At 41.9% G+C, this 72,089-nt stretch overlaps 2 protein-coding genes across 2 annotated transcripts; both read right to left on the bottom strand.

The window, feature by feature from the left end:
• Positions 1 to 36,100: 36,100 nt before the first annotated feature.
• On the bottom strand, positions 36,101 to 37,093 carry LOC120357315. The gene has a single exon (XM_039447477.1). The coding sequence runs from the start codon at positions 37,091 to 37,093 to the stop codon at positions 36,101 to 36,103; it is 993 nt and encodes a 330-aa protein (XP_039303411.1).
• Positions 37,094 to 37,468: 375 nt separating this feature from the next.
• LOC120357314 lies at positions 37,469 to 40,156 on the bottom strand. The gene has a single exon (XM_039447476.1). The coding sequence runs from the start codon at positions 40,154 to 40,156 to the stop codon at positions 37,469 to 37,471; it is 2,688 nt and encodes an 895-aa protein (XP_039303410.1).
• Between the last annotated feature and the right edge of the window lie 31,933 nt (positions 40,157 to 72,089).

Raw genomic sequence — 72,089 nt, 5'->3', positions numbered from 1 at the left:
AGTAATATTTATATGGATAGCAGCGCATATAGGTATATAGTACAGGGTAATGAGGTTGCGGATAGTTTGGCAAGGCAAGCGACAGAGGAGACTCCGGATAATAATATTGAAATTCCTATGGGCGATTGTAAAAGGGAGTTCAAATGTGAAACATGGAGCATGACCCAAAATAGTATAGTAAGAGACGCACAGTATAAAGGCAAGGAATATTTCGAATATTTCTATAACGGGAAAAAAAAGAAACCGTGGTTTGCAGGATTAAATTGCGATCGGTACTATATTACATTATACAATAGAATAAGAGCGAATCACTACAATGTAAACGAGTCTTTAGCGAGACAGAATATTGTAGAGAACGCTAGGTGCGAATGTGGTAACGAGTGTGAGAGCTTGGAGCATGTTTTTTGGCAGTGTAGCAAATACGGCGAGGAGAGAGCTAGGTTAAATTACGAACTAAGGAAGAGAGGAATCACAGAGGAAATAGACCTAAAACTAGCGATATCATAGTATATCAGGAAGATTGGCAAAATAATATAAGAAGATTCCAGGCTAGAGAACCTGTGCTATATCGTCGCAAGGATAAGCGGAAGGCAATAGCTTCCCCACCTGGGGAGGAACTTAAAAAAAAAAGATACGATCGCGTTTAGCTACAAGTGCAAGCACAGTCCTTATTAAAAGATACGTTCGCATTTCTCGCCAAAGTCTGAGCGAAGCAAGTTCTCACTTCGCGGGATTGTTCGTTTCGTGTAAAATTGAATCAATTTTATTAATATTGAAGATCGAATCGAAAGCCGAAGATAAGTTACATTAATAATTTATATTTAACAATATATATATTGCTTGCTTTACTTCTCGTATAATCAACAGTATAAAATTACCTTTTCAAAAAAAGGTAAAAAAGGCGCCAAAGTATGTGTGTGCGCACAGCTTATCTTTAATTTTTTTTCAAAACCCAAGTGGTACTGTTTTTGTATTTTATAATAGAAAAAATTTTCTATGCTAACCTATGTGGTTATTACGTTTAACTTTAAATCTACAAAATTAAAACTGCTAATTCTACAAAATCGAAGTATTACAATGTACTTTGTATTCTCATTGAAAAATTTTCCTATTCTAATCCAAGTGGTATGTATTCAAAAAAATGTGTGAAATCTTTAAATTGCGCCAATTATAAAGAGCATATATTATTTTGAAATAACTGTTGTATAATAAACGCACCTCAAATCTTTATTTTTCTTTCTTTAAAACCCAAGTGGCAATATTTTTATATTTTAACAAAAAAATTTTTTTATGCTGACCCAGTACAAAATCAATCTAATCCAAGTGGTGATATTATTAATTTTTTTCAAAACAAAATTGAAGTAGTACTTATGTTTGTATTTCCATTGAAAAATTTTTCTGTTTTAACCCAAGTGAATGTATTCAATTTTAATAAGTTTCAATGGAATATATAACATTTAATTTCAAAGAATTAAAAAGGAAACAAAACAAAATGAGAAAATTTTATTGAAATAAATTTTTAATGTACAAAAACTTGGCGCTGCTAGATAAAGACAGCAATAAGAATTGAATAAGTTTATATAAATAACAGCATTAAATATAAAAAACTACAAACTTGGCGCTGCTATATAAGAAAAGCAATAAAAGGAATTAACATAAGAAAGAATGAAATAACACTTGTAAAATATGCGTTATAATAGTAATTACGCAATGTAAGTTACAGATTAAGTTTCTTTAATATTATTTAAGTAACATTGGAAATCATTATAAATTTTCTAAGTTAATATAATTATTATATTTTACAACATTATATTTAGGTATAATTAGACATCTAGCAGCGCCAAGTTTTTGTAAATTAAAAATTTTTTATTTCAATAAAATTTTCTCATTTTGTTTCCTCTTTAATTCTTTGAAATTAAATGTTATATATTCCATTGAAACTTATTAAAATTGAATACATCCACTTTGGTTAAAACAGAAAGATTTTTCAATGGAAATACAAACATAAGTACTACTTCGATTTTGTTTTAGAAAAAATTAATAATATCACCACTTAGATTAGACTGATTTTGTACTGGGTTAGCATAGAAAAATTTTTCTGTTAAAATACAGAAATATTACCACTTGGGTTTTAAAGAAAGAAAAATAAAGATTTGAGGTGCGTTTATTATACAACAGTTATTTCAAAATAATATATGTTCTTTATATTTGGGCCAATTTAAAGATTTTACACATTTTTTTGAATACATACCACTTGGATTGGAAAAGGAAAATTTTTCAATGAGAATACAAAGTACATTGTAATACTTCGATTTTGTAGAATTAGCAGATATAATTTTGTAGATTTAAAGTTAAACGTAATTACCACATAGGTTAGTATAGAAAATTTTTTCTGTTAAAATACAAAAACAGTACCACTTGGATTTTGAAGAAAAATTAAAGATAAGCTGCGCGCACACACATACTTTGGCGCCTTTTTTTATACAATATACACAAAAAACATTTAGTATCAAATCAATAATTCATTGTTTCATATATAAGCAACAATATAAAATTTTCTTGGAAAAATTTATAACGTTAAACAGACATAATTTGCTCACATGAAAAGAAAAATTTTCTTCATGTAAGTAAATTGTCTGTTTAAGATTATAAATTCTACCAAGATTTTATATTCTTACTTATATATGAAACAATGAATTGTTGATTTGACATTAATTTTTTTGCTGTGTAGTTTCAGATATATTGTCACTCTTAGCGGATCTCCTCATTTAGGAGAGGAAAAGGGAGAAGCAAAAGCTAGAGAAATGGATCCGGACTAAGGTTGCCAACTTAAAAAGACTAAATTACCAAATATTTTATCTTTGGAAACAAAATTAAACCGCACAAAACCGGACATCAACAATAATTATAATAATTGTTACGTCCGCCGGTTTGAGAAACTGGGCGGCGTAATAGTTTTGGTTTATTTGAACGGCCGCTGTTACCAACCGTTGCGAAGCGGAGTGGCGTGCTCTTTATCACAGCATATAAATGATTGTGAGAAATAAGAAGATTAAGTTACGATTGAATAAATGTGTATATGCTTTGATATTTTAGGTAGCGTGTTTTGAGCGTGCGTGGGATGATGGGTGAAAGAAAGTGCTTGTCTTTAATATGTGTATTACATGTATGTTTATTTTAACATAAAGAGATATATATGTGTAAGTGTTTGAGTGAGCTGTGTGTGCGCTTGTTTGAATAAATGTGTTAATACGATTGGTTTACAAAAGTATAACTTCCCGTTGGAGATTTCTTAATTTTATAATTTACAATAGAATTACTAATGATGCGCTGTTTTGCATTCGCGAACGGCGCTGGAAAAAGCCGCCTTTGTTCATATTCTTTTGCGGAATTCATTCTTATTAAGTTGAATGGTTTTAGATAAGTTTTGCCACGAGAATAAAGCTTAATTTTTTATTTTAATTTAAGTTGAGAAGAGAAGGTTAGAGGTTTTTACATTTCTACTTTTCTAAAGAGAATAAACTAGAAAATTAAAATTATAATTTAGAATGACTTTTATTCTGGAGTTTTCTCGAAATTGATTTGTTAATTGTTTTAAAGAGAGAAGAAACTTTAAATTTCTAATTAGAGTTATTCTGTGGATTTTTATTAGAGGAATATAAAAGTTTTAGGAGGCTCAGATAGTATGCGCTAACCTGTGTTACCAACCTGGGCTTCTTTCTGAGAGGGTTTTTTTTAGCGTCAGGATAGAAGAGGTTTTTAGATAGCGTGCGCTAACCTGGTTTCCCAGCCTGCGCTTCTTTCTTCCTTCTACCTTCAGAGAGGAATTTTTTAGTCTTCGAAAGAGGATAAGAAATAATATAAATTTTTGGAGAAATTGACTTTAGTTACTTCAAGTAGATTTCTTTCGCAAAGGAAACATAATTAAGAGATAATAATTTTAGTATAATAATTTAAAAAAAAAGAAAAATTATTTTGAAATATTAAATATCGAGAGTAAAATATAATTTAATCTCAGCTGATTTTGGAGGAACTCCATGATAGCAGAGAACAAATTTAAATTTCCTCGCCCGTAATCTTGCTGGCAATCTTAACGGTGGTGTGTCACCATTGGTGGGCGCCTTCGAAGAAATAATTTCGCTCCTATTTCGCGCTGTATTTATACCCTCAGGTATAGACATTGTAGATGACGTGTACCGGGGGGGAAGGGGGACAGTTTCCTGATTTCTGTTAGTTTTTTATTATAGGTAAGGCCCTTTAACTATCATGCGCCTTTCCCATGCCGCGCGGCTGGCGTAGTGATTTGCGCTCACAAAAGTTTGTTGGCGCGGGTAATGCAAAACGCGGTGCGACGCATGCGATTCTAAAGTTACATTTTTAGACTTTGAATTTTAGTATAAAATACAATTTTCAAGGAAAAAATAAGTTAAATCATTAAAATAAATAATTTATTATTGTTATATAATAGAAGACAAATTTTATTATTAAACTTAAAGTTAAATATTATTACATCTTAAACACATATATTTAATTTTTAATATTTTGTTATCAACATTTTGTTAAAACATTTAACACGTTTAACATTAAAATAAAAAATGTTTATCAAATTATATAAAAATTTTTTAAACAGAAATAAGAAAACATTTAATAATAAAAATATTTTAGTCAAAACAGAATGCTTAAAAACTTTTTGGATTATCAAAGCTCATTAGATTACTTAAAGTCATATTTTTCTATATTTCTTACAGCTTGTAATAGATTAGGTTTAGATTCAGCATAATTTACGAATTTATTACATGACGTATCAAAATTAATAAAAGCAAATAGTTCAGCTTTAACTAATTCAACTTCCATTCTGTTTGTTGTCTTTGTTCATATTTGTTCCATTGAACACTCTTTCCGGGAAAGCATTACGTGTTGCTATTGAAAGTACTGCCTGTACCATTTTTAATAAGAGTTATTTGTAGTAAAATTACATTTCTTAAATATAGCTATCTATTGTTGATCAACAGATAAATTTTTAACAATATGAGGAGTAACAGTTTTTAACATTATATTCTCTTTGCATAACTGATTTCCATCAAATTCTAAATGGAGAACTTCTGCAGTTTTTATAATATCTTGAAATGAATCAAGTTTTAAGGGACAATTTTTGAAAAATATTGGAATGGGCGATTATTGAAATTATACCACTTTTCAAGATAAGAAATACACATAGATAAAAAGTTAATAGCATTTTCTTCAAATAAATTTCTTTCAGATGCTGTTAGGTTTAGTGATGCTTGATTAACTTTGAATCAAAAAAATTTTTCTGTTATTCGACATCGATTTCATTATTATTTTTGGCTGGACAAAGTCATGGATATATCCCTGAATGTAAATAGTTCTTAATTATTATTTACTGTGTAACGCTGGTACTTTCTCGGAGTCGGTTACGGGATTTTAGGTTCAGGATAGGATGCTCGGATGTGCTCGCCGGGTGTCCGGGTTCGTATTCAATGATAACGCCGTGGTTTGGTAGTGAAAACGAAAGAGGTTAAATATATTTGGCTATGCTTTAGTACAAAAATGAAATGATACAGATCCGATATTGTTATCGGGTAATACTGAACTACTCGAATAGTATTGCGGCACTTAATTGCGCGGTCGTCGGCCCGCGTGACATCAAGAGATCGGTCGCAATATATTTGCGGTACACTTAATATCTAAAACACTTAGGAGTACGTATCTTAGGAACTCCGCGATTAGTAGTACGGCACGGGAGTGCTTAATTGCGCGGTCGTCGGCCCGCGTGAAACTAAGAGAACGGTCACGATGTATTCGCGGCGTACTTACTATTGAAACGGAGCGGATTCCAGAAGCTCCGGAACGAACGGACAGGAATTGTGCGCCAAGCGCTCGGAAGTAATGATCGGAGGGCCGCGAAGCGGCTAACTTATCGTACAGTTAAACGGGCCGTTATTGGCCCGCGCGGCGGACAGTCGCGATACGCGGAATCGGTAGTACTCGGTGCAGCGAACGGTTCTGCGATACGCGAGTGCGGTCGACGGTAGAGACCTAAGCGGTCTCTCCCTGCGGAGTGTTGTCACCCCGTAGGGAACAGGTTTGCGGAATGAGCCTTAGAACGGTGTCGGGTATCCCCGACGGTGGTGCGGGTCTCGAGAATCCCCGAGAACGGAATGGCGGGACGGACGGTTCCTGTTGGCCGAGAATACCCAGCCGCGGAAACGACGAGTATTCCCGTCGCGGAACGGAGGATGGGATTGGCCGAGTATTCCCAGCCGTTAGGACCGACGAGTATTCCCGTCGCGAGAAAGTTAGAACGAGAATGCCCGTTCCGGGGAAGTGCTTGAGAATGCCCAAGCTAAGGAGCGTCGAGAATACCCGGCGCAGGAGCGGAGTAGGTTTGAGATCGGTAGCTCGGAGTGATCTGATCTCGGCTGCTCGCTGCCGACTTATATAGCAGTCCGCGCGGTCGTATGTACTAGTCAGCGCGCGTGATGGGGCCGGCCGGAGTAGGGACGCTTGCCGAGCGCGGCGCGCGGCACGCATGGTAGCGCGTGATCGCGGCATGCTTAGCTGAACGCGCGCGCGTGTTTGATCTTACGCGTTGCGTTCGGCGGCGGAAAGGCGTAACGTTACAACTGTAAAATAAACAAAACACTGAGTCACGAATTAAAATAAACTGCTGATAAATTATATAAATTGATCGACTTTACAATATTTATGTCAGAAAACAATGATTATGCAATCATTGAGTAACTATTGTCAAAGATTGTTATCTTAGATCTATTAATCTATTGTTCTAAAACCAGAGAGAAAATTGAGAGAGGACATGGCGAGCCTGAGGTCTTTCCGTCCACTGGCGCCTCTATGTACACAAAACGTGCACATGAACTACGTAGCTAATGTGCATGATTCCCGTCGTTATGTGCACGATTTTACGGTTCCATTTTGTGCTACGTGGTAATGTCGACAATTTTGTGGTTCTCTTCCGTGGTACATAAAAGAACGAGAAGACACATTAGTTAGGTAAAGACGGACGATCAATCTCTGTCCGTCCTTTGTCTTGCCATCGGCTACAGAGAGAAAGAAACATTCGCGGTTGTAAACACGGAGCGAGCCGAGCGAGCAACGATGTTGTCTCTACGAATATCCTCCTCTCCTTACCCCCTCTCACCCATCTCGTTTTCCGCGCTACATTTTCAGCCGTAAAATTCTGAAAGAGGATTTTGGGCGACTTCTGGCAGGGACGTAGAGAGGCCGGAAAGCGCCCACTCTTTATAAATGTTTTTATATTTTGTTATAATGGCATATGCGCGCATATGTATAATTTAGAAATAATACTCGCGTATTTAATATTGTACAAAAAATAATAATAAGAAACAAATTAAAACAAAATACAGCAACGAAACAAAAAATAAGCGAAGAATAAGAGCACAAGAGAAAATAAAAGTAATATAATAATAAAGTGATAAAGTGAATAATATATACAGAACAAAAAATACTAAATAAAAAAGAGAGAGAGAGAAATATTCGCAGTAGTAAGGCGATAAATAATCGTACTTAAATTAAGTTATAAGTTTAATTTTATATTTATATATTATAATTTTAACAACAGTTAAAAAAAAAGTTGCATTCGCCTGTTCGTTGCGCTTGCCATCTTTTCTCACCGCTGAAGGTTGGGTCGTAGCTAAACAAAAATTAATAAATTATTTTAAAATAATTTAATTTTCAGCTTCAATTTTTAACTTTCGTTATTTTTGAAACATATATTTTAATTTATTAATTTTTTATAAATTAAAAATGTATGTATGTAAACAAAATATTTATAAGAGAAAAAAATACGTTCCCACATAGAGAACAATATTTCTTTGTTATTTTATATGGACTTAATTTACAAGTAAGATATTAAATTTATTTGATGATTTTTATTATAATTATTTGGAATTGTAACTTTAAAAATTTACGATTTTCAAATTTAACATGAATGCTTTTCAAAATTAACTATTAATTTAACTTAATACCTAGTTTTTTTTTAACTTAATTTTAAATTATAAACTTTAATTTAAAAAAATATATTTACCGAGCTCTGCCTCCTCACCACCCCCCTCTTCTCCATCCTCCTCTCGACTCTCCTCTCCACCCTCCTCTCATCTATCTTTATCTCGACTTTCCTCTCCATTCTCCTCTCGACTCTCCTCTCCACCCTCCTCTCCATCCTTCTCTCGACACTTCTCTCCACCCTCCTGTCCATCCTCCTCTCCACTGATATCCACGTAGTTTTCCATATCTAAATCAAACAGAAAAAAAATATATATTATATATCTTAATGTGTAAAACAAAGAGCTGCTATAATATGCCGAAAAATATTATATTACTACTAATTATAAAAGCATGTACTTACATCACGTTTCTTTCTTTTAGCAAACGTCCTCCTCTCTTTTTCTTTTTGTTTTTTTTCTCTTCCTCCTCTTCTATCTCTTCCTCTGTCTCTTCCCCTTTCTCTATCACGTTCTCATCTATTTCTATTCCTCTCATTCCCTCCTGTATTTCTTTATCTAACTCAGCATCTAAATCTCTTTCCGTCTTCTTTATTTTTTTTCCTTGCGTCTTGCGTCCTGACCTGTAAATAGTTGTACATTTTATTTATAAATCTGTAAATATATATAATTTATTATATTACGTTATCAGATAATATGCCTTATAAAATGTTAGAGCGTGTTTTTGTCAGTCTAGCTTTAGTATTCATTACACGAAAGGATACAATGACAAAAACACGCGCCTAACATCTTTAGAAGCACGATTGGATATTTCTTTAAAATAATCTGGCAAGGATTGTGTGTGACTTAATACTTGCCAGATTATTTTAAAGAAAATGTATGTTTCTACTTACATTTTTTCGGCACGTTCCGCTGAGCACGATCGTCAGTAGCGACTTAGCGAGTTAGTGACCAGTGACTGAATGACTTCTCGCGGTCGCGCTGGCGTGTCTCGGACGCTGCTACCGTTTGTCAACTGTGACGGCAGACAGTCGAGATGCGGGGGGGGCGGAGGGGGAGTGGGTGGAGACACACCAAAGAAAAGTTGCGGGTCTGTAGAATATAAATTATAAGATTACAATTTTTTAATATTTATTACAAAGAAATATAATATTAGCAAAAATAAAAAAACATTTTTAGTAAATATTTGTATTAATTAAACATTTAATATATTCTTTTCGAAAAATATGATTTATATTTTATATTTATTAATATGCAATTAAAATTAAAAGATTTGTAATTAATTCATAGACAATTTTATATTGTATAGATTTTTTATATATACTGAAAATAAATATTGGAAAATTGAATAATTGAGAGAGACTATAATATATATTTTACAAAGACTTTAGAAAGCTTTTATACAAACACGTACATGCACACGTATGCACGCACACACGTATTATACATAGTTTTAATATTTCCGATATAATTTCTTTAATATGCAATATTTTATAAATTTTTTAACCATTTAAAAATGAACCAAAAAATTAGCGTAAATAATTAATACATTTAACTTTTAAAAATACTTGTATATAACTTCCTTATAGCAATTCTATCTTCTGCTTTGAGTCATGTCAAGCAGTGAAACGTAAAAAAAAAAACATTCTGCGCTATACGCAGTAAATTGTTAAAAAATGTATTCTGCGTTTTACGCAGCAAAATGTTAAAAATGAATATTGTTCTATACGCAGTAAATTGTTAAAAAATCTTTTCTGCATCTTTTTACGCAGCAAAATGTTAAAAATGCTTATTGTTCTTGTTACGTCCAGGGATTCGCGCGACTCGCGATCCGGGACATGAGTTTCTTTGGTTTTTGGTATTAAGGCAGCTGTCACCAGTCGCGGCTCGGAATCGTGCGACAACACGCCCCGATACACGACAATTCATTTATGCAAGGAGAAGAGATGTTCTGGGAGAGTGCATATATTTATATAATGAATAAGCAGTGAATTTGGAAAGTTATAATAGAATTTCATTGTAATAGAAGGAGAATTGAAATGCGTGATTGAGTTTGGCGTGGGGTTAAGTAACAGTGACACGCGTGTGATTGTTAGATTAAATATGTGTATATATTTAAGTGATTACATACAAAGAGGTTGAACGGTGGTTACATAGTTTAACTGCGGGTAAAGCGGATGTTCCCGTGCCGATCCTTAGTTATGATTAATTTAATTTTTACGTTCTTTACAATGGCCGGTAATCTTCGCGAAATCAGTACCGGGGTTTCTGCGGGAGACCTGGTCGGTTTCCTGACGGCGATGGACAAGGGCAAGGGGCGGGTCATAATACGCGCTGGAGCGAAATCTGTGGTTCCCCGTGCAGACCGGCGCCTCTCAAAGCTCGAGACTGCATTTTTGCGAGTTGCCGCAGTGTCTGGTCGCGAGGTCTCCAAGGCGTTGGGCCTAACGGCAGAGGCGGTAACGGATGACTCTTCCGGAGGATCACCTCCGCTCAAATCCGGCCTTGATTGGTAGTCAGTGCTCAAAGCCTCTTCTACCTCCACCGGTGAGGGGGCTTAGACGCGGGGGTGGAAACGCTGAAGGATCAAACTCTCCGAATGCGAGGAGCTCCCGCATCATTTTTCGGAAGAAACGTTTTCTACCGCCAGCGTACGCGCGGTGTGCCTTACGTTTACCCATATGTGCTTCAAGAGAGACATGGTTGAGTTAATATGAGAGGAGGATTGCCACGTGAATGTAAGAATGAGCAGATGACTTACCGGTCTTCTGAAGAACCGATTTTAAAGCGTTAGCGATTGATAGAGAGAGGTCAGTGTGAGTGATCTACGAATTTTAGTGAAACAAATTATTAATGATTGAGAACCAATTGAAAATACGAGTATACGTTGTGAGAGACGAATTCGCTGGGTCGGAGTGGATACCCGTTAGAATGCCTTTCTGCAGGTAGTGGTTGTCTAAGAGAAGGCTTCGGGTCCGGGTAGAGAGAGAGAGAGAGAGAGAGAGAGAGAGAGAGAGAGGATGGAAAGACGCCGAACAGTTGCGTTAGCGAATCTTCTTCGGTGCTGCAGGAGGGGAAGAGAGGGAGAACACCAAAGAGTCGCGTAAGCGAATCTTCTTCGGCGGGGACGGAAGAGAGAAGGATAGAGGACGTCGAGGAGTCGCGTTAGCGAATTTTCCTCGATGCTAGGGTGACGGGGGAATGGACAGAGAAACGAGTGAGGCCACACTCTAGCTAATGCTAGGTGTGGTTCAACCCTCTGGATCTCTGGTGGGAGGGGGAGAGCAGGAAAAAGGCGATTCCACCTCGAAGACCAACGTCTTCGTAAGACCCACCCGTCGCTGAGATCGTACCTGGAAGTCTGCACGTTGGCAGTCGCCGATGGCAGCGAATCTCGCTCGATCAACAAGACTGATCTGAATTTCAAGCTCCGATTTCGCTCCTTATATAGGCAAGGATATGGGCAAGAGGTGCCGCAGGACGATTCCTCAGGTTCGCGGAAAATTCGGAGCGATAGTTTTTTGTAACGTGTGGCCCTTAGAAGCCCGCCCTGCTCCGCGACCGCGCGGCTTGCGCCTATAGTTCGCGCGAGGCGCTTGTAGACTTCTCCGGGGATCGCGACTCGCGGGGGCACCGCATATCACGTATCGATGCGAAATCCAGTGCTCAGAAAATTAATAGAATTTAATAGAAGTTATATTATAATTGAGAGTGTACGAAGCGATAGCACCAAGCACACGCAGTAGTTTTACGTATAAAAAGTTAAGGAATACATTCGGGACTAATTAACGCAGCAGCTTCGGAGTTACGGATAGGGTTGACGATTTCATCCGAATCTATGGATATCCAGATATCCGAGTATCCGGATAGTGATATTATCCGGATTCTATATCCAAATATTTCGGATAGAATATAAAGATCCGGATATCCGAATCAATCCGGATTATTTTTTTTCATCTTATCTAAAAAATATCCTTTTCAATCGGATATTTAATCTCGGATCTATCTCTATCTCGGATATCCGAATATCCGGATAAACGGATAATTGTCAACCCTAGTTACGGATATGGGTTTTCAGGTATTGCACGTGGGCAGGTAAATTAGGATGACTATAAACCCTATCTTTTAAATATCCCCACAAGAAATAGTTCAACGGAGTGAGATCCGGCGAACGTGCCGGCCACAATATTGGACCGCGATTCTCGATCCAACGTCTCTGAAAATTATTAGTCAGGAATCTGGTTACTTGTCTCGCATTGTGGGCAAGACAGCCATCTACATACACGTGGTTGAAACCACATGCAATTCCGTTGAATGTTTATTGGCACGTCTTCTTATAGTGACGGCAGTTTTGTTGTCAAAAAGTCTAGACAGTGATTGCCAGTGAGATTGTATTCGTAAAAAAGTGGACTAATAAGTCTGTGACCAATTAAACCGCACCAAACATTGACGGAAAAAACTTTTTGGTGCCGGGCTTCAAATTTTGTATGAAGGTTTTCAACGGCCCAAGTGCGAAAGTTCCATCGATTAATAAGCCTATTATTGATAAATATTGATTCATCACTCCAAAGAATATGATTCAGCAGATGTGGAATATCATGCAGCAACTCAGCAATCTATGCGAGAAACGTTATACGCCTACCATAATCATTCGGTAGCAATCCTTGCAGTACATGAGAGCGATAACTTTATATCTTGTTACGTTTTTAGAACACGCTAAACTGTAATGTTGCTTATGTTCAACGCACGGGCTGCATTACGAATTAACGCGTTCTGATTTTCATTAAAATAAAGAAGAATTTCTAACTCTGTTCCTCACCGCAGGCTCGTCTTGCGTAAACAGCGGGACATCGTTTCTCTACTGTATCCGTTTGTCGAAATTTTCTCGCGTTATTGCGAAACGTGTTTGCATTACAACACGTTGCGGAAATCTGTCTGCATCGATTCTCCACGCTTCTTTAGCGTTCCCACCGCTTTGGACGTAAATGTCGTACATGTCCAGTTTTTCTGCGTTTGTAAATGGCATTTTAATGTTTTTAGTAGACGTATGCGACTCAGAAGGTAGTCAAGTTGCACTGGAAATTTTACAGGAGAAGATCTGGGACAGGACTGGTGACTACCGCTTGGCCGTTCCGGTACTTATACTCCCGGTCGTGGGCCGGCGGGTGGTGCGACGCGGGTGGTAGTCGCTGGTGGGACGCGCCACGTCATGGGGTTGTTTTGATTGAAAATTGAAAATACCTGCTAAACGGTACATAACAGGGCCATACCACCTTATATCAAAGTTGATTAGAATAAAAAAGACTATCAAGTAATGCAATAAAGTACAGGGTGTTCCATTTAAAAAATTGTATGATTGGTTTGCCATGAATCGAGGGAACACCCTGTAGTCATGAAAATATTTTTAGGTCGAGCTACTCGATAAGTTCAATTGTGATTGCGATCTTCTACAGGATTAAAAAATGCATACTTTTTTTTACACATTACTCGAAAATAATACTTGCTGCACAGTAATATGATTTGTAAATATATTCTGCTCTATTGAGCTGTTATATAAATACAATATCATAATACACATGCAGCAATTTATTTTTTACAATGATGAAACTATGAAGAAACAAAGAATAAAAAGAAATGGAAGGAAATACTTTGAGATATATAAAAATTATTTATTTTTCATTTTTATGCGTTTTACGTCATTTTATTTGTTCAATAATTTCTGCATCTTTTTATGGTATGCTTTGTCTGTTTTTTCAGCACGATTATTGTGTCGTATACGTGAATATAGTTTTACACGGATTAAAAGTTGCAGTGCTTTCAATCGGTGTTTATAACATAAATTATTTTTATGAAACCATTCTGTATACGTATTATTCGTGACGTTTATGCATTTCTTTGTAATATTTTGTAAAATAGATGTAGACGCTCAATAGCGTTCTCAGTTACAATTAATTGCATGTAATTGAATTTCGATCACTTTTGCAAAAAGACTTGTCAGTCGTAATAACTTTGTAACTGTAGGAGCATCTTCATCAAAATTTGCAAATTCTCGCAGTTCTATCTATATTTTGTTTGCTATGGCGTCATTCATTGGCGTCATTCATTGGCGTTTTCGTCATAATATTACGACAATTATCGCATTTAGTTTCTGCAGTGCTTTTCCATGCTACGTATCCAGCAAAATATGCAATAGCATTGTAATCATACTTAAAAAACTTTGATTTCCAACATTATCATATTCTTCAAAAATATTTATATCGTCATTAAGTAACTCGTCCTCAGGATCGATTTCGTGTTGTACAGAAATATTACTGTCAGTCATTAAAGTCTGTATTGACTTAATTAAATTTGTCGATGAATTAATAAGACACTCGGTTTCTGGACACTGTACATTGTCTTTGTCACTTGTATGGATATATCCTACGCATATAATGTGTCTCACATTACATTGGATTACTGTTGTAGTTGGATTATTATTAAATCCACCACGTTGTCTAAATTTTGAAAATAAATGTTCAACAGAATCTTGGTTATACAATCCTGTCGCAAGTTCAAATGTTTTATTTTCCATTTTTACATCATTATATGTTCCTAATAGAGCTTGTACAGTCACAATAAATCCTTTTAAACATGGAATTTTTAAGATTTTTTCAGGTGACGTCGACCATTCTGAACATCTAATGTGACAAATTCTCTTAACAAATTTACAATATCAAGATTTTTATCAGAAACTAATCGTTTTCCACCAAACTTCATATTATAACTGTATGAATTACAAGCATTAATTACATTGTTCATGCATTCTGTAAAATTTGCCATCACTTTGCAATTCTCCTCCATAGCCCGCTGTTCTCATTGCGGCTGTAAACCTATTACTCAATACTTGGAATGATCTTTTGACGTTCATTGATTGAAATTTATTGAGGCAAAGATGTGCCTCTCTAATGTGTGACAATAAATTTGATCCTTCTTGTGCAGCATTATCAATGCGCCATGTCTCTTCATAATCGCTAAAAGATGTCACAATTTCTTTACCGCAATTTAAATATTTGTGTGTTCTTAGTAAACTCACTAATCGTTTTACTAAATGTAAAAAATCAAACGACGCCTAATATTTTTTTTTCCTTTATGAATTAAGTATGGATTATCTGTGCTTACACCTAGTTAATTATAAGCACTTTGATTTGATGAGCCTTGACCACATGTCAAAATTCGTACATCAGCATCTGTATTGCTCAGTCTGTCCAAACATTCTTTTAATAAATATATTATTTCTTTCGCTTTCATGTATTTTTTAGGAAGAAAATATGTCAATGGTTGACGCGACGGGTTACGCGCGTTAATACTGTTTAAGCAAAAGACAAAAACACATTTAGCATTTTTGTTTCTTCTTCCCAGAAACCCAAGATCTACAAGTCCTTCTACTTGATCTAAATGATGTGAGTATTCTTGATAAGATTTTATTGCCATTTTGTCCCATTTTAGGGCACGTACTCTCTTTTCCACAGGCAAGTTTGCGAGTTTCTCTTGTAGTTTTAAAAAAACAAAATCACAAAATCCTGGCATGATATTATATTCTTCATGCCATCTTCTAATGGTTCGTTCAGAAGAGAACGTGCAACCTGCCTGTCGTAAGCGGCGCAACACAGAAGCTGAGTAATAAAAAAACTGTTGCGCAAGTCTTTTCTCTTCTTGCGTATATGGCACATTTGGTGTATGTAATTGCAAATTTATCATTGTCTGAGCAACATAATGTAAATTTTCTTTTTCTATCAGATTTTGTAAAATTTTTTTCTTGCTCCTTTTAATTGTTGGTTTTGTGGGAACTTTTCGTTTACGCAAACGATGTTTAAAATTTTTTATTATTTTATGCAAACGAGCAATTTCTTGCTTTAAAATATCCACTTCTGATTTTTGCTTGCGTCACATATTTTGGTTTTTTTAATTATAAGTGCCGCGTTACACTCGTCTTTTATCTCTGATGGTTCCCCATTAATCCATTCCGTTAAATTTTCTTTTTCATCCGAAGTATCAAAATAAATCTCTTTTGCACGTTGGTATGTTTTAATATATCGATTACTTGAAATATCTATTTCTTCTACGTTAACGTTATTGTTGATGTTTTCTGACACTATTTGTGTCATTATTTATTTCTCCTATACCTATATTTGTCGGTATTTTTTTTAATGTTAAATTTTCTATTTTGTCCGAAGTATTAAAATGCATTTTTTTTTGCAAGTTGGTACGTTTTAATATATCGATTATTCAGAACATCTATTTCTTCTACATTAATGTTATTATTAATTTTTTCTGACACTATTTGTGTGTCATTGTTTATTTTTCCTATACCTTTTTTTGCCGGTATTTCTTTTAATGTTACATTTTCTAGTTTATTTGAAGTATCAAAATGCATATCTTTTGCACGTTGGTACGTTTTAATATGTACGTTAATCGGAACATCTATTTCTTCTACGTTAATTTTATTATTAATTTTTTTTGACATTATTTGTGTGCTATTGTTTAATTCTTCTACACCTATTTCTACCAGTATTTCTATTAATGTTAAATTTTAATTTGTACCTGTATTTCTTGTTTCCGATTCTTGTTGTGAGTATTCCTTGAATTTTATTGGAACAGCATCTCATTTCAATGTTTTAAAATTTTTTTTGCTTGTTGGTCCTGTCTTGAAGGAACTTGGATCAAAATGATCTTTACATAGACTGGTACGACGCAATGAGTTGGCAGTCCATGTTTCCAATGTAGTATTTCCTGAAACAAAATTAGGAAACGATATATTAGTAAAGTGTTATACAATCGGTGTGCTGCGAAAATTGTAGAAAATTTAAAACTAAGCAAAAAGAGTTATAAATAAATATAAATACCGCATGAAATGAAAAATATATGTTATTTTTAAAACATTTAACCCTTACGAGGTAACGTCATTTTTACTACCTTTACACGGTAAAGTCGGGTCACTCATGTCCGATGATTAAAATTTTGCTTAAAAATGCTTTAAAAAATCTGAAAAAATTCTTGGTGACTCATTTACTATCCTAGAATGAAGACGATTAACCATTTTGGCAATTTATTATTATTTTTTTTGTATAATTAAATAAACAAATGAAAATGTTTAAAAAAATTTTTTTTCTAAATAACTTTTGATAAAATTAATATTTTGTAATGATTTTAACGGAAAATGAAAGCTTAAGAGTTGTACTTTGAAGAAGAAAAACTCAAATTGCTCAACAAATTTAGAGAATGCTTAAGTTTTGAGCATGAAAAATCGATTTTTTAGAAAATGCGTAAATGTATAAAATTTACAATAAAGTAGACATTTCCTTATTTTTTTAATTAATGTATTAATGAAAATAACATTTATGTGTAATTTTATGTTATTAAGTATAAAAATATAAAATATTACAATTACACACAATGAATACAGATTTCGTATCGGTGTTCTTCGCAAACAGGCTTGCGACACTTGCTGCAGCACAAAAATGTTTTTTTATCTTTTGACGGTTCACAATAAGCACACCGTTTTCGTTTGGCCATTTTATTTGATTCAAAAATTTTGTGATTCTCAGTAGTACCCAAGATGACTCTAATATTTTGCTGCGTCGCCTTTGGTAATCTTGGAATATTCATGCGATCGTGCAAATACGGCTTCACCAAAGCAAGAACTAAGTTATTTAGAAATTCACGACGCGTATAAATCTCGTGTTCGGTAAGTAAGTTCCACAGGATGCAGCTGTTAACTCCTGCCTGATCAATAATTCCAAAAAATAAACGCAACGGCCATCTCGGTATTTTTCTGGCACATGAATAATTGCCGCACAATTGATCGAAGACGTCTGTTCCACTTTTAGTTTCATTATAGTACAGAATTGTTTCGGGTTTCAACTTATCTTCATTCATCTTCACGGATTTATGCACTGACGACAACACGAGCACTACTTTATTTTTTTTTGGGACAGTAAGAAGTCAACGAAAGTTTTCCGTCGTAGCCTACTCTCATTGTACCAGCAGAAGCGGTGCGTTTGAATGATTCTGGGATCTGCCTTTTGTTTTTCCGTAAAGTGCCAATCATTCGCAAATCGTGGGATTCAAGCATTTTTTTGAAACATTCCACCGAAGAAAACCAATTGTCGCATGTGATTATTCTGCCTGAATCGTGAATTGGCTCCGAAAGACGCCTTACAAAGAAAGTTGGTACAGATTCTGCTCGCTCCGGCTGAACTTTCCCAGTATACGGAATCGCATTATACAAATAAAAGTTTTTTGAATCATTCAGCGACAAAATTTTTATGCCATAGCGAGCTGGCTTCGATGGAATGTACACGCGAGCTGAAAACTTACCCCTCAACCCCAATAACTGCTCGTCTATCGTCAAATTTTTGCCCGGTGTGTAATTTTTTTGGCAATTGCCGATAAACAAATCCCACAATTCGCGAATAGGAGCGAGCACATCAACCGTACGTCTCTCAGCTCGAGTACTCTTATCATCAAAGCGCAGCCATGCCCCGATAAAACTAAATCTTTTTTCAGACATAACAGTCCTGTACAAATTGCTCCCAAATTCATTAGACCACATTTCGGTCAGATTCAAATGATTGTTTTTGTTTACTCCTTGATAATACAATAAACCGATAAATGCTTTCAATTCGTTAATTGAAAGAGGAGCAAAAGTTGCAGCTTCTGCATTATTCACGTTATTATCTATATTATGCCTCTCAATTTCAGCATTGGTCCATTTCAAAATCAGTTCAAGCATTTCATCGGTAAACAACACGTTCCACGATTCACAAGGATTGCTAGCATTCAAGCTATTACCTTCTGCTGCTGGTAAATGTAACCGCAAGGTGTCGGAACGACGACCGCGTGTTTCCGGGGTTTCGAGGCACCACTTATATTTATCCTTACCGTACACAAATTTTCGCCGACGCCTTTGGACCGGTGCTGCTTCGTCTTCTTCATCTTCTATCTCGTCTTCTACTTCGTCTGACTCGCCTTCTGAACACGAAGCTTCCGTCTCGCTGGATTCTCGATCCTCCACGTAATCTACTTCGGAGTCGCTTTCTTCGCCGCCATAATCGACTTCTTGCTCTCGAGGACGCAAAATGCGATCAATCTGAGCAGGTGATCGTTGAAACATATTTTCTATATAATGAAATACAAATTTCCATCAAAACATTACAAATAACCTTACAATTTTCAATACCTGTTTACATTCAAGAATTACATTAGAATACTCAATGTTTCTCTTTCGTTTAGATAACTCTTTTCGTTTAGATTTATGTATCCTTTTGTAAAAACACACTTTTGTAGTCAAAAAATAGCAAAAAATCGAAAAAACTAAATTTCTTACCTTGCACTATTTGCACTCGTTGTCGATAACGTCGGGTCACTCGTGCCTTTTCCAAAATACGTCTGGCTCTCACGACTGCTGGTAAGGTACTGCGGAGTCGGCACTTGGAAATCTAGTAGCCTACTTCTATACAATTTTTTCCAGCACAGTTCGGTCGGGCTCCCTTCCCTCCTCCCCGAGCTACCAATGAGAGTCACTTTTGCCGAGGCACGAGTGACCCGACGTTACCTCGTAAGGGTTAAAAAAATTTGAGTAAATGATGTTGGAAAGATGCAACAGAAAAGTATAAAGCTAGTCTCTTAAAATTTTTACTTAAACAAGTTAAAAATAAACGACTTTGACGCGATGCAGCCAGGTCAATGGCTGGTGATCAGTTACTAGAGTGAATTTTCTACCCTAAAGATATGGACGAAAATGATTTACGCAGTACGTGATAGCAAGGAGTTCCTTTTCAATGGTAGAGTAATTTTTTTCTGCTGAGTTTAACACTTTCGACGCGTAAGCGATCGGAAGGTCGTGGCCTATTTCGCCTTGACTTAGTACTCCACCGATAGCGAAATTTGATGCGTCTATTGAAGGACAAATGCGCGATTGAAATCCGGATATTGCAAAATTGGTTCCTTACATAACAATTCCTTTAGAGTATTAAACGCTTCTTGTGTAATATCGTTCCATTTAAAAACTACATCTTTCTTTAATAAATTAGATAGCGGATTGGCGATTTTCGAAAAATTTGGAATGAAGCGGCGGTAATAGCCGGCCAACCCGAGGAATTGCCGAACATTCTTTATATTCTTTGGAACTGGAAAATTCTGTACTGCGGAAATTTTTTGCGGATCTGGGCGTACGCCATTTTCGATTATGTGACCGAGATATGCCACTTCGCGACGGAGGAATTCACATTTATCCGGTTGAAGTACTAGATTTGCGGATCGCAGACGGTCCATTAACTTATTCATTTTTATTTCATGTTCTTGTAACGAGCTCGCGTATATCACGATATCGTCCATGTACACGAATAATTCGACCCCTTGTAAGCCAGTTAAAACTTGGTCCATTAATCGCTGGAAAGTGGCTGGGGCGTTTTTCAAACCGAAAGGCATTCGCGAGAACTCATAATGCCCGTGCGGTGTCAAAAATGCGGTTTTATGCGCGTCGGCGGGATCCATGGGTATCTGGTGGAACCCGCTAATTAAATCGAGTATCGACATATATTTGGAACCACCGAGTTGGTCCATGATATCGCAGATGTTCGGTAACGGATACGCGTCTCCGATCGTTTTTTCGTTTAATCGTCTGTAATCGATGACCATTCGCCATCTTTTATTACCCGTTGAATCAGATTTCTTTGGCACAATCCAAACAGGTGAATTATATGGAGAGTTGGAAGGTACTATAATGTCGTTTGAGCGAAGTTGGTTTACTTGTCGATTTATCTCGTCTTTATGTATAGGCGGAAATCGATACTGTTTTGTATGTTTGGTATATCATCTGTAGTCGTTATTTTATGCGTTACTACGTGAGTTTGACCGAGATAATCGTTAGGTATGTAAAATCTATCTGAGTTATTTTTAACTAGTGTGACAATGTGTTCCTGCTCGAGAGAAGTCAAATGTTTAAGTCGGAGTGATTGTAATATTATAGATACTCTATCAGGATTTATTTTAAAATTGTTTAATTCAGAATTCTCAAATTTTTCGTTGGGTTTTATCGTGCGACTTTGAGTGATGGTGATATTTCTACGCGTAAATTTTTTATTTTTAGTAACGGCAATTTCCTTTGTATTTATAATAGAAATTGCTTGATTATTATTTATGTTATGAATCGCTTTTTCTTGTGGGAGTGCTCTGCATGGCACAAGGGAGGGAATTGGTGCACTCTATGGTGCCAGCGTAGGATTAGAGTGGATGCCGCTTGGGCTAGATTTGTGAGAAAAAGAAGGTCCCATGAGGGCAGTTGCGTTTTCTTTTTTGTGAAAGGAGCCCGTCTGGGCTCGCATGCTTTCTGCATGGAGTAGAGTATTTTGAGTAATAGAAGTGCATTCGAAAGATGCATTGTAGAAATTAGAAGGATTGGTAAGAGAGAGCGATTCATCATTATTAGTATTAGTATTAGCGTTATCACCAGTGTTATTTGTATCGTCACTGTTATCACCATTAGTATTAATAGGAACATTTGTTTTCTTAATGTAATTGTTTGCATTAGTAGTAGTATTAATTATGTTATTTTCAGAGGATTGTAATAATTTATGATTTTTATTTTCAGGAGAATTCTGGTTTAATGATGAAGTGTTTTCGATCTCTGTAGAGGTCGGTAATTTATCAGCAATTTGAGCGACTTCTTCGATTCGCAGGGTAGGTATCAGAACTTCGATCTCGTGATCGAGCGTATTGATTATTCGTATGTAAGCCTTGTCATTAATACAAGTTACAAGTGAATCTCCGGCGTATACTCCTTCGCAAATTTTTAGACGAGGAATATACCCTGTTTTTATTTCCGGGTTTGAGATTATAATTACAAATCCCGTGTTAGTACGCGGAGGTACAACAATAGTTTCATATTTCTTAAATGGAAAATAACAATTACGCCAAGTCAGATTTCTTCGTGCGTAATCGATACAGGCGTCCTGTTCTTTGAAAAATGATGTGCCTAGAATACCTTGTTGCGTCATTGGAAATTCATCTGGCACTACGTGAATTTTTACTGGAGTTTCTAATATATGGGCTTCGATAGAGCCTAGCGTGCTAACGGCATTTTCAGTTATGCGTGTTATTTGTAAAATCTCTTGATTGTTAATAGTGATGTCACCGTGAACACATCCCTTCTTAATGATATTAGGGTGCGCTCCGGTGTCCACCATAAAGGCGATCGGTCCGCGAAAAGAAGGGGACTCAACCTCTACGGAGGGAATATCTCCGTAATTCCTGATGACGTAGAAGGGCGGTCTTCCACCGCAAGGATGGGATGAGGATTTCTTGGGCCTCGGGATGTCCCGTTGGCCGAGGCCTCTGTTTGGTTTCCCGAAAAATTGCCGGCTTTATGTGCCGTGGGATTATTAGTGTTACTGTTTTGATTAGCGCGATAATTATTCCGTCACCAGTGTTATTATTATTTATTTTAATATGGTACTGTCGAGTACGACATTCGTTAATCAGGTGCCCGAAACGCTTACAATAGCTACAAATTTTCTGTTCGGTGCTACCTGGAGTTCTTGAAGAGGAACCAAAATTATTATTAATATTATTATTGCTTTGCGGGTTTGCAGCATTTTTACTTTGATTTTGATTTGTACGCGAAGCACGCGCTTGCTTTTCCCTAGCCTCCTCTCTCTCCAATCGTTTACTAATAATAATTACTTTAGCACAAGCGTCTGCGAAATTAGTATAGCCTTCGGCACTAAGTTCTACCCGATATTCTCGTGGCAATCCCTCGTAAAAAGATTCTAACGCAAGGGCATCGATTGAAGCTATTTCGCTTTCCGTTAATTGACGATCGAAATTTGTTTCATCTCCTTCTATGATCGCGGTTCTCAAATCTTTGATACGCCCGATGTAGTCTAGTATATGTTCGGCGAGCTTTTTGTGAATAATGCTGAGTTGACCGCGGTAATAGTTAGCAGTTCTATCGGAACCGAATGTGCGCTTCAAGTCTAAAAATTTATCCATTGTTAGAACCTCATCCTCCACAGCAAGGTAAGCGTGTCCTGTTAACTTGATTCTTAGTGAGCGAACGAGATGGGCTTCGTCGAGAAGAGGGACTGATTCTTTCGCTCTTTTACAGGCACGAGCAAATAGCCAAACCGCGATATTGTGCCCATCGTATTTAGGCACTAATTCGAGCGCGTCTCTTATGTACGATCGCGAGTACGGCGTGTTGGATGGATAGGTAAATGCACTTGGCATTGACGAAGCGGAAGGAATATCTCCTAGCGCTCCTGGAGACCAAAAAGAAAGAGCCACCTGTTCGGACTGTCCGGTAGGTGTGAAAGTAGGAGGAGGTCTACTGCCTGCGAGGGTTTGGGTAAATATCTTCATCATGCTTTCTATATTGTCGGCTTTTCGCGTGAGCTTTTTTTCGCGCTTCTTTCATTTGCTTTTTAAAGTCGATGGGGTCATTGTATTCCCCTTCGTCTTCGGAGGAACTCATTTTGATAGTTATTTGCAATTACTTAATTGAAAATATGTGTGTTTAATTAAACGCTTGGTTTATTTTCAGGTGCGTCGAGTTCGACGAAATAATTGAAAGGAGAGTATCGTGCGGATGGTTTGAAAGGAGAGGAAAGTGAACAATAGCTGCTTCTTAATTTTATTTAATCGTATATACGTATATTTTATTCATAGTTAATATTGTATCTTTATTTTTCAGAACTGTGCCTAAGGAATATAACGCGTGCCATCAGATGGATCACACATCGTTGTGTATGTCGTATCATCATGCAGCATCGACGTAAATTGACTCGATTTGAGGTAACATTTAATAATGTAATTTATTGATTAATAGTGTAACGTTACTCCACGCTGTCGCTAGTTATTATATTGTCGTGAGAATGTAAAAGAATTTTTACCAAATAAACCTTGATAAGCTTTATGAATTTTGAGATAATTAATTTTTCGTAATTTTTTTTATAGTATTCTATAATTTGTAATTTTTAGCGATTTGATTTTCGACAATTCCATCGTTACCAGTTTCTTATTTATTGTATGAATACGATTTTATTGTTCTTTAGAACGATTAAATGTCTTCGATCTCTCATCGTACTGATATTAATTGTTAAATTATTTAAATTAAATCTCATTGCTCTGTCAATTCTTTTTGTCATTTTCTGTATTCAATTTTACGATTTCCTTAAGGCGATTAATTTTCCGTAATCTTTTGTAGTGTTTTATAATTTGTAATTCTTAGCGATTGGATTTTCGGTATCCCACCGCGCTGTCACCAGTTGTTACGTCCGCGGATTCGCGAAGGTTGCGATCCGGGACGTGGGTGGCTTTTGGTTCTTTCGGTGTTAAGGCAGCTGTCACCAGTCGCGGCTCCGAATCGTGTGATAACACGGCCGGATACGCGACAAATTCCTTGTATGGGAAATAGGAGGTATTGTAGGAATATATATTATTAGGTGATTAATGAGCAGTAGTTTTAGAAAATGTAGTAGCGTTTTATTAAAGCTACAGGAGTTGTAACATGCGTGCTTGAGCTTGACATGGGATTAAATGAATGACAGAGCGTGTAATGATTAAACTGAATATGTATATATATTTTCGTGATTACAGAATAGTAGATGGTTACATATGGGGGCGGCGGGTAAAACGGATGTTTCCGTGCCGATCCCTAGTTATGATTAGGTTCATTTTTACGTCCCTCACGATGGTCGGTAGTCTTCGGGAAGTCGCAGCGGAATACTGGGTCGGTTTCCTGGCGGAGATGGACAGGGGCAAGGGCCGAGTCACAATGCGCGCTGGAGCGAAATCGACGGTTCCCCGTGCTGGGAGCCGCCTCTCAAGGCTAGAGGGTTTTTTATCCCAAGTTGCCGGTGGACCGGGTCGCGAGGTCTCTGTGTCGCTGGGTCTAACGGCAGAGGAGTTAACAGTTGCCTCCTCCGGAGGTTCACCTTCGCTTAAGTCCGTGGTTGTGCGGAGATGGGTGGTTAACGCCTCCTCTACCTCCACCGATGAGGGTAGGGGACTTAGGCGCGGGGGCGGAAACGCTGAAGGGTCAACATCCCCGAATGCGTGGAGCTTTCGCATCATCTTGCGAAAGAAGCGCTTTCTGCCGCCGGCGTACGCGCGGTGTGCCCTACGTTTGCCCATATGTGTTTCAAGCAAGACATGATAGAGTTAATATGGGAAAAGGATTGCCACGTGAATGCGTAAATGAGCCAATAACTTACCGATCTTCCGAATGGACGACCTTAACGCGAGAGAGAGAGAGAGCTCAGTATGAATGATCTACGAATTTTAGTAAGATAAATTATTAATCGAGTATACGTTATGAGGGACGAATCCGCTGGGTCGGAGTGGACACCCATTAGAACGCCTCCCTTGAAGGTGGATATTATACGGAAAAAGAGGGAACGGTGAAAGCGTCGAGGAGTCGCGCTAGCGAGTCTTCCTCGATGGGTTGGGAAAAGAGGAAGGACGGTGTCGAAGAGTCGCGTTAGCGAGTCTTCTTCAACGCTGTAGGAGAGGGAGTGAGGGGAAACGTCGGAGAGTCGCTTTCGCGAGTCTTCTCCAACGCTCGGATGAAAGGGAGGGAAGCAGAGAAACGAGTGAGGCCACACTCTAGCTAACGCTAGGTGTGGTTCAACCCTCAGGATCTCTGGTGGGAAGGAGGGAGAGGGAAAGAGGCGATCCGACCGGGGCGACCCCGAAGACCAACGTCTTCGTCAGGAGTAAAACCCTCTCGTCGCTGAGATCGTACCTGGAGGTCTGAACGTTGATGGTCGCCGATGGCAGCGAATCTCACTCGACCAACAAGACTGATCTGAATTTCGAGCTCCGATTTCGCTCCTTATATAGGCAAGGATATGGGCAAGAGGTGTCGCGGGATGATTCCTCAGGTTCTCGGAAAATTCGGAGCGATAGTTTTTCGTAACGTGTGGCCCTTAGAAGCCCGCCTCGTTCCGCGACGGCGCGGCTTGCACCTATATCGCGCGAGCGCTTGTAGACTTCTCCGGGGATTGCGACTCGCGAGGGTACCGCATACCAAGCCCCGACGCGAAATCCAGTGCTCAGAAAATTAATAGAATTTAATAGAATTTATATTATAATTGAGAGTGTGTGAGGCGATAGCGCCAAGCACATGCAGTAGTTTTACGTATAAAAAGTTAAGGTTTTATTATCGTTCATAAGAGATTAATTGATTCAAAATTATTTGGTATTTTTATTGACCGTGATTTTAGAGTTGTTTTGATCGGAGTTGCATGGCGCTGCAGTGGGAAGCGTCCATCAGTGGATCACGTTTAGATAAATATAAATTTGCCGTTCTTAATATTTTGTATTAAATTTGAACGCTGAATAGTATTCTCGAGTGTCGGTTACGGGAGCTTAGGTCGGTATCAGAGGGGGCCGCGAGCCGAGGGGTCGGCGCGCACGATGTTTGTCTCGCTCCGATGGACGCTCACGGGTGTTGCGCGTCGAGGGGGCGACACGAGGTATCGAAGCCGTATGGGATTTAAAATCGAGCGATATCGATTTATGATACTGATGCAGGATTTATCTGATTGATCGGAGGATGTTTCTGGATTCTAATTAGGCTGTTATTAGTACGGATGGCGCGGAAAAATAAAAGTTTTCTCGGCAGACGTAACAAAGTTAAATATTTATTAATTTTTGGACATTTTTAAGATGCAATTTTGAATTGTATTATAAAAAATTCAAGAAGTTTAAGATTGTCAAATTTCAAGTGCATTTATTAAATTATTAAATTCATGTTTTTTTTTTGTTACAACATCTTTTCAACATTATTTACCTAAAATTTTTTTAGATTTTTTTAAAAATAAACGTCAATGTTAAAATATTTAAAAAAATATATTACTTAAGTTTTTATGCAAAAAATTAATCTGTTTATTTAATCCATGTATTTTCTAACATATTTTATTTTATTTATTGTTCATATTAATGAATTTTGCACACACTTCTCCACTCGCGCTAGGACACTCGAATGCGCGATACAAAATGAATAAACACTTTTTACGAAAAGGACACAAGTTTTAATTGTGAAACTTTATATAATAAATTCGTAGCAGAATTATACAGAATATCTCTTGACGGCTCCGCGTCCTGAAACAGAACAAAAGCCGGCCGCGCTTCTTCTGTCTGATTGATAGATCTTTCGGCCAGCTTCTCAAGCTCGGCCGTACGGGCACAACAATATATATATATATATATACATATATATATATATATATATATATATATATATATATATATACGTGTTTGTACTAATTATATAAAATTATAAGTTTTATTTATCGTTTTAGAAAATATTACATTCATTTTTAACATGAAACGTGTATAGCCAACTATCTCTTTATACTATGGCCATTTTTTTCTTAAAATTTTGATAAGATGGCGAATGCATATGTTATAATATTTTCTTAATATTAGATTTCTAATAAGTGTTTTCTCTTTAAATTCAATCGTATTATTAATTTTAAGATTTAGTGAAGTGATATGTCAAACATTATTAAAAAATAACAAAAATAAAAATGTGTTTTTTGCGTTTTGATAAACTATGGCCATCTTACCCGAGTTTATCCTGTTGCACCGGTAATTAGTAATATCGGCGATTCATCGTTGATCTGGAATACGACTCAAATCTCTCTATTGTCGACGTGCGCGATTACGAACTCGTACCACTTGTCGCCTTCTCCCGGTAGTCGTGCTTGATGGCGGGTTTGCGCGGTTCTTGTATAGTCGTGACGAGGAATTGGCGTCGCTGTTTGAGATACCTCGTCAATTTGTTGTTGTGACAAATGGTGATCTTGGCGGGTCATGATGCGCGCGTTCCACCGACACTGAAATGGCTCGGGCGTCAGGCAACACAAGAGCACGGAATCGATGTCGATCTTGCATATTATATGTCGGTCGACCGACCCGTCCTCGCTCGACACCGATAGTGGTCTTGGTGGCAGTGGTAGGGGCGGTGCTAGATGTCGCTGTGTTGGCCGTTGCTGCTGCGGCGGCAGCGGTGGCCGACTCGATCGCCGTTATGTAGGTTTTGGACAGTGATGCCAGAGATGCCCCGCACTCGCGCATGCGCGGAGTTTGTAACGCCAGTAAAGTATCTAAACCGTTCGTGAAACTGGCGTCCTTAGTCTCCCCAAAGAAAAATAGAATTATAGACATAATGTACAGAGACATAACTCTTAGCAATATAACCTAATTGAACTAAAATAATTAATTATGTGCCTAACAAAAGGATAGGTGCTAAAATAATTTTACAAACAAAACACATATCTTAAATGAAAAATAAATAAATAATTTATTCGACATGAAACTATGAATACCAAGATTTCTTGCAAGGGCAAGAAAGGGCAAAAACCTTACCAGTATTCATTAAACAAAACATAAATATTGCAGAAAAAATAAAATCTGTTACATTTTATTTATAACAAAATCAATAGAAATAAAATAATATAATGTCAACGTAATCTATGCGATTATTCGATAAATTAAAATTCATATGATTAAGACGGATTGCCTTAAGTCTGCCTTGAGCCATGTTGAGTCTAAAAAAATAAACTTTGGTAAATATAATAAATATATTAATGCAATAATAATATTTACTAAACGAACTTTATAGAACGCAAATTTTAATAATAAACATTAATACTCGTCAGTGTCATTCCGCGTTGTATACAAATTTGCATATGTAACTCTAAATGTCGCGAATCAATCTCCAAATTTACACAATTAATATTAGTTGCTTAAAAGAATGGTCGTGTGACACAAATGGCCGGAGCTGTGTTATTTTCCAATTTATTTATTTTTTTTTTTTTTTGCATCGGCTACAATAGAAAATATTTGCTCTGCTTCAGCATTTGAATGTAGGAGAGAAAGAACTGCTTCTACTAATTTTTCAATAAATTTGGAAAAATTTTATTGCCGTCATTATCTGTGCACTCTAATATTTTAGCCCACATTTCATCAATTTCTAAAGATGTTAAATTTTCTTTTTGTTTATCCGTAAATCTACGCGGTAAAACATCCCATTCAAAAGCTAATTGTGTTATATCAATATTAACTAGGCGTGCAGCTATGGCATTAAAATCTTTAAAAGTGCCTCTAGCTTTACAAGAAACAGCAACTTTTAGATCTAAAAAACTTAATTGTTCAAAAAATGTATCCATGTAAGGTAAACGTTTGATCATCTCGCGAACTGCCGTTTTGTAAAATTCTAAACAATTTTATCAAGTGTCTGTTATGCGTTCCTGAGACTCATTTAATAAAAATGCTTCACATTCCAGCCCTAAATAAATTTCATGCAATTTTTTTAATTATTCATCAGAATCCGGGTTTAAAAAGAAAATTTGTTCTATAGCTTCGAAAATCATAAAATTGTCTGCTATTTCCGTAATTAATTTTTGACTCTTTTGCTAAATAATTTATGAATTAAAATTGCACATGACTGAAAAAGTGTATTAAAAGAATTAAAAAAATTTAATACATATTTTAGAAATAATAGATATGCTTTATTATTATTATTATATATATGACTTAAAATAATTTTGGCTTATTCTAATTTATCCTCTGATACTGCTAATATAAAATAATGTTTTAAAGGTTCTCAATTATCCAAAAGTCTGACAACACATTGATGTAAAACAAGCCATTTAGCTTTTGCCAATCTCAACATTTTGATTTGTTCTACTTCGAAAAAATTCTGAAACTCGCGTAAAATTGTACTTTGTTTTGCACTGCCGGACACATACGTTGTAATATTTCTAATCAAACTTTCGCAAGATTGCGGTAATTTTTCACTATTTTTACTAGCTATAAGCGCGGCGGAATGGCAAATACAATTTAATAATATTACGTGCGGAACATCTACTTTTAAATGAGTTAAGAAAGAATTACTACATCCAATCATGACGGATGCGTTATCACTTGCCATTTCAACCAGATTTTGTAAGGGAATTTGGAAATCTGAAAAATATTTCTTAAAAGTTTTATATAAATTTTCCGCGGAACAATTTGTAGCATTAAAAGGTAGCAATGCAAATAATTTAGTTACAATTTTTTTATTTAGTGCTGAAATATATTTTACAAGAATACATAAAAGTTTTGTGTCACTTATATCAGTACTCTTATCTATTAAAATTGAAAATTTAGATATTTTTAACTCTTCAACAATTTTCTCTATTTCTCGCCGCGCAATGACATTTTTTACAATTTGTATGCATTTAGTCCATGCCAATGTAATATCTTGTACAACTTCGGGATCTACACATACATTTTTCAACAACGGAATTAAATGATCAACAATAGAGAATGCAACATTATACTCCGCGAAAAAAGCTGCTAATTTAATTTCAGCTCGTTTTACCTTGTCGGAATGTGAAACAATATTCTCTTCAATTGAAGTATCAATTTCTATAGCAATACTATTTACATTGTCTACGTATAAAGTTGAGTAAAAATATTAAAAATAAGTAAAATTATAATAAAATTATGGATTACTTTCAAAGCAATGCGTCTCTTTATATTTGACTGTGATTGATCAATTTTTATGGCTTATGATTTATGATACTGACTAATAGCTTATTGTAGAAACCTATAAGGTTTGGACCATCCAATTTTTTTATGCATATGGTTATGCAGCAATGCAAGAGTATGCGTCACGCTTTAGATTGTATGTTCCGATGTGTATTGTATATACAGAAAAATTATAATTTACGTATCATAAATTATATATTTTTAGTACAGATAGTGAATTTTAGATTGCTTATTGATATTTCGAGTTCTATCCTCAAAATACAAGTTTTCTGCGAAACATTCATTTGGAGGACACTTTTTCCGATGACTTCAAAAGTAAACATGTGAGATCAGCGTGATCTCGGTACTCCCTTAACGCAAAATGATCATGAGGAATTTCAGACGTGGAGACGAAATATCATCATATAGCGCAAACATTACCGCCCGCCTTGGCAACTTTAAAGTTATCAACATATGAACTGTGACGAAGTGACCGACGCGATACTCGAACCGTAACTGAAAACCAAACTGACATAAGAAAATTAAGAGTTAACAATAGGTAGCAAACAAAGTTTCACGATTGGTCTCTTGAAGCTTGAGGTCGCCGTTTTGACCGTCGCGACTTGAGTAAGCCCGTCAAGTCCGGGTTGCACGGAGGTAATCCGTGCGAGGGGCCAGTTCGTGGGCGGCAGTCATTCGTCCTTCACAAGGACCAGCGCTCCGACCTGAAACATGTTCTGGGCCCGGTACCACTTTGAGGCGACCTGAAACTTTGACAGATACTCTGCTGACCAGCGGTTCCAAAACGTTTCGATCATCTGGCGTAGTAGCTGCCAGCGCGATAATCGATTCGTTGGCACCTCCAGTAACGAGGACTCCGGAACGGTGGTCAGGACTGACCCAACCAAGAAGTGACCTGACGTGAGCACATCAACGTGCGAGGAGTCGTCCGATAGAGCGCTCAGTGGACGCGAGTTGAGAATAGCCTCTATTTGTATTAATAGCGTCGTCATCTCCTTGTATGTAAGTAGGGCCTTTCCAATGATGCGACGTAGATGAAATTTGACAAATTTTACCCCCGCCTCCTACTTCCCGCCAAAGTGCGGAGCAGAAGGGGGGTTGAACTTCCAGGTCACATCATTGATAAGGCGAGAAGCGACGTGATTCTAGTCCTTGGAAGAGACCGTGAAGAGATGTTGTAGTTTAGCATCCGCACCCATGAGATTGCTCCCACAATCGTTAGTAAGCATTGAGCAGATGCCCCTGCGATCTGAGAATCGTTTGAAGGCCGCAATGAACCCTTCCATGGAATAGTCACCTCTAGATAAATGGCGGAGGTGCTAAAGCAAATAAAGATTACAAAGTAGGCCTTGTAGGTTTTTGCACCTCTTCTTCGGAATGTTTTTAGGATCAACGGGACTGCGTAGTCGACTCTGGCATGGTAGAAAGACTGATAGGGTGTTACTCTTGAAGAGGAGAGTTGCCGCATTATTTGCTAGCCAGTCACCGTGCGCTGGCGTACAGATCACACATCGATGGATAAAGGAACAAATCGGAAGGCGACCGCCAAGGATCCAGAATTCTCGACGTATTGATGTGAGCGTGATTTGCGGCCCGCAACGGCCCATGCAACGTCCGTCGATAATGATGATCGATAATGAGTGTGGTTAGTCGACTTTGACGTGGCATGATGAGTGGATGCTTCTCAGTGAACGCTAAGTGAGAGAGTCCTGGGGACGCCTGTGCAATTTGGTGAAACCTTTGGTGTCGAGAAACAGTACGAGGCGGTACAATGAACTTGACTTCGAAAGCGACGTTTGAGCCTGAAGAAGTTTAAATTTGTTGATGAAGTAGGCCTGCTGGGTCAACTTAACCCAGTGCTTTAACGACAAGTGCAGTTTGTCGGCCGTAAGTGGTGAGCGAAGATTCGACAAGCTCGAGGAGTGACGCAATCGTCATTGACTGGCGCGCATGATCCACGCGGTAACGCAGACTAGTCGCGTAAGCGTTGAGTAGCGGTGCACGAGATTCCACATTTTAGGCTCAGGACTCACCACGGCAATAGCGCAGGTACTTGCTTGCTCCTGTAACCAACTGGTCGAGTCTGAGCGCGACGGTGCGGGGGGCCACACCGTGGAGGCCCCCCGCAGCCATGAGGGTTCTACCCACTAGAGCTCTTTGTGTCTTAGGCGGGAGGGCGAGATTACGCGCGATGCTAGATCCGCTGGATTCTCCTTTTCCGGAGATATGATGCTGGCGCGAGTTTGGACACTCCTGAATAAATACGACGCGATTTTTTACGAATTCCTTCCAGCGGGACGGATGGCTTTTGATCCAGGCCAACACAACGCCTGAATCGCTCCACAGATGAGTCGGTGCGCGCGTCAAATCCGACGTCTCGCGAACCTTGAGGATCTGTTTAACGAGTAACACGACGGCGGAGAGTTTGAGTCGCGGAATCGTTGGACGTTTGAGCGGAGTCACTTTTGTTTTTGCGGTAATTAAGCTCATACGAATGCCGACAGGCGTCGTAACGCGGAGATACACGACCGCAGCTATCACGACCTGGGATGCGTCAGAGAACCCATGAAGTTCGATATCGAAGGATCGCGAATCCGTACCAAACCAACGCGGTATTGCTATGGTCGACATCTCTCCGAGTTGTTGCACAAAGTCGTTCCAGCGCGAGGGAGTCCGATAGCTCGTCCCAATCGAGGCGGTTTGCCCAGAGCTCCTGCAGATGCACCTTGGCTACGATGGTGATCGGCGCAATCTAGCCGAGAGAATCGAAGACCCGAGCGATACGCGAGAGCACGGCCCGCTTGGAAAGACTGTAAAAAAGCTGTTGTTAACACTTTCTTTTATTTAAAAAAACATATACAAGAAACAAATGCAAACATACACGTTCGCATGTCTTTTTATGCCATCGGTGTGACAGATTTCCTAACCTCACAAGTGTCAATCTTTAACGCTTTATAACTTTTTACCTGCTTAAAAGCGTCGATTTTATGTTCATATTCATGTTCTATGTACTGAAATACACAATATTATCAAGTTTGAACTAAATTAATGAAGAACTTTACCTCAATGCTTAACTCTGCGTAGCGCAGACGTTCGTAACACAGCCAAAGGGTTAGGGTTATCAAACTTAGGTTAGGTGCTGTAATCAGTATTAACGAATCGCCTCGGTGTTCAGTATTACGAATAGCTCCAACATCAACTGTGCGCATTATTGCGTATGATCGACAAAAATAGACATTACACAGCAAAAAGTAAACACGAAATGTTTCAAATACATTCAACTGGACACGATACATTCAAAGTTTTCAAAAAAACCGTATTATCTTATATAATTTTGAAGAAATGCTGACTATCAAAAATTACTTCGACTGTCGCAAAACACATTTTTTTATTATTACGACATTAATATGACGCCGTTATCAACAAAACTTTGTTAACTACATTAGGACGCGTTTACAGTGTTTAAAGTAAATTTTTAATATGTACCCATAAAAAGATATTTCCAATTATCGAATTACCCCGTCTAACGATTTGCCCCGGTCTCCCCTATATATATATATATATATATATATATATATATATAAAAACTCTTTGTTTTTTTTTTAAATAATTATAAGAATAAGTCAGAGCTCAAAAGATATAAGAGCACTAAAATATTATTTTTATTATATATATAATATATATATATATATATATATATATACACGATATATATATACACGAGGTGTGTTCAAAAAATACCGGGAATTTTCGTTTTTTGAAAAAAATATTTATTTATTCGTCTACATTAATGTTGTCGCCTTCAAAATAGTCACCATTAGATATTATGCACTTATGCCAGCGCTTCTTCCAATCCCCGAAACACTTCTCAAACTCGATCTTTGGGATAGCCTTTAGCTCTTTCAGCGATGCGCTTTTAATGTCATCTATGCTTGTAAAACGACGGCCCTTTAAGGTTCTCTTTATTTTTGGAAATAGGAAAAAGTCACACGGAGCCATGTCTGGCGAATATTGAGGCTGGGGCATCATTACAGTATTGTTTTTGGCCAAAAATTCACGAACAAGCAATGAAGTGTGAGCCGGTGCATTATCGTGGTGCAAAAGCCATGAATTGTTTTTCCATAAATTCGGGCGTTTTTTTCGGATCGCTTCATGTAAACGGCGTTGAACTTGTAGGTAGTACTGCTTATTGATCGTTTGATCTTGTGGCAAGAATTCATGATGCACTATGCCATTAAAATCGAAGAACGCAGTGAGCATAACCTTTACGTTCGACCGCACTTGTCGAGCCTTTTTCGGTCTTGGCGAGCCAGAATGTCTCCACTGGGACGATTGAGCCTTAGTTTCGATGTCATATCCGTAAACCCATGTTTCGTCACCTGTTATAACACGTTTCAGTAATTGTGCATCGTCGTTAACTTCATTTAATGACTCCTGAGCAACTTCCATTCGCCGCTGTTTTTGTTCAAAATTCAACAACTTTGGAACAAATTTTGCTGCCACGCGTTTCATACCCAAAACATTCGAAAAAATGTCATGGCATGAGCCAATTGATATGCCAACATCATCAGCGACTTCTCTGATTGTGATTCGGTGATTGTTCATGTTTGTTGTTGTGTTATACGCGAGTTGAATTACCGGAATTCACTCCGAAGAGAGCGCGAGTGAGAGCTGCGTGAGTGATTAGTCTTCTCAGCGCTCGGACTCGATACGGCCCTGAGCGCGCGATTGCGAGAGCGATTTGATGCGAGATCGCGAGCGACGAAGGTAGCGTAAACCTTTGTATACTGAGAGGAGTGGGAAGCGGGAGAAACGAATTAAGGTGAACAGAATGATCACTCCGTTGAATTAACTTTTGCAATTCACTCGTCTTTAATTGTAAAATTGTTTCTCAGATTTCTATATTTAATTAAGCGGGCGCATAAGTTCAAGAAGCGCGTGTCGATAACGAGCGCATACACGCGCACCTTCTCACTCCCGATACTTCCCGAATTTGTCGTCGCTCGGTTCCGGATGTTGTGTATTACTCGCGTCGCTACTCGAATCTGAGGCTGCGGATCTCTCGCAGAGAGCGCGAACCTTCCAGATCTCGTTTAAGCGAAGGAAAGTCGGGAGAAGCAAATTCGGCGGGAAAATGCCTCATTGGCTCGAATGGACTAATTACTGTCTCGTCATCGACGATTTGAAACAGCGTCCGGACCGGACCGGTAAACTTAATATTTGCTGGATTCGACCTTCCTTTGCGGACGACCACGACAAAAACTTATTTGCTTCGCCTGCAAATATTATTCCCGTGACCGTCGAAGTACAATAATACAAGACTTTGCGAATATCATAAATCTTCAATTTAACAACCTTTTGAAATGAATAGCGAACGAACAAAAAAAAAGAAATTAAGTAACTTATAATTAGTTGAACGCGAAACATACCGCCCGCCTCGAAATAATAATTTCGAAATGGAATGAAGTAATGATGAAATTTATAACGCGAAGCAGAGGCGTTCGGCATGTTTGTAGTTAAGACGACGCTTTGTCCTCGCCATTAGATGCATTCTCGATGTCGATTGGCAAAATACATATTTTGCTGATAGGCCGCTTATACTCCGAAGACGCTGTTTTAACGGTCACGACACGAATAAGACCGTCCGATCCTGGATGACACAGACTAATCCGCCCAAGCTCCCATTTGCACGGAGGGAGGAGCGAGTTTCGCAATAGGACGAGTTGTCCGACCCGAAGTGCGTGTGGATTTACGCGCTTCCATTGAACTCGCTGTTGCAGTGTATTAATATAGTCTTGTTGCCAAACTTTCCACAGACGTTCGGTCAGTTGGCGAACGAGCTGCCACCTCGTCAACCGATTTTCTTTGACTTGCAACAGCGACGGCTCCGGGATCGAATTAAGCGCGGAGCCTATGAGGAAATGCCCCGGAGTTAAGAAAGTATAGTCATCCAGCGAGTCAGAAAGAGATGCCAATGGACGCGAATTTAAACACGCTTCGATATTACATAGTAGCGTGGAGAACTCCTCGAAGGTCAGAGTATGAGCCCCCACAACACGCCGAATATGATGCTTTGTGCTACGGACACCGGCCTCCCATAACCCCCCGAAATGAGGAGCGGAAGGAGGTATAAAATGCCACGAGGCACTATCTGCGGCCGTGCGATTCTGCAAATCGGGATCCCGAAGAGTTGCGCGAAACGCTGCAGCAAGTTCGCGATCCGCCCCAACGAAGGTAGTCCCATTATCAGAATAAATCGATTCGGGAAGACCTCGCCGCGCTACAAAACGGGAATAGGGTCCGAGAAATGCGGGAGTAGAATAACCTTCGACGAGTTCGAGATGCACGGCACGTGTTGCCATGCACACGAATAGTGCGATATATGCCTTTGCCGAAGCGACTCCACGACCCGATCGCGATCGAATTAGTACTGGACCCGCATAGTCCAGCCTGCTGTGAAGGAACGCGCGCGCGGGAGGAGTCACTCTGACCCTGGGAAGGTCTCCCATTAGTTGAGATGGAGTGAAAGCTCTCTCGCGAGCACAGGTTACGCACCCGTGCAGAATCGATCTGACCGTGCTTCGAGCTCTGAGTAGCCAGAATTCTTGCCGTAACGTAGCAAGGGTCAATTGCGTTCCTGCATGAAGAGTGCGCAAGTGAGTATGAAAAATGAGTAAGCGGACCAGCGGGTGAGAGCCGAGTACTATCGGATGTCGAGCTTGAGCGGGTATCGGGGCCTGAGATAGCCGCCCGCCAACCCGAATTATTTGTTCTTCATCCAGGAACGGATTGAGAGAGACGAGTGGACTCTTCGAAGGAACCGACTTACTTTGAGTGAGAGCGCGTATTTCCAGCGGGAAAAGTTGGCGTTGAATGTATTTCACTCAAAATTTTTTTGAGGCTTGTACTTTGCTCACGGTCAATGAAGACGGACTTTCCGACCGAAGAGCGATCTCGTCACGCCTTCGAATCCGCGATATAAATCTAAGAATGTACGCGCTCACTCGAATGAGCTTTGGCCACGAGGAATATCGGTCTGCGAGCTCCCATGATTCCGTTACGCTAGCGATTTGAACTGTCGCGCGCGAGTTCTCCTTTAACGCGATGTCTGAGAGTGATGCGCTCATCGTCGGCCACTCAGAATCAGGCATCCTTAGCCACGCGGGACCGTGCCACCAAAGAGGATGCGAGACGAGCTGACTTCCCGAGACTCCTCGCGACGCACAATCCGCGGGGTTTTCATCCGTGGGAACATATCGCCACGAAGCGGACGGAAGTCGGGTTTGAATTTCGGCAACCCGATTCGAAATGAAAGTCTTCCACTTCGAGGGATGTTGTGTGACCCACGCGAGCACGACGGTTGAGTCCGTCCAGCAAAAGCAGGGAGCGGAGGTAATGTGCAATGCGTCCATGACGAACCTCGTTAATCGCGACATTAACACGGCTGCCGATAATTCGAGACGCGGAACAGTCAATGTCTTGATCGGCGCGACCTTTGACTTTCCGACTAGCAAGGCAGTCGTGATGTTGCCTGAGCGAGAGGTGAGCCGAATATAAATCGCTGCGGCGTAGGCATAGTTAGACGCGTCCAAAAACCCGTGGATTTCGCAGTCGACCGTGTCCGATCCCTTTTGAATCCACCGCGGGAGGTGGAAGTTATCGAGTTCCAGCAAGGACGATTGCACGGATTCCCATTGCCTTGCGATATCGGAGGAAACCTCATCGTCCCAGTCGACGCGGAGCTGCCATAGCTTTTGCAAGAGAATTTTCGCGGAGATTGTAACGGGCGTGCCTAAGCCCAACGGATCAAACATACGAGCGATGTACGAGAGCATGGCGCGCTTCGTTCGCGCGGGCGAGGGACAGCGCACGACTCTAAATTGAAATGCGTCAGCCGACGGACTCCAACTAATACCGAGCACCTTTAATGTCTCGTCCGGATGTAGATCCTTGCTGCAAGCGAGTCCATGATCTTGCGCGTCAATGTCACTTAGCAAATGAGCCGCGTTGCTCGACCATTTTCTTAATTCGAAATGACCGCGTTGCAGCAAGGAGCACACTTGATTGCGAACCGTACGGATGAGTGAAATCTCGTCCGCACCGAAAAGCACGTCATCCACATAAATGTTCTCCTTAAGCACGGGAACAGCTAGAGGAAAATCGCGACCGTCATCATGGATGAGCTGCTGCAGGACTCGCAAAGCTAAGAACGGCGCCGAAGTTGTACCGTAGGTTACGGTCAAGAGCTGATACTCTTGTACTCTTCCGGTTTTCTCGTCGATCCAGAGGATCCTTTGATAGTCTGTGTCCCGGGGATCGACGCGAATCTGCCGGTACATTTTTGCGACGTCGGCAGAATAAACGTAGCGATACTGTCGCCAGCGTAAAAGCACCGCAGCCAAGTCCGTTTGTAATTTCTGCCCCGCGAGAAGGTGGTCATTAAGTGACCGAGAATTCGAGGTGGGGCTCGACGCATTGAATACGACTCTTACTCGAGTCGTCGCACTGCTTTCGCGTATTACGGGATGGTGCGGAATATAGACGAATTGAGAAGATTCTGAAGATTCTGGAGCCTTGCGCATGTGCCCGAGATTTTCATACTCTTGTAGGAAGTCTGAGTACTCCCTTTTTAAATCGAAATTGGCTTGAAGACGGCGTAGCAAAGTCTTGAGGCATCGCTCCGCTACATCGCGCGAGGTACCAATATCGATGGGAGGACCACTCTTGAACGGCAGACGAACGATGTACTGACCGGCGGGAGTGCGCGAATGAGAAGTTAAAAAATGATTCTCGCATCTCTGCTCTTCCGGGCTGAGTATCGTGTGCCTCGGAATTTCCTCGATTTCCCAAAATCTTCTCAATTCGCTATCAAGTGAAACGGATTCCGCGATCGTACAATGTTGCACTGTAATGGTCCGACGAGACGAATTCGACAGAGGCGTGCGGCCTTGAACAATCCAGCCGAAGATCGTTTCTTGAGCAATAGGCTGACCGCGAGATCCTCTGCGAACGCCATCTCGCATTATGTCTGCGTAGATGTCAGCGCCGATTATGAGATCAATGGGATCTGTACTTGAAGAATTTGGATCTGCGAGAGTGAGATCCGCGAGATGATTCCATTGAAGAGGAGATTGAATAGACGCTGACGAGTAACTAGCAAGCGAACTTAAAATCGTCGCTGTTGTAACGACCGGCGGCTCGATCCCGTCGATCGGTGAGATTTGAATGTGCGCGGCGTAACGATGAATGCCCGCGTCAAGGCCGCCGACGGCGGACAAGGCGGTAGGCAGTATGAACCGACGCAGTTTTAATTTTTTTGCTAAATGAGCCGCAACGAGTGTGAGTTCCGCTCCGGTGTCAATCAATGCTCGTGCAGCGACTTGACGACCGGCGAGAGGTCCGACGAACACGCGTGCAGTGGCGAGGACTACCGGCGGTCGGGCGAGATTTGCCGACATCGCGCATAATGCCACTGTTTTCGGAGACTTATCGGAATTGTTCGACGCCGGGGTCTCGGAATCGGATGCACTAACTGTCGCAGTAGCGGAAGAGGCCGAGTCAAGATGGAGCATGGAATGATGGCGGTTTTGACAGTGACGACATGAAAAACGGCTTGTCACGCTGAGACGGCGTGCTTAGCACTGAAGCAATTAACGCATCGTTGATGCTGTTTCGCGATCTCCAATCTCTGGCTCGGACTCTTCTGCACGAATTGAGGGCACTTATTCAAGAAGTGGGCCGATTTACAGAGCGGACACGGCGAGATCGAAGCCGTCGCTACCATGGCGCTCGACGATTTTACCGATCGCGAGGACTTGGCTGAGCCGAGAGGAGTGAGCTCCTCCAAGGCGCGAACGCGATGCGCGAGAAAACGATCGAGATCCTCGTACGTAGGAATTATCGCATCATCACCTTTCAATCTCCACGCCTTCCGGGTTGCTGGATCGAGCTTCTGCGTGACGTGGTGACTTAGAATGTCACTTAAAATTTCATCCGAGGAACGATTTAATCTCTTTAGCGATGCTATGGCACGATTAGCTTTATCTCGCAACTCGGATAACTCGCATGCCGATTCGCGATTGACGCTCGGCAAATTACACAAAGCGGACGCGTGAATTTCGATTAGACGGCGCTTATTATCGTAACGCAAAGTTAAAGTTTTCCACGCAATATCGAAATTATCTGCAGTGACTGGGATAGTTTTGATAGTATCGAGAGCACGACCTGACAAGCTGGATGCTAGAAAATGCATCCGAGAGAATGCGGTTAGGTCCTTATTGAGAATAATAAGGGACGTGAATCTATCTCGAAAACTTTCCCAGTCCTCTGCTTTCCCGGAAAATGGAGGAATATTAATAGGCGGTAAATGTTGCAACGATACCGGTGCGGGCGCGCAGAAATGATGCGACGAGCTTGCCAATGGTGAGGTGGACACGGGAGGCTCCAGCTCCTCCAGACACTCGTTCATGTAGTCCAGCGCCATGAGGTAGAGCTCCTCGTGCTTCCCGTAATCGTCCTGCGTGAAATACGTGGACTTCGATCGTTCGTCGGCAGGAACTGCTTGCAGTAGAGCGGCATGTCTATTCGTGCACTGCGTCCAGGCTTCCTTCAAGGCGGTGATGCGAGATCGTATTTTCGCCGGCGTGTAATTCGGCTTCCCGATCTTCTTGAAATTAGACAGGGCTTTCGCCACTGTCTGCAACGCAATCTGCTGCATTGCGACGAGTTCCTCCATCTTGTGGACGAGAGCACTTCAAACCAGAAGGAGATTTTTTTGAATTTATGAAGTTCAGCACAGCTTCACTCGATCCGGCTCGAAGGACCAAATGTTTGTTGTTGTGTTATACGCGAGTTGAATTACCGGAATTCACTCCGAAGAGAGCGCGAGTGAGAGCTGCGTGAGTGATTAGTCTTCTCAGCGCTCGGACTCGATACGGCCCTGAGCGCGCGATTGCGAGAGCGATTTGATGCGAGATCGCGAGCGACGAAGGTAGCGTAAACCTTTGTATACTGAGAGGAGTGGGAAGCGGGAGAAACGAATTAAGGTGAACAGAATGATCACTCCGTTGAATTAACTTTTGCAATTCACTCGTCTTTAATTGTAAAATTGTTTCTCAGATTTCTATATTTAATTAAGCGGGCGCATAAGTTCAAGAAGCGCGTGTCGATAACGAGCGCATACACGCGCACCTTCTCACTCCCGATACTTCCCGAATTTGTCGTCGCTCGGTTCCGGATGTTGTGTATTACTCGCGTCGCTACTCGAATCTGAGTCTGCGGATCTCTCGCAGAGAGCGCGAACCTTCCAGATCTCGTTTAAGCGAAGGAAAGTCGGGAGAAGCAAATTCGGCGGGAAAATGCCTCATTGGCTCGAATGGACTAATTACTGTCTCGTCATCGACGATTTGAAACAGCGTCCGGACCGGACCGGTAAACTTAATATTTGCTGGATTCGACCTTCCTTTGCGGACGACCACGACAAAAACTTATTTGCTTCGCCTGCAAATATTATTCCCGTGACCGTCGAAGTACAATAATACAAGACTTTGCGAATATCATAAATCTTCAATTTAACAACCTTTTGAAATGAATAGCGAACGAACAAAAAAAAAGAAATTAAGTAACTTATAATTAGTTGAACGCGAAACAGTTCATAACCATTTCTTTCACTTTTTCGACGTTTTCATCGGTTCTTGATATGCTAGGGCGTCCTTGGCGTTCGTCATCTTCAACGTCTTTACGGCCATCTTGGAAACGATTATACCACTCATAAACTCTTATTTTACTCATAGCAGACTCACCATAGGCCTTTGTTAACATTTCACACACTTTGTTACACTTTATGTTATTTTTTACGCAAAATTTGATACAAATTCTTTGATCCATTTTTTTTCAGAAACGAAAATCGCCGAGCTCATAAAAACACGTGTAATCTTAGCGGCTGCCACAGACAAAGTAAACAATGAATACAGCTCAACATTTCAGCATACTTCAGGGGCATGTATACCAACATAAACAAAAAAAAATTTGACTGTCGGATTCTCCAAACCCGCGAAATTTAAAAATTCCCGTTACTTTTTGAACACACCTCGTATATATATATATTATAGAGTTTAATACATAAATATAATTAAATAATAAATATTACATTTTATATAAACTATCTAAGATCCAATAAATCTAAAAATTAAACTGTATCAGATTCTGTAATCAATTTCCTCCAAATAAACCGCGACCAAAATATTCAAGAAACAAACAAAATAACATTGAGAAGCATCAAAAACTAAATGTAGCTCGATGCTTTGTAGATTGTAAGAGTACATCCACAAATATGTTCATGAGACATAAACTCCGAGACATTGACGAACTTATGGCTGAAAAGAGCGCAAGGTCATGAAACACCGCAAAATTTGGATGCTCTCGAAGTTTCGCGTTGGCTCTCTCTGCCTCTTTTGACCATTTTTCTTTTTGTCTCGTTGTATTGTTTTTCTTAGCGAGCGCGGGAAATAAAACTTCATCTAGACAACACCGTGGGTGGGGTCAGCGAGCCGCTAATGGCCCGATATGTCACGTGGTATCGTGCACCACTCAGGCATCATGCGCCCGGTTATTCGCGGTACGCCAGCCGTTTTTCTTCTCCCGCTCCGCACTTATTTCCTTTTTTTCTTTTGCGGCGCGTCCCGCGTGAGGGATGGATTTTTCCGACAATAGCGGATGACCTGTAGCGGAATTCTGTAACTCCTTAGCGACAATTCGGTATCGTTACAGCGTCGTTGCGCAGATATTATACATGGTAGAAAAGCTGCGCGACGACACGTAACGATATCCCTAGCTGTCGTTAAGAGTTACAGAATACGGCCCCTGGGTGGTCTCGGCGTGTAGCAACGGCGTGTAGCAAGTGCGTGCATTCAGCCGAAGGCCGCATATTGCTTTGAGCGCCCTAATCGATTCCACGATTTCAGAAAAACAAACAAACACATTATAAAATAAACTTTCTTAAAGTAGATTTATGTAGGGAAGATCTACTGAATGCGTACCGGTCGCTTAAATCGTATTTCATTAATACTTTGTATTTTTATATAATATAAGCAAATAGTAGTGGCATTAATATGATTTAAAGAAATCAATATATAATACTAAGGAAAAAACGGTTGCAATTAATATAATTAATAATATAATCTATAGTCATTATTGGTGCCAAGTATATATTTATACATTTTAATAACGTAAATTATTAATTGTTATTAATTATTATAGTTATTAGTTATTATTAGATAAATAGTAAACTTTTTTAAAAAAATATGAAAAAGGTGCCTAGTGTCTGTGTTTCTCGAATAAAAAAATTTTGTTTTAAGTGGTAATACTTTTAATTTTTTTTCAATAAAATCCAAATAATTATGTATAATATTATCCAAAATATCGGATAAGGAACTCGATTGGAAAATAGATTCCCTCTCTTCCCAAGAATTTTTTTATTTCTACTTAAAAATTAATAAATGTAAATTTATAAAAAATTTATTATTTATTTTGAAAATTTAGCTCAAAGACTATGTAATTAACATTTTTAAAAAGCTTACACAGACAAAGTGAAAAATTATAATATAAAAACGTTTTTCCATTTTTTAAAAACGTGTTTTAATGTACGTTTAAAGTATATAGAAAAAAGGTTGAAAAAATTCATGAATTAGTTTTTTGTACAGTGCGTTGCATTGATGCCTGGGGTACCGATTTTAGGGACCACGTTTCTTTCTTGATTATTTTTATGTTCATGACTGAATGCTGCGGTGATTGTTGACAGCAGCATTTGGTCATGAACGTAAAAATAACTAAGAAAGAAACGTGGTTCTTAAAATTGATACCCCAGGCATCAATGCAACGCACTGTACGTTCAGATAATTTTTAATCATAAAAATACAAAAAATAATCGCTACAATTTCTATGAAAAATATAAACATTAAAAGATAGTCATACATGTAAAAACCGCAAAAAATTTTTTAGCGTGAGATTTGAATGTACATACATACCTTATGACATTAATTAAAGAAACTAATACTTTCATCTGAAATGTGCAGAAAGCAACCTATAACTTTCGCGGCTTTTACAGACATGAAAAAAAGAAAGCCTCAGGCAGATCATATTAAAGATCTTAGAAGTCAAATTAAAAACAAAGCTCTTTTCTATTATAATACCCGTTTATAGTAAAACAAAAGCGCTACTTTAGAATTTCAAAATAAGTACAATATGTATCTAGGCACAAGCAAGTGGTGAATTCACGTATAGTAGACGTTAAAATTAAACTTAAAAAATTCTCAAATATTATATTGCATTAAGTACGAATAAATGAAACGTATAAAAATAAGTACAAAATTGAAAAAATAGATTATAATAGATTATAATTTTTATAAAAATATGTTCAATTTATGCCTGGGTCGGCGGCGGCGGATTGTACGCCTGGGTCGGCGGCGGCGGCGGGTTGTACACCTGGGTCGGCGGAGGAGTGGTGTACGCCTGGGTCGGAAGCGGCGGATTGTACGCCTGAGGCGACGGCGGCAGATAGTACGCCTGAGTCGGCGGCGGTGGATGATACACCTGGATGGGCGGCGGCGGATTAGACGCCTCAGTAGACGGATTATGCTGATTTTTTATTGGTGGCGCGCCTGCATATCCTGCGCTACCAATATATCCTGCAAAAAACGTTGAAAACATTTTAATGTTTCCGTCTTTTTTTATTAAGTTGCATATACTGACCTTCTTTTTTTGCCTGCTGCAACGCGCGCCGGAACATGTTCTTCATTTGCTGCAAAAAGAAACATTTGTATATACGCGCACACACGCACCCACGCACACATACATACACACTGTTTTGTTACTATCATACGCGCAAGCGCGTATGTGAGTGTGAGAAACACTCTCGCCGAAATACAAATTCTGAAATATCTGAACAATATAGTAAGATTTATAGGAATATTATAGTAATAGCTGGAGGTATAATATTAGCATTAGTAATTTTATACATTTCTACCTCATGTATCAAGAATATTAAAACATACACAACAAATATTTAATATTATTAATTCTACAGAACAATATCGTCCTAAAATTAATAAAACATTTTAAGTAGTAATTGATTTACTAAATAATTAAATTCTAGATCTTGCTCAGCTAAATTGCTCAGCCAAGAGAAATAACTGAAGCCTTTCCTACCCTTGAATGGAAAAAGAAGCATTTGGGATCTAAATGGACATTAGAAAATATATTAAATATGGCAATATAATTAATAAGGCTGATCATTAATATTATAAGTGGTACAGAACATTTTAATTTTAGCAATATAGAAAATATTAAAGTAAAAAAAATCATAATAATTGCATTTATGATATTATTAGCAGCAATTACATGAATTAGTAAATCGTGTAATAGAATTTTCAATTTTTGCTGTATAGCAACAAAATTCTTGTTCTAAAGTCAATGCAGTTGCATCTCTCTCTCTCTCTTTGTCTATCTATCTATCTCCCTCCCTCTGTGTACGTGTGTCTAATTATATTTATATTGTATTATCTTGTGCGTTACTGGCGGTGGCGGTGCTCGTGATCGCGGCGCCCGATATCTAATATTTTGTGAGTATCCCATGAGAAACGGCATCGGCATACGCTGGCCGCTCATTATGGGATACTCATTTGTCAAAATATAGCCTGGAGGTGTCCTAGGACGATATCTGCGTTCCGCCGATATCGTGGCGATGATGGCGGCGGCGGCGGTGGCGGCGATGGTGATGCTGGCGATAGTGGCGGAGGCGGTGGTGGTGGTGACGGTGGCGATGGCGACACATGTTTTTTACTTGTATCACCACAGCCAGCGCATCCAGCCGTCGAAACCGACCGTGGAACGCCTTCACTTTTTGCTAAAATACGAACACAAACATTAAAAATTAAAAAAAGTTAATTTATTTATAACTCGGCTTTTGAAAGGATTCCTTTTTCAAAATTTTACTAGTAACTCTAATATTATTCCGAAGGTGTGTGCAAAATTTAAAAAAAAAGGGCTTTCTTAGAAGCCGAGATACAAATTAATGAAAAGTCGACAATTTTCAGTTCATGGTCCAGTTGTATTCGAGCGAGTCGACCAGCGAGAAGATACCGCGAGGCCAGTGTCGTGGATGATGAGAGATTCAACACGTCTTACCATTTCTTCTCAATAGCTTTTTGTCTTGTTCGCGTACAACTCGGGCACGGGCACAAGGGTCAAATAAATTCATTTTTTTTTTATTGTGCAGTCGTGGTCATTAGAGTTGCAACACTTTTTCTTTGATGGATTTTGGAATGTAGACTTGTTCATCGAGCGGCAAACGTAATTGGTTCTTACGTGTGGATTTAATAAATTACGTTCGCCGCTCGATGAGTAAGTCTACATTCCAAAAACCATGGAACAAAAAGTGTCGCAACTCTAATGACCGTGACTGTACATTACTATACAGGGTGTCCCAGAAAGCTCGCATCCCATTTTAAGAGCGGATTCTTTGGAAAATTCTAAGAAAAAAATCCTAATACAAAAATGTCGAGGGTATAATGGTTTCCAAATTATTCGCGATTAAAATTTACGAATCACTGAGCTGACATTTCTCGCGCTCAGGCATGGTGACATGACAAAGGTATCACAAGGGTACCTCTTGATATTAAGATTGTCATATAAATACGCAGTGACATTTATATTAAGAAATTACTACTATAGGACACATATTTGTACATTACATATGCACAATTAATGTTTTCAACAAAATATCAATTCAATAACAAGATGTTACGATAGCCGTTGGGTTAGCTGTCAAAATAAATTCATTACCATGTTCATATGATAAGAACTTTTATGGTAACATATCGATAATATCAATAATTTATTTACATTTTTAACTATTAAAAATGTAAATCGGTAATTTAATTGATATAAACGCGATAATGTCAAATAGACATAATTTGATATGTTTGAATTCTACTTTATCAACATATTCAATCTTTTTCATATCATCGCATAAATTATCGATATTATCAATATGTTACCATAAAAGTTCTTATCATATGAACATGGTAATAAATTTATTTTGACAGCTGATCCAACGGTTATCGTAACATCTTGTTATTAAATTGATATTTTGTTGAAAACATTAATTGTGCATATGTAATGTACAAATATGTTTCCTATAGTAGTAATTTCTTAATATAAATGTCACTGCGTATTTATATGACAATCTCAATATCAAGAGGTACCCTTTTTTTTTTTTTTACATGGGGAAATCCTCTTGGATACCCCTCCCTTCCGGGGAGAAGGGAGGCGGTTATGCCGGACTCTTACCGGCTAAAACCCCATGATGGTCCACCTTCACACGGGACATGAGGGGGCGCCCCGGGCTTGCAGAGGCATACTCCAACGGGCGCCCCCCCGAGCCCCCTTCCCTCTCCCTGTTAAGGGAGAGGGTCATCCTAACTGGAGACCGTTGCGGGACCACGACGCAACGGTCTCCCCTGCCGGGGAGCTGCGTGCAATGGGATAAGGTGCCCCCGCACCCCATCCCTGCAGCTCCCGACAGTCGCGACCTGGAGGGCCATGCGCATTCGCCGGTTCCTCCCTCCAGCCCGCGACTGTTGTTGGGGAGTGTTATAGGGCCCGTGCAAACGCTCGGGCCCTTCTCCCCGGTTTCTTCCTCCTGCAGGGGTCGGCGTTCGGGGCCGACTCCCTTCGTCTTTCTTCGCTCTCCTTCTGCGAGATAACGGACTCGCAGAAGAAGAGCGCGGCTGCCCAGGTCTCCTCCCCTTCGAGCATGGCACGCACCATGCTCTCCAGGGAGAAGTCGGCCTGGTTGATTGCTAGGGCCCCAATTAGGACCCGGCGGTCAGCATCCCATGCTGGACACTCCAGCAGGGTGTGATCCGCCGAGTCCACCAGGGCCCCACAGTGGTGGCACACACTGGTGGGCTCACGGCCTATGCGGTGCAGAAACTCACCGAAGCAACCATGCCCGGTGAGCACCTGCCCCAGCCTATAGGTGAGGGATCCGAAGCGTCGCCGGCCCACCCATTCCAAAAGAACGGGCTTGATGGCGCCGACGATGCGAGAGCCCGGCCCATCTAGGGTCAAGCTCTCGCCCCAGTCCTCGACAGCGCGCCTCCTCGCTTGGAGGCGCCACACTTCCTGCTCCTTTGGTGTCCAGGGTGCCCCGGGGGCCCGAAGACGCGCACGCTTCTCCTCATATGCGTGAGCGTATACGCGCGCCTCGAGCGCCCAGGGAAGCTCCCCGGCCACCAGCATCGCCGCCCTAGTGGCGATGGTCCGGTAGCCCCGTGCGGCACGGACGACCAAGCCCCGCTGGGAACTCTGTAAGAGTTCCCTTGCACGGCGGCTGGCCAGCATGTCCGTGTACCACACGGGGGCGCCATATAGCGCCATGGACCGGACCACGCTGAGATACAGGCGGCGTGCTCCTCCTCCAGGTCCCCCGAGATTGGGCATCAGTCTGCCAAGACTGGCAGACACGACCCGCACCCGGGGTACCATCCGCAGGAAGTGCGGCACAAAACTCCATCGGCTGTCGAGGATGAGACCCAGATACTTCATCTGGGTCCCAATTGGGACTCGGACTCCCTCAACGGTGAGCTGGGCCCCGCGCGTCGGTCCCCTCACCCGAGGTCCGGCAAACCATACGACCTCGGTCTTTTGGGGAGCCACGCTCAGGCCCAGCCTCCGTATTCGCCCCACCAGGTGTGCCACGCCTACCTCGGCGAGGCGAATGGTGCTCCTCCAATCTTTCCCCCAGGCCAGGAGTAGTGTGTCATCTGCGTACGCCACTAATCCCAGCCCATGAAGGAGGGCGCCCCGGAGGACCCAGTTATAGCCGATGTCCCAGAGGATCGGTCCGAGAACCGACCCCTGTGGGACACCCCGCTGGATCCTCCGTCTGTGGGGTCGCCCGTACCGCCCCAAGTAAAATATGCCTCTGTCCCGGAGGTAATCCTCGATCACCCTCTGCATATACGCCGGCACCCGATGGAATCGGAGCGCCTGGCGTATACACTCCCACGGGAGACTGTTGAAGGCGTTGGCTATGTCTAAGGAGACCGCCAACACCTTCCTCCCGCGGGAGACAGCCTCATCCGAGAGGGCACGGACCCGCCGAATGGCATCGACGGTGGATCTGCCCTCCCGGAATCCGAACTGGCAGTCGGCCAGATCGGGACCCTCCCGGGACAAGTGCTCTCGGAGGCGAGCAGCTAGAATGCGTTCCAGCATTTTGCCCGCCTCGTCGAGCAGGCAAATGGGGCGGTAGGCCGAGGGCGACCCCTCGGGCTTACCCTCCTTCCGGAGGAGCACCAATTTCGCCTCCTTCCACGCGGTGGGGAACCGCCCAGCCTCCAGACACTTCCCGAACAAGTGCTGGAGGCCGTCCATCAATACGCCCGACGTCAAGGCCAGGACCTTAGCGGGGATGCCGTCCGGGCCCGGGGCAGTTTTCTTCGCCCTGAGCCTCTTGGCAACCCCCATTATCTCGTCCCTCGAGACCTGACGCGCGTCCCCCCAGTGGTCAGGCACCGGCGGGGGAGGCACGCCGAGACGGGCCACCTGCCCTGGCCCCGAGGGGAACAGGGTGGCGACCACGGTCTCGAGGAACCGCTGGTCGAGACTCTCCGTGAGTGGTACGCCCGCCGCCCTGAACTTGTTTCTCACAAGTTTATAGGGGCGCCCCCACGGGTCACGGGCCACCGTCTCGACCAGCTCCTCCCAGGCCCTGGCCTTGGATTCGCCGATGGCTCGCTGGAGGGACCTTTTGGCTTCACGCCGCTGGTCCCTCAGCGAGGCCAATACCTCCGCGTCCCTTACGCGTTTACGCGCGTAATGGGTGCACCGGTGGATCGCCCGATTACACTCGCGCCTGAGCTGCGCGATCTCAGGCGTCCACCAGTACACCCACTTCTTGCGGGGGGGGGGCTTTCGGATGCGGGGCATTGCTGCATCACAGATGTCTGTGAGCGCGCCCCGCAGCCGCGCCGCTCCCTCATCAACGTCGGCCATCGGCCCGGTCAATATACCTGACCAGGCCACTAACTCGGCCGCGGCCATCAGGGAATCGACATCGAGTTTCCTGACGGCCCAGCGGCACGGCGTCTGGCCCCCCCGTCGCCGCCAGCGGCTTGCTCTTGCGCTTGCCGCTGGCGGCCGTTGGAGGGGTCGGAGACATCAAATCGGATGTAACGGTGATCCGATAGAGTCTCCTCCCCCTCCAGCACCTTCCACATAGACACCTTGCGCGAGGCACGGGGGCATCCAAGAGTGAAATCCACAATGGAGCCCCCGTTGTGCCTCACGCAGGTGTCCGCGGACCCCCTGTTTAGGAAATTGAGCCCTAATTCTAGGGCCCAGTTTCCCAGGGAGTCTCCGCGTAAACAAGTCGCCGGGGACCCGCAATCCTCCAGCTTGGCATTGAAGTCCCCGGCGACGATTGTTGGTGAGGGGCGGGACCGGTCTACTACCAGTCCCACCCTCTCCAATAACTCCTCGAACTGAACGAGACGGCGGCTCGGCGGGGCGTATACCCCCACGACCACCGTCTCGCCCCATCTTACGGCCACGTAGCCCTCCCCCCTCTCAAGGAGAGAGAGAGGAAGAGCCCGCGGACCGCCACCACAGATAATCGCCACCGAGCCATCCTGGTCACCTAGCCAATTGGCCCGATCGTGAACCAGGTATGGCTTGGCGGCGATCGCCAGGTCGATGGACCACTCCGCGAGGTGCTGGCACAGGAGATCCTGTGCCCTCGCGGAGTGGTTCAAGTTTGCCTGGAGGAGGCGGAATGCAGCGAAGGCGGCAAACAGGTGGAGACCGGTTTATTTACCGGTCTCCATGGCCTCCTCCAGGCCAGCTACTTCCATGGGTGAAGGAGCGGTTACATGAGCTTCCTTCGCTGTGGCAGGCGGGACGGTGCTGGACGTCGCACCACCTGCATCCTTCCCAGTTGCTGCCGCCGGGACAGCACCGGTGGCCGAGGCCACCGCTTTCGCCTGCCCGCCCCTTTTTTTGGAGGGGGGGTGACTACACAGGCCTTTCCCCCCATCCGATGGTTGGAGGGGCGGCCGCGCGCCTCGCATCTGGGGCATTTTGGCGGGGCCGTACAGGACCCGGCCAAATGGCCCTCTTGGCCGCAGCGGTAGCATAGACCGCTGCGGTCCACCTCGGCGGGGCACTTGTTCATCGTGTGCCCCACCTCCAGGCAGCGATGACACTGCATCGGGCGGGCTTCCAATAGCTCGACACGAGCCATCACCCACCCGATGCGCATCCTCGCCACTCCAGCTATTTTGAGGGCCGCGGTCCGCGGGACCCGGGTCCAGGCCCCACGGAGCCCACCGGCGCCAGGTCTTAGCCCGCTAACCTGTACCTCCGCGGCGGAGCAGCCCCCCGCCACTGAGATCGCAGCGGCCACCTCCTCCGCGGTGATGGATTCATCCAGACCGGTGACCCTGAGCTCAGCTCTGGGCACCGGCCTGGAGACCCTGACTCCACTGTCCCCCAAGGCAGCGGTCAGCCTTTCGGTGAGGCGGTCCGCTTTGGGGGCACTTTCCTGACCGGGGACCTCCAATATGATGCCCCCGGTCGCAGCTTTACGCATGCGGATGTGATCTATTTCTAGAGCCGCGAGGTCCACCTTGGTCCTCGCGGCCTTCATCACCTCCGCGTATGGGAGCTGCTCCGCCATTTCGGAGGGGACCGTCAGGACGACAGCCGCCGTCCTGACTTTACCCTCTTTCCTCCCCTTTTTGCCCTTTTTGGGCTTTTGGGGAGGGGCCCCTTTGTTTGCTGGGGCTTTTTGGGCCGCAGCAGACGTCGACGTCGGCTTGTGAGCAGTCGACGTTTGTTTAGCGGTGGCCGTGGGCGGTCCTTTTCTATTGGCGGGTGCCGCCGCCGCCTTCGCGGCGTCGGCCCCTCCGGACCGTCCCTTGGCAGATGGAGATGGGACCGTGGGGTTCACGGCTGCGCCTCTCTTTTTCCCCTTTTTGGCCACCTCGGCGTACGATGCAGCTTCGTCGCCTCGGCGTTCGCCCTTCCCGTCCGGTTTTAAAGCGGAGGCAGGAGCCCTCGATCCCACCAGTTGGGGCTGGGGCTTGTTTTGCCCTTTGCCAGCTGCGGTGGCTACCTGTGGGGCCAGTTTGGCCTTTGCCCCTTTGGCTGCGGGAGACGCCACCGACCCAGGCCCACTCTTCTTGATGGAGGCAAGGGGTGGGCGGAGGATTTCCTCTCGCGGGAGGCGAGACTCGAAGACCTCGAGCCTCGCACTCACCATCCCACCCACTTGCCTCATGATACTGGATATCAACTCCTCCCTCCAGTCCCCCGTAGCAGGGGGCAGGGGGGGAGGAACCGCATCCACGATTCCCTCCGTGGGGGAAACCGCAGGCATCTCCACGTCAGGTGTGGGGGGGGCGCCAGTGACACCCCTTCCCGCGCAGAGGAGTCCTCAGGCAGCTCCTCACCACGGTTTGATAGCCTTTTGGCTTTGCGGGGAGGCTGTGGAGACAGGGCTCTCGCGACGTCCTCATCCGACGACTGATCATCCAGTATCCTCCTCTGGGGAGGACGCCTCTTCAGGAGGCTTTGCTTGACGGACGCTATTTCCGTCTTTAGCTGCGCCAGTTCTTCGCGGAGGCTGGCATTGTCCCTTTCCAGCCTCCGCACCTCCTCTGTCGCGGATAAGGCCCCCAGCTCCTTGGAGGCCTCCATAATCGCTTCGGATATATCCTTCAGGGCTCTTATATATGTCCCTTTCAGATTTTTTGAGCTGTTGGCCACCTTTTTCCCAACGTCTGCGGCGTCCTCCAGACGCCGGACAAGAGTGGCCCTCCTCGCCTCCTCCCCGGTGACACCTATCTCTGCTAGCTTGGCCGTGAAGAACTCCGTCTCCTTTCTTCTGGATGCCGTGGATCGTATGAATTCCGCGATTTCCATCTCCTCGTTCGCCTTCGCTAGCGCTTCGGCAGCGAACAATCTGGCCTTTCCAACGCCTACGTACTCCCCCGTCGAGGGGGGCCTGCCCCTCGGGTTTTTAACCGGTGAAGAGGAGGCAGTGAGGGCCCCTGAGGGGACAAACACCTCTCCCCCCTCCGTCGTGGTACCATCCTCTGGTGCGATCCTCCCAGGGGGATCGTGAGACCCTGCGACCTGGTCACCTTGGTTCCCCCCAGTGCCGTCGTGTCCCCCGAGACTTCTCTCGAGAGCTCCGGCGTCGGTGCCGGTGGGGGGGGGGCATCATCTTACGGGCCAGTTCTGGACGCTTGTCCAACCTGACCCTCACATCAAGAAGGGGCTCCACCGAGACGACCCTAGGAGCTGAGAGGCTCCTCTGGCCACTACGGATGGGACTCCGACTTCTCACGTCGTCATTCTCGGAGCCGCTCGCAGCCCCCGTCTCCGAATCCGAGGACGAGGATTGCACTGGCGGCACCTTCTCTCTAACACCTCCCTTACTTTTCTTCTTATTTTTTGAAGCAATCATTGTTGGTTGACTCCCGGGAGCAGTGCGGCTCCGTCCACCAGGATGTACCCTCACCGGCCGAAAACATGACCCGGCCGGGCCCCGAGTTCCCCCGGGGGGTGGACATATGTCTCGGGGGGAGGGAAATCATCTCCCCGCTGGACTCCGGGCCCCTACTAGGCCCCCCATTGCTGAAGGGCTTTTCAGGGCTCCCGCGCCTCCGACCTCGCAGGCACCGCACTGCCGCTCGCCAAGCTTGGTTATCCCGGGAGGGCCCCACGGACGGTTGGGGTGTGGGTCGCCGCTCCCCGGCCCCACCTTACCCGCCGTGGCGACCAGCAGGCCGCTCCGCCCCCCCCCTGGTCTATCCAGCGGAGAGGGCACTCCGGCCGACGACAGGCGACTTCGGAACGGGAAACGGTCGCCGCCTGCCGTCGAACCAACGCAACGCCCCGGGCCCAACTCGGAGTGATTCCGAGCGGCCCCGGGTTCAGTCCAGCCCGCAACCTCGGGGAGAGTTTCCCGCGAGGCACGCGCTGGACCATCCTCCGCCGCTCCGACCCTGCCCCGGAATAATTCCGGGCGGCTCGGAGACGGCCCAGCCCGTTGGGCCCGGGAATACCGGGGTCCCAACGGCCCGTCCCTTCTGCCCAGGAAACGACGGTCGCTCCGCTCCGGGACGAGACCCTTCGCGGAGACGCCCGCCGCCCCGTGCAATACACGCCCCCGGCCCCGCCTCGGAAACGTCCGAGCGGCCCGAGGGCTGTCCCAGCCCGATGCACCGGGGAGAGTTTCCCGCGGCGCACGCGCCGGGACATTCCACGCCGCTCCGACCCTGCCCCGGAAACGTCCGGGCGGCTCCGGAGCGGCCCAGCCCGGCGGGTTCGGCAGCACCGAGGTCCCGCCGGCCCGTCCTGTCCCGTGGGGTGCCGACTCTCCCCATGCCGGGAGAGGAGTCGCATAGCGACGCCGCCCCCCGACACGGAGGTCACCGGCCTCCCCTACGCGCGAGAGGCTCCCGCGCGATGAGCCTTGGGCAGCGCTCGCTCACGCAGAGAGCGGACGCCTACGTTGCCCTCCTACTGTTAAAGGCGGCGCCCGCAGCGCAGAGACCAGCACCGCTGTGACACGGCACAGGACCCCACGCCCCGGACGCCGCCCCTGGATTTTTTATAGAGGTTTACTCCTCGCAGCCCGGGCGGTGAAGCCCAGGCCCCCGGTCCATCCCGTGCATAATTTCAGCACGTGATGGATTACGGTATTCAGCTCGGGCGCCAGGGTCGCTGAAGTCCCTGAGTCTGCAGCCCACGAGAGACCACAGACCCCCTAGCGAGCTCGGGAGCCGCAGGAGCGCCGCTTCCTGTATCCGGAGCCGGTCCGCGGCCTCGAAAGACCACGGACCGACCCCGGACCCCTACGGACCACCCCCTAAAGCACGGCAGCAGGCTGCCATCCCCCTAATTAATATGTCGGCGCCCGCGACACGGAGACCGGGACCGCTATGACACGGCCCAGGACCCCACGCCGCGCACGCCGCCGTCGGATTTTTTATAGAGGTTTACTCCTCGCGGCCCGGGCGGTGAAGCACAGGCCCCCGGTCCATCCCGTGCATAATTTCAGCCCGTGATGGATTACGGTATTCAGCTCGGGCGCCAGGGTCGCTGAGATCCCTGAGCCTGCGGTCCACAATGGACCGCAGACCCCCTAGCGAGCTCGGGACCGCAGGAACGCCACTTCCTGTATCCGGAGTCGGTTTCGCAGCCTCGAGAAGCCACGGATCGACACCGGACCCCTACGGGACATTCACCCCAGTCCAACCAAACCAAAAACAACAACAAAATCAACAAAAACAACAACAACAGGAAATAACAACAATATGGTCAGAGCCAGACCAGGCACCGCGGCTAAAGTCGCCGCCGAAACACTCGCCGCCGCCCCGGCCCCGCCACGGACAAAAACCGGGCGGCCCGGAGACGGCCCGGCCCGCTGGGTAGGGAATACCCAAATCACCAGCGGCCCGTACTCTCCATACGAACGCCCCCGGCCCCGACTCGGAAACGTCCGAGCGGCCCGGGGGCCGTCCCGACCCGATGCACCGGGGAGAGTTTCCCGCGGTGCACGCGTCGGGACATCCCACGCCGCCTCGACTCCGCCACGGACTCCGAGTGATTCCGGGCGGCTCGGAGACAGCCCGGCCCGGCGGGTTCAGTGATACTGAGGTCCCGCCGGCCCGTATACCTACTCGTGCAGGGGAGCGGCTGCCTCCGTGCCAGGGCGCATGCCACTAAAGGCGGCAACCCCAGACACGGCGGGTACGCCATCACCCCCTTCTTCTTCCCCGCCACGCAGAAGGCGTCTTGGGGTGCGTCATCTCCCAAAAGAGATGACGCCGTCCTAGGTGGAGACCTCTTAGCCCTCCGCCACCACTCGCCCGAAGGCGACCCGAGGCGGAGGGAGCCCCCTCACCACGTCAAGGTGGGTCTCCGTCGAGGGGGTCAAGAGGTACCCTTGTAGTACCTTTGTCATGTCACCATGCCTGAGCGCGCGAAATGTCAACTTAGTGATTCGTAAATTTTAATCGCGAATAATTTGAAAACTATTATACCCTCGACATTTTTGTATTAGAATTTTTGTCTTAGAATTTTCCAAAGAATCCGGTCTTAACATGGGATGCGAGCTTTCTGGGACACCCTGTATATGTAGGGTAAGGTCTACTTACATTTCCTCGTCGTCGTCATCGTCTTGCGAACTGTGCCTTTTCTTGTGGTCTCTTTGCCCTCTTTTGGTTTTCCTTTCTGCATTTTCTTCATCTCGATTTTTCTCCTCTCTCTCTCTCTCTCTCTATCTCTCTTATTATCACTCTCCCCACTTTTCCCTTTCACTTTCTCTCTCTCTTTCACTTTTTTCTTTCTACTCTCACTTTTTTGTAATCACGCACGGTAACAAAAGATTCACCACAAAACGTGGCACGTGGTGGCACGCGAATGCAAGTCTGACTGCCACGCTCTACCTTACGCCCACCACTGCGCAAGCAATGCGCAATCTCCTGGGCCCGGCGAGATTCACGCTTACGTGTTGGCGCACTTTAGGTGTTCCATTTCGAAAACTTGCAGTCTTTTAAATTTTCTTTGTCATACTTGTAATTATTCTTATGTAATTCACAAGCATTACATACAATTTTTGTAAACAATTATCAATTATTGTATCCTAACGAATGTGAAGCATTATTTACGTAGACGGCCGAGAATAAACTTTTGCCCAATATCTAGGAAATACTCTCGCGTCGCCTGTATCAGGATGTACATACCAAAGTATGCACTTGCAAATACACTCGGGGAGACAGTACTACGATGCACCCATTTTCATTGTAAAAATGTTAATAAATTTTATTCTAGTATTAATTTAATTTATGACATAAAAGAGTAGTCTTTTCTTTCATTAATAAAAAATAGTATTTCTGAATATAAAGATTTTTAATTTGTAAGCTTTAAAATTTTTTATTTTTTGTTTCTTTAGTTTATAATTTCCAGCATTTATTTTTACAAATTTTTAATAATATTTTTCCAAAAGGGGCTTTTTATGCAAGGAATGTTTTTTTAGACTTTGATCTTACTTGGAATTATTTTCTTTTTTTTTTTTTGCTAATCTTGTCGGTGTGATCATGAGCTTTATAATAGGCTTTGATCTACAAGAACGCTTCAAAGCTATAGTAATATGAAGTAATACTTATATAGTTTTACATAAAAAATCAGAAATATTTAATTTTACATACTTCTACTTTAATATACGTGAAAAAAGAAATGTAAATGACTTTACTATGCTAATATCATAAACTGTATTAAAAAAAAGTTAAAACATTTTCATTAATGCAAAAAGGGGATCGCAGTTACACTGCGATACCCTCGGAGGTCCAAAGCCCGAAGGCGGATTGTGACATCTCAGTAGCCGGCAGCGGATTGTACACCAGGGTTAGCCGGCACGGCGGAACAAGAATTACATCCTGGAGAAAAGGCCTATCTATCGTGCGGAAGACGACAGTAAGGAGGCGGCGGCTGGGATCGAATCCTGGCCCTTGGCATGACATTCCGACGGGCTAACCGCTACACCTCTTGCCGCTGGTCTTCTCTTCAATTTGCTTATTTCTGTTACACAAGCAGCTTTATACGAAATTCTATTTCTTGTTAGATTATTCATGCACACTTGATTTATATATACAGGGTGATTCAAAATAACCTATTCGTCCCGAAGTTGGCATATTCGTAATCGAATTCAGAGACGATTTTTCCTTTTGCAAAAATTTGTCCGGAGCTTAGTTTTCAAGTTACAATAAGAATTAGTTATCGTATGACGGGTCAGGTACAAGTGGTAGACAGGGGCGACGCGACTCACTGTTACACGTGAGTGTTTCCGTGGGGCACCTCCTGCGCTCAAATGACTGACAAAAGTACATGGACAGCACATTCCTATTTAAACTTTCTCTCTCTCTCTCTCTCTCTCTCTCTCTCTCTCTCTGTCACTTTAATTATGCTACATTTTGTGCTACAACTTGTCAAATTTCGATCTGTCATCCGACCGTCAAATATCGGGATGACCGTAAAATCTTCAAGTAAGTGTACATTATTATAATAAATGTACGCCCGAGAATAATAAAATTTAATGCAAATTAGATTACTTAAATGTGCACTTGCAAGTTAAAAGTAGCACTTTTAAAATGCACAAAAAGGAAAGGAGAGAGAGAAAGAGAGAGACGGGGGCGAAGGGGGCTTTAAACAAGTTTAAGCACGTTCACTCACGCACACGGCAATCAGCTTATTGTTTCCACGATGCGACAGTTCAATTTAAATTTGTCCTTTATCCATATCTATCCCTCGAAGTTGTTTCATATTTTACCACATTTACACTATTTACTCTGCACTTGATCGATAAACGCGGAACTACGCGACGAACCGATCGATCAACTTTATTAATTACTACTCTTATCACTACAATCATTCGATGCGTTAAAATTACTCGAAGAAACACGTGTTTATGTTACGATCACATAACACGTGTTCACTCGACGATATGAAGCAGTCGACTGGATGTTATTGGTTATGTTGTTATAAGAGAGTCGAACGATTGGTTAAAGCCATAAGTCAAAACGCGGCAATTTAAAATAAAAATATTGATTAATACAATTTACATCAATACAATTTATTAGAAAAATGTTGCAAATGCATGTTTATCAATATTTGTTAAAAATTGTATGATAGTGACTTTATCAAGATAATTATTATTCATTCTAAATATTCAAGAAATAATTTTATCAAAATCAATTTTTTCTAAACATTTTTTTTATTTCTTATTTTTGAATATTTGCGAAAACTGTGAAAATATTTCTCGAAATAAAATATTTGGTTGCCCTGAAAAGGACAGATTATCCGTTGCTGCAAGGAGATTTCAACAATTTAATCCTTGAAGTTTTTTTTATAATAAATATTCTAAATAATTATCTTGATAAAGTCACTTACAATTTTTAACAAGTAATAATAAACATGCATTTGCCACATTTTTCTAATAAATTGTATGGATGTAAATCGTATTAATCAATATTTTCATTTTGAATTACCGCGTTTTGTCTTATGGCTTTAACCAATCGTTCGACACTCTTATAACGACATAACCAATAACACTCAGTCGACTGCTTCATATCGTCGAGTGAACACGTGTTGTGTGATTGTAACGTAAATATGTGTTTCTTCGAGTAATTTTAACGCATCAAATAATTGTAGTGTTTACAGTAGTGATTAATAGTAATTAATAAAGTCGATCGATCGGTTCGTCGCGTAGCTCCGCGTTTATCAATCAAATGCAGAGTAAATAGTGTAAATGGTGAAACAACTTCGAGGGATAGATCTGGATGAAGGACAAATTTAAATTGAACTGTCGCATCGTGGAAACAATAAGCTGATTGCCGTGTGCGTAAGTAAACGTGCTTAAATTTGTTCAAAGCCCCCCCCGTCTCTCTCTCTCTCTTCTTTCTATCCCTTTTTGTGCGTTTTAAAAGTGCTACTTTTAACTTGCAAGTGCACATTTAAGTAATCTAATTTGCATTAATTTTTATTATTCGCGGGCGTACATTTATTATAATAATGTAAACTTACTTGAAGATTTCACGGTTATCCCGATATTTGACGGCCGGATGACAGATCGAAATTTGACAAGTTAAATGTAGCATAATTAAAGTGACAGAGAGAAAGAGAGAGAGAGAGAGAGAGAAAGTTTAAATAGGAATGTGCTGTCCATGTACTTTTGTTAGTCATTTGAGCGCAGGAGGTGCCCCACGGAAACACCCACGTGTAACAATGAGTCGCGCCGCCCCTGTCTACCACTTGTACCTGACCCGTCATACGCTAACTAATTCTTATTGTAACTTGAAGACTAAGCTCCGGACAAATTTTTGCAAAAGGAAAAATCGTCTCAGAATTCGATTACGAATATGCCAGCTTCGGGACCAATAGGTTATTTTGAATCACCCATATTTCGTATACTTCTATATATATATATATATATATATATATATATATATGGGTCATTCCATGTGAAATCGAACACCGCAGGTCCAGAACAATTCTTCACCTAACAACTTCTATCTGGGCGCAAAAAATAGGTATTGATATAGACTTTTAAATGCCGTGTGGCCCGTTCCCGGATTCAAAATGGTTGATCCAATATGGCGGCTGAAAGCAGTAAAATTGCGAAAAAATGTAAATAATTGATTGTTAAACCTTTGTGAAAATGTTGTTCATGTCTCTAGGGGCTTTTTTGGCACGATAGAGATATGATATGCCTTGATATTCAAAAAACAAGATGGCGGATGCAATATGGCGGACAGAAGCAGTGAAATTGCGAAAATGCAACGACCAACTTGGCGTAGTAGATTTGAAAAATGCTTGACATATTCCCACAGCTTCTTACGGGCACGATAGGGATATTACATGCCTTAAATAATTATAAAAATCAAGATGACGGATCCAACATGGCGGTCAGAAAAAGTCAAAGGTACATCAAAATTAGTTTTATATAAAAGTTCGTTACTCAAAAGGATAGAAAATCTATTTTTGAGACCTTACTAATTTTTATTAATTTGTTTAAATAAGCATTGTTCTAATAATATTAATCATTGTCGTATTATTATTTTAATTATATAAGTTTTATCATAATTAATTAATTCTTATTGTAATAATATAATCATGCTCTCACACATTGTGTTGTGTAGTTACGTTCGCGTCCGCTAGGAGGCGAGCATAGGTAGCGGCGCACTCGCAAGAGAAATTGCGACCCTACGTTCTTAAGTATGACTGGCTGTGGAGCTCGCAGCTACGGATATATTTGACAAATTTTCCATGTCAGTACTTTCTACATTTGCAAACAGTTCTTCTTAGGACTACTTTTTCAATCACTTTTTTTGAGAAATACTTTTTAAATCAGTTCTTTCTTGTGACTACCCTTCAGAACAGTTTTTTCAAGATTACTCTTTGAATTAGTCCTTTTAAGGACTATCTGTAACGATGAGCACTATTTCTCAAAAATTGAGGCATGGTGATAGGTGTGTTAATCCTTTTATGACCAACGACGCTGATAATCATATCGGAAAAAACTTACGTTCCATTACTTCGTCATTGCTCAAAAAATTCCCTTCATTAGATCCGAAATCAAAAATTTGCAATTCATGTAGAAAGAGAGCATATGCATTGAATACATCCGATCTTGATGTCAGTGATGAAAACCTCAACACCACTAATCTTAGTACTGAACAATCAGAAGGGAAACGTTATCAAAAAACGATTTCAAGAGAAGAAGAGTTGGAAGAGATATTGAATGTTTTGAAAGATAAGTTCTCCAGCTTACCATACAATGACCCTGATCGAATGCGCATATTAACTATCGCTCCTCTAAGTGTGTCCATTCGAAAGATTGCGTCAAAGTTCGGTACCACAATACACATGGCTAAAAAAGCGAAAGATCTCAGATCTTCAAAAGGGATTCTACCAAAAATAACATCTAAAGTTGGTCAGAGTTTACCCGACGAGACAGTTGAGAAAGTGAAACAATTTTACGTCAATGACTCAAATAGTAGAATCATGTCCGTAAAAAAAGAAGTAGTTTCTTTAAAAAGTGATGGGAAAAAAACTATAGAACAAAAACGTCTTGTACTTTATAATCTGAAAGAGCTTCATGCTAAGTACAAGGAAGAAAATATTGATCATCCTGTTGGTTTTTCCAAATTTTGCCAATTGCGTCCAAAATATTGTGTTCTTGCTGGTGCATGCGGTACTCATTCCGTGTGCGTTTGTGTTACGCATCAGAACTGTAAGCTGATGCTTGATGCGATCAATGTAGCTTATTTAACGAAGAACTTGGAAGAACCAATTAAAGATTACAAAGACTGTCTCAAGGCTATTATGTGCCAGAAACCGAAACCGGAATGCCATTTGAATAATTGTGTATCCTGTCCTGGAACAGATAAACTTTATAACCTCTTTACTCGCCTTCTCGATGAAGCTGAGGTTACTGAAGTTCTTTTTAGCGTTTGGGAGTCAACAGATAGAGCCACTCTACGGACTGATAATTTTCCTGTGGAAGATTTCATGCAAGAATTGTGTGAAAAACTGATCAACTTAAAGACTCATCACTTTATCGCAAAAGAACAGTCATCTTATTTGGAAAACCTAAGGACTAATCTAAAAAATGGGGAAGTACTCGTTCAGTGCGACTTTTCCGAAAATTATGCATTTATCGTGCAAAATGCAGCGCAGGCATTGCACTACAATAACGACCAGTGCACTGTGCATCCAATTGTTTATTATTACCGGAAGGAAAGTGAAGTCAAACATCGCAGCATTCTCATCTTATCAGACTGTCTTTCCCACGACACGGCAGCTGTTTACGTTAGCCAGAAGATTATAATGCAGCAAATAAGAAAAGATTGTAATGTACAAAAATTAATATATTTCACAGATGGAGCGACACAGCATTATAAGAATCGTTTTAATATGGCGAATTTAATACATCATGAAGATGACTTCGATGTGAGGGCGGAATGGCATTTCCATGCTACAGCACACGGAAAAGGAGCATGCGATGGCGTGGGTGCTGCCCTGAAAAGAGGAGCAACACGAGCAAGTCTTCAAGCTTCTGCCACACATGCTATACTAACCCCAAAGGCTCTCTTCACATGGGCCAAGAAAAATTTGACAAATATAAAAGTATATTTCTATACGAAAGATGAATATGAACAAGTAAAGCAGTCTCTTGAGAAAAGATTCAGCATAGCTAAATCGATTCCGAATATACAGAAAAATCATTCTTTCATACCAACGTCTGACAAGCAGATTGTCATCAAAAGATTTTCTAATTCTGCTACAGAAGTTATATTTCCCAAACATGATACAAAAAAACGAAAGACAATGTAAACATGATTTTCTTGAATTTGAAATTTGAAGTTAAAGAATATTATCGAAAAAAAACAGAAACGGTTAGAAAGGGATAAAAAACCGAACGAGATTGAGTGAGAATGCTCATACTCTCACGCACACACGCGCGCGCGCGCACACAAACACACACACGCGCACGCACACGCACACATACACACACACACACACACACACACACACACACACACACACACACACACGTACATGCACACACAAACAAACGGATAAGATATCCGCCACGTCCTCGTCGTTGATCCTGGATAAAGCTAAGAGCGGGAATCTGATGAATAAGCGTAAATGATCAATGGAGACACTGAAAATACTTTCTCCTCTTTTGATTCTCGGATCCTTATCATTTGTCACTATTCTCTAACTTTTTCATTTAGTCCTGACGGATCATATTTGTTGTGCTATTTCGAAATCCGAAATTTCGATATCAAAATTGTAATTAGCGACCCCGACCACCACTACGAATCAAGTTTGAAGGTGATCAGTATAGTGGCGTAAAATACCGCCATTTTCAATTCATTATGTTGACCATTACAACGTGGACGACAGCCGATATGGTTTTATCTCGGAAAAAATTGATCAATTGATGTAATGAACACTGTTTTCCTATAATTTTCGTTACGTTTTTCAGTTTTGATGTACCTTTGACTTTTTCTGACCGCCATGTTGGATCCGTCATCTTGATTTTTATAATTATTTAAGGCATGTAATATCCCTATCGTGCCCGTAAGAGGCTGTGGAAATATGTCAAGCATTTTTCAAATCTACTACGCCAAGTTGGTCGTTGCATTTTCGCAATTTCACTGCTTCTGTCCGCCATATTGCATCCGCCATCTTGTTTTTTGAACATCAAGGCATATCATATCTCTATCGTGCCAAAAAAGCCCCTAGAGACATGAATAACATTTTCACAAAGGTTTAACAATCAATTATTTACATTTTTTCGCAATTTTACTGCTTTCAGCCGCCATATTGGATTAACCATTTTGAATCCGGGAACGGGCCACACGGCATTTAAAAGTCTATATCAATACCTATTTTTTGCGCCCAGATAGAAGTTGTTAGGTGAAGAATTGTTCTGGACCTGCGGTGTTCGATTTCACATGGAATGACCCATATATATATATTTATATCACCCTGTATATATATATATATATATTGCGACGTACTTTTCCTGCACTAGCCAGGCGCAGGAGAGTACGCCCCCAAAAAAAGGGAAAGGGAGGGGGGGCGGTAAGCGGGAATTCTTCAAACTTAATTAGTAGTTGAGCGCCAGGCGCGATCTCTCGCACCACTTCACGAAAAGCGATAATACGCGACACGGCAAGACGAATATCGCTGCCCGCGGCTTGCTCAGCAAATGGCAGAGGGGCGTAGTTCGTAAGTGTAGCGAGAAAGGGGAGGGAAACGCAATCGCAACGCTATTGGTAATTTTAACAATAAAAGATAATGTATTTTAGAATAATCAGAGACACGGTGAACAAGTACAGGGAATTTACAAAAGTTACGCAGTTACAAGCGGTAGTAGATACTCTTAGAATAATCTGGAAGATAGAAAATTGACGGGAGAGACGGATTAACTCGATCGGTACGCGAATTAACGGAGACGCACTCTCGCTACTCGGAAACGTCCCAAAGAAAATCGAGAGATCACCAAATCGCAAAACACATCAGGACAGGACTAATTACAAAATACGCGGCACGATAATTACTACGACATAACAACACGCGGCACGACAATGATCATCACGTGAACTCGCACGGGCGTCACGCCACCGACGGCAGTACTCACTCGCGATTAATAATCCCGATAATTACCTCGCGGAATTCCGAACGCCGGTGGTTTTCGCGGCAACTCCACGGCGCTGCGAATCTCTTGGAGACCAAACGGTATCGCGTCTCGCCGAGATCAAACCGCGCAAATTCCACGCACCAAGCGATCCCGCTATTACAAAAATTCTCCACGACGGGTTTGGCCGGAGTACAATCCTGCTCCGAAATCACCCCGGTGCTGTATGATACGGTACGATAATCCTTAATACTACGGCTCGATACGAAACGACAATTCACAATTACGCGACACAAAACGATACGCGATTTTACTTAAAACTAGACGATACGCGCGACTGTCCGAGATAGATCGAGCTCATGAATCGTTAAGTCCCTCTCGGGGTGCGGACACCGACAGTGATAAGCCGATCCGCAAAAACACGCAGGCAATTAAAGTTCAAGAGCGGTAAGACGCAGTAATGAAAATGGGGCATTCGCGTCCCCTTCTCCCTCTCGGGCGGAGTAAGAGGCGCAGCCCATGGTACCCTCCACGGTCTTATCGCTCTCCGGGACGGCGCCGCGGAGCGTCACGTCACAACATGTATATACAGGGTGTAAAAAAATTAGACCGACAAACTTTGAGGAGAAATAGAGGACATAAAAACAAACATATTTTGTTAATAATGTTTCGGCGACGTTCCGTTTTAATATTATAGGGTACAAAATAGGAATTTTATGATTTTAACAAAAGACAAACATATAAGTGAAAAAATTAAATTTATTTCAATTACACATATATATTTTAATCTTTTTTAACTCAATTTATAATACATGTTCAAAAATTCCTCCATTTGCTTCAATACAAAAATGACAACGTCGAAACATTGATTCTCTCACACGTTCGGAGACTGCAGGAATATTTTGAATCTGATATGCTGCAGCAGTAATGCGGGCTACTAATTCTTCTTCTGTTTCAATCAGTGTCTCATAAATGAGAGTTTTCATGTGCCCTCATAAAAAAAAGTCAAGCGAAGATAAATCTGGTGACCGGGGAGGCCATGCGATAGGACCTCCTTGGCCTATCCAGCGCTTATTAAATCTTTGGTCCAAGTAATTGCGCACAATAGTACTAAAATGGGCAGGTGCTCCATCGTGTTGGAACCACATTTGCCTTCTTGTGATAAGTGGCACGTCTTCCATGAGTTCTGGTAACACTTCCTCGAGAAAAATACGATAAATATTGCCATTCAGTTTTAAAGGTAAAATGTACGGCCCGATAAGGAAGTTATTAATATTAGGAGTTGGAATTAATTCGTAGCGTTTTTTTAGAGAGAAACAACGATTTATTCTAAGTTTAAATATAAAAATACATTACTAAAAATATTTTCCACCGCTTGCCACAACTTTTTCCCATCTTTCGGGTAAGAGACGGATACCCCGTCGAAAAAACGCTTCGTCCTTAAAGGCGATCCATGAATCAATCCAAGTTTTGCATTCTTCATAAGAAGTAAATTTCTCCGCGGACAAACCATGGGCCATCGACCGGAATAAGTGATAATCCGAAGGAGCAATATCTGGAGAATACGGCGGGTGGGTTAGGACTTCCCATTTCAGTGTTTGCAGGTACGTTCGCACTGGCTTTGCGACGTGCGGTCTAGCATTGTCGTGCAGCAAAATAATTTTGTCGTGCCTTTCGCTCCATTCCGGCCGTTTCTCCTTCAATGCCCGACTCAAGCGCATCAATTGCAGTCGGTAACGATCCCCAGTGATGGTTTCATTCGGATTCAGCAGTTCGTAGTAAACCACACCCCGTTGATCCCACCAAATGCAAAGAAGAAGCTTAGATCCATGAATATTACGTTTTGGTACTGATGATGATGGTTGTCCAGGCTTAACCCATGATTTTTTGCGCTTGGGGTTATCGTAATATATCCACTTTTCATCACCCGTAACAATCCGATGTAAAAAACTTTTTCTTTTGTACCGTTGAAGCAGTAACTCGCAAGTCAAAAAATGCCTTTCAACGTCCCTCGGCTTTAATTCGTATGGGATCCAATGTCCTTCCTTTTGGATCATCCTTAACGCTTTAAGTCGTTTTCCCACTGTTGAAAAGTCAATCCCCAACGATGTGGACAACTCTTCGAGCGTTTGAGTTGAGTTCTCCTCAAGTAATGTCTCCAATTCTTTGTCTTCAAACTTTTTTGGTTGTCCAGGTCGTTTCTTGTCTTCTAAGTCGAAATCACCGCTCTTGAATCGCGCAAACCACTTCCGACACGTTTGTTCAGCTAAAGCTTGCTCACCGTAAACTTCTTCTAAAATCCTATGGCTTTCCGCAGCAGTTTTATTCATATGAAAGTAATATAATAAAACTCCCCGCAAAAACACTTTATTTGGTATAAATTTAAACATATTTAAATAATTATAACTTGATGTTATTAACAAGTGAAAGTAATATGTCGTAAAAATAACACCTAACCTAACAACTGATTTAAGATAAATTTGCTTCTGACGGTAAAAACAGAAAACTGTAGTATCCCCGCCATCTCTCGTAAAACGCTACGAATTAATTCCAACACCTAATAATACCTGCCCATACATTAACCGCCTGTTCTTGTAAAACTTGCTTCGTCAGTAAATAGTACTAAAGAAGAAAATTCGGGGTGCGTTTCGCACTGCTGCAAATACCATCGCGCAAATTCTAAACGTCGTGGATAGTCTTCAAATGTTAAACTTTGTACACGTTGCCGATGAAATGGATGTAATAATTGTTCACGAAGAACATTCCATATATTCATATTACTTGTTCCAATGTTAAATGCAATTGCACGTGTACTAGTGGAAGGATTGTTTTCTATTTCTGCCAAAACTTGCTCTTCAAATCGCAAAGTTCTCACTGAACGTCGTTGTCCTTGTCCATTCGATCTTCTAAAAGAACCATTCTCTCGCATGTCGATGGATTCAAAAATGGAATGATGTGGAATGCGGCGACCAGGATATCGTTGTTGATAAAGTCTCTATGCTGCCCGTCCATTGCAATTAGCTGCTCCATAAGTAAGATGCATGTCACTCAATTCAATCCAAGTATATCGCTCCATAATGATAAACAAATCATATCAAATTTAGTAAGATATCTTATAATTGAAGACTTCTGCTCCATTGAGTTTGAATAAATACTACATAGACTAAGACCAAAACGAAATATCGTAGAGAGAAATATTAACAAAAAATGTTTATATTGAAGTCCTCTCCCGATAAAAACAGTACGTGGAATCCACGTACTGTTTTTATCGGGAGAGGACTTCAACATAAACATGTCGGGCTGTTTGCCCTCAATACTGTTTATTAATGAAGCGTGCTTCACAAGGGTATTTTGTATTTACTTTTACTTTATTTTTATATTTTTAACTTTTACAACTCTTATCGATGAAGCATTGAAACAGAAACAGAATCGTTAATCCGAATTTCGACGTTGTCATTTTTGTGTTGAAACAAATGGAGGAATTTTTGAACATTTATTACAAATTGAGCTAATTATTTGCGCATTTTTGTTCCGTTATTTTGTTATTTTGTTATTCCGTTATTTTGTTAATTGTTTTTTGAAGATTAAAATATATATGTGTAATCGAAATAAATTTAATTTTTCCACTTATGTGTTTGTTTTTTGTTAAAATCATAAAATTCCTATTTTGTCTCCTATAATATTAAAACGGAGCGTCGTAGAGAAAAGCATTATTAACAAAATATGTTTGTTTTTATGTCCTCTATTTCCCCTCAAAGTTTGTCGGTCTAATTTTTTTACACCCTGTATATATATATAAACAGGGTGTTTCAGACCACCCGTACACCCCTTTTCTCTTCGCAGGATTAGGACCAATCAAAAATATGTTCAGACGAAAGTTGTAGGGTTTCAAAAGATCTATTCAATGATCTTATCAGTTTAACCTTGGATGGCGTCGCCAAGGTCAGATCGAAATCACATTAAGTTTTTTAAATGGAACACCCTATTTTTGATTCCAGAATCTAATAGCTGGTGTCAAGACCTTTCCAAAACACTATAAGAATGTTTATTTTCGTTGACTACTTTCCGAGTTGTGCGGCTTGAAAGTTACACTACCGCCAGCATCAGCATTACTCAAGATGTACCATGTGGTGGTTACTTAGTCGGATTTAATCTTGTGTGTGGGTGTGTGCATACGTGCATGCGTATGTGTATGGGGGAGGAAAAGGGGAGTCAAAGTTTTATGTACTCTGCTTTTGTTTATTAACTGGATTGATTATGTTTGATGATCAATCATGTCCAGATTGACTGTATGCATTTTCCCGTGCTTAGCATTATCCAGAATGAACGACGTGGACGTGACGAGAATTTCATCCCATTGGGGTGCTTGATTCACGTGAGTCCCCTTGCCTCTCACGTTTGTGGTGCTTGATTCACGTGCGTCCCCTTGCCTCTCACGTTTGGGGTGCTTGATTCACGTGAGTCCCCTTGCCTCTCACGTTTGGGGTGCTTGATTCACGTGAGTCCCCTTGCCTCTCACGTTTGGGGTGCTTGATTCACGTGAGTCCCCTTGCCTCTCACGTTCGGGAATGAATGAGTGTATGTTTTGTTAAGCGACTAAATGTTCAAAGTGAGCACCATTCTCTGCGATGCAAGCATCAACTCTATTTTGAAAATCATTGGTTGCTCGAAGAATTTCCTCGGCACGTAAGGATCGAATTGCTTCACTTATTCTACGAATCATATTATCCCTCGTAGTCGGACGTTCATGATAGACCAAGTTTTTTATCCTTCCCCAGAAATAATAATCAAGGACGGTGAGATCTGGTGATCGGGGTGGATAATTGATTGGACCGTATTTGCCTATCCACTTGTCGGGGAACATAGTATTTAATGCCGCACGAGCAACTTTCGATGTATGAGACGGACATGCATCTTGTTGGAACCACATGTTCAGGCGCAATTGCAGAGGAATATTTTCTAGTAAGACAGGAAGATCTGTCATTATCAAGGCGGAATATCTATCACCGTTTAGATTTTCGTCAAAGAAAACAGGACCTATGATTTGACTTCCAATAATTCCAGACCAAACATTGACTTTCCCAAATGGTTTGATGATCTACTTCTCTCAACCAGTGAGGATTATTTTGTGCCCAATAACGAGAGTTCCAAGTATTAACAGATCCATCACTTTTAAGTGTACATTCGTCAGAAAATAAAATTTTCAAGTGGAAATCAAGTGGTTGCTGTCTTATAAAGTTGCAAAATACAAGTCTCTGTCTAATATCGTTATAATTCAACGCTTGATGAACAGACATTCTGTAAGGGTGAAATTTGTTATTTTTTAGAATGCGCCAAACACTGATTTTACTAACACCAGAATCTTGTTCTCGTCGTCTTAAAGAATCATAAGGGTTCAATTCTGTCGATGCAAGAATTTCCACTGTTCTTTCATCCATAATCCGACGACGAATTTGTGTACATTTGTTATTTTGAGGCTGAACGACACCTTTAATTTTGATTCGTTTAGCCAAACGTGAAAAAACATTTCGCGAGTGAGGAGTCCGATCAGGATAACGTTCCCGCCACAATCTTTCCGCTGCAATGAATGTACCTCGACACTCACCTAAAATTAGCAGCATATCATATGCTTCTTCATTGGAATAGGACATGGCTAAATAAACCTAGACTAATAAAGAGGGTCGGATTTTTGTTGCGCGATTGATACTGATATGACGGTTATTGAAGACGTAGGTGACAAGTTTGAGAGAGTTATTGTCACTCGTGTTGAGTTGAGTCACAATAGCGTTGTGGTGAATACATCTCTACTACATCCTATGCAAATAACAATATGTATAAAATCACGAGTTAGACATCGTTACGCAGAAAGCCGCGCTCGTTATTGCTCGTGTGCTACCGTTAAAGTAATAATGTAATTACATAATATTATGACATACATATGTATGTGACTATCTACGGTTGCGACAGCTAACTTTCACGATTTTTCATGATCTGTTTTTGTTGGACCGGCTCGCGTGTTTACTTTCTTTGTGTCGGCTGCACGGCTTTCTGCGTAACGCGTGATTTTATATTGTTATTTACATGGTGTTGGCGGTAGTGTAACTTTCAAGCCGCACAACTCGGAAAGTAGTCAACGAAAATAAACTTTCTTGTAGTGTTTTGAATAGGTCTTGACACCAGCTATTAGATTCTGGAATCAAAAATAGGGTGTTTCATTTAAAAAACTTAATGTGATTTCGATCTGACCTTGGCGACGCCATCCAAGGTCAAACTGATAAGATCGTTGAATAGATCTTTTGAAACCCTATAACTTTCGTCTGAACATATTTTTGATTGGTCCTAATCCTGCGAAGAAAAAAGGGGTGTACGGGTGGTCTGAAACACCCTGTATATATATATATATATATATATATATATATATATATATATATATATGTATATATTCAAACGTTACCGACCGGGCTGTGGTCGTACAGCGCTATGCGCAGCGCAACACATTTTGTTTCTGTTAGCTGTCTCGCTCCCACATATACATTAGTTTATAAAGCAGTCTAAGTCTGTTGCTATCCAAGCCTACACGCGTTATATTAATCTGCCCTTTATTCTTGTCAGTCTCAATAGGTTATGGGCCCAGAGCGCCTAACATTGTGCTGATTATTTTACGAATCACAAGTGATATAGTCGTGATACATTTTGTCTCACATTTTTTGATTGTGAAC

Source organism: Solenopsis invicta, chromosome 3 (genome assembly GCF_016802725.1).
Source record: "Solenopsis invicta isolate M01_SB chromosome 3, UNIL_Sinv_3.0, whole genome shotgun sequence".
NCBI lineage: Eukaryota > Metazoa > Arthropoda > Insecta > Hymenoptera > Formicidae > Solenopsis > Solenopsis invicta.
Note: the sequence above shows the minus strand (reverse complement) of the source record. Positions and strands in the feature narration are given on the sequence as shown.

Excerpts from the sequence above, each read along its gene's own strand:
- LOC120357315 (XM_039447477.1), bottom strand. The coding sequence starts at position 37,093 with ATGGGAGACCTTCCCAGGGTCAGAGTGACTCCTCCCGCGCGCGCGTTC.
- LOC120357314 (XM_039447476.1), bottom strand. The coding sequence starts at position 40,156 with ATGCTCCATCTTGACTCGGCCTCTTCCGCTACTGCGACAGTTAGTGCA.